We start from the raw sequence: 72,089 nt of genomic DNA on the forward strand, positions 1-72,089 counted from the left end.
GAAGTGCGATGCAAAACTCGCCCTTGTCACCGATGCGTCGGACTCTGCTATCGGGGCAGTGCTTCAGCAGCATGATGGGAACGAGTGGCAGCCTTTAGCGTTTTACTCCCACAAACTCAGTCCCACGCAGCAGAAGTACTCACCTTATGACAGAGAGCTGCTCGCGATTTATGAGAGTGTCAAATACTTCCGGCACATGATAGAGGCACGCGACTTCGTGATCTTCACAGATCAGAAGCCGCTAACTTTTGCCTTCCATAACAGAAAGGAAAACTGCTCCCCCAGGCAATTCCGGCATCTGGACCTTATCTCGCAGTTTACCACCGACATCCGCCATATTTCTGGTAAGGATAACGTGGTGGCTGATACCCTCTCCCGAGTTGACGAGATTGCGCAACCCGTCGATCTGGACCAGCTGGCAGTCGCCCAGCAGTCCGATCCTGAGCTTAGTCAACTCATCAAGGGAACGACTTCACTGCACATCAGGAAGGTTCCATTTGCCGGATCGCAACATAATATCTTCTGCGATGACAGCAATAACCGTCTGAGACCTTTTGTTCCCAAGAGTCTGCGAAAAAAGGTCTTTGACAGTCTCCATTGCTACAGTCACCCTGGTGCCAACGCTACAGCAGAGCTAGTCTCTGCCAGATTTGTATGGCCGGGAGTGAGACGAGATTGCAGAGAATGGGTACGCTCATGCCAGGCATGCCAGCGATCTAAAACCACAAGGCACGTCAGTGCACCCTTAGGCACCTTTAAACTTCCAGCAGCCAGGTTCAGGTTCGTTCACATCGACCTCGTTGGACCGCTGCCAGTCTCTCAAGGTTACCGGTATTGCCTCACAGCTGTAGACCGATTTACACGGTGGCCAGAGGCGATACCGATACCGGATATGACTGCTGAGACAGTAGCAAAAGCCTTGCTGAGTGGATGGATCTCTCGGTTCGGATGTCCAGCTGACATTGTGACAGACCGCGGTAGACAATTTGAGTCCGCTTTGTTTAAATGTCTGTCGCAAATTGCTGGATTCCAACATCGCCGTACCACAGCATACCATCCAGCATGCAACGGGCTCGTGGAAAGGTTCCACCGGCAGTTAAAAGCCGCCATAACCTGCCACGAGACCACCAACTGGGTCGAGACTCTTCCCTTGGTATTACTCGGGATACGGAGTGCCTTCAAAGAGGATCTCCAATGTTCTACCGCTGAGCTGGTGTATGGCGAACCACTTCGCCTACCTGGAGAGTTGTTGGACGCAAAAGCCACGACCGATTATACTCCGGACTTGACTGAATTTTCGTCAAGACTGCGCAGTATAGTTCGTAGGTTACAGCCTGCGCCCACCTCCCAACACACCAACAAAAGGACCATCTTCATTTTTAAAGATTTAGCCACCTGCAGTCACGTATTTTTGCGTGACTGCACTGTCGGCGGTTCTTTAAAGCCATCCTACACGGGTCCTTTCGAAGTTATTCAGCGAGGAGATAAGATCTTCACCATTATGGTAAACGGGAAAAGGTTGACGGTATCAGTAGACCGTATTAAACCGGCCTATATACTGTCCGACCCGGATACCCCATTCCATTCACCATACACGCAATCAACACTCATACATCCCACACATACAACACGAACACTCACACATACAACACCAACATCTACTCACGCAGACAACCAGAACTTACCTGGATCGGAGAAGCCTCTTTTCACTACTCGATCAGGTCGTAGGGTGAGATTCCCTGATTATTATCGCCCGTAACCCGGTCTCTGGAGGGGGGTGATGTAGTGTAACTAGTCTAACTTACTAACTACTTACCTAAGTGTGCATATAAAATAAATTAATTAGTTGTACATATAGCTAAATAAATATTAAATATAAATAACAGCTGATAAAATATGTATTTACATTGTTAAAATCATATAAATAAATAAATTACATAAGCTAATTAAAAATGTAATCTTAAAAATCTATATGTAATCTTAAAATATACATAAGTTATATTTTAAGATTACATTGTTCTAAAATTATCTAAAACATCTAAAACCTTACAACTAAATAATAATTTAAGTAAAACATTTCATTTTTAAATTTTGTTAGACGTGCGACGGACAATCACATTTTGTTATATATAGTTGCGGGCCGGACGGCCCCCCTCCGCCGCGTCTCCTGCGACGCGCTCGAACCGGTCCGGTTCAGGCGAGCGCGGGGCGCGGGGGACGGGGACCGGCTGCCGCCGGCCGGCGGCCACCGATCGCCAGTCAGAAATATTATCTTGACGCGGAGCGCGTATCGCTCGATGCGCGCCCGACACCTTACGCTCTCGATCAATTGTACTTAAATTTAAGTCTTCCTTTTCTCAATAATTATAGCGAACGTAATTTGATTTTCTGGCTTTCGCATAAATTGTAAGCTTGCTTTAGCCTGTACTTTAACCGTCCCTCTCCTTCAAATAAACTTTTAAATAGAAGTGCTGTGGTTTAAGTGCTCCCTACCACTATCTCATATCTACATATATATATATATATATATATATATATATAATTGGAATCACGGAATCGGCTCCAACGATTTTCATGAAATTTAGTATATAGGGGGTTTCGGGGGCGATAAATCGATCTAGCTAGGAATCATATCTAGAAAATGTCATTTTCATCGGATACCGAGCAAAGCTCGGTCAAACAGCTAGTTACCTTAATATAAGATTTTTTTTGTAAGGTGGTCCTAGTCTTGGAGTCCAACATTTTTATGTTTTTTTTAATGCAATAAAGTTGCAATTCCAAGATCGCAATTTTTTTTCTCAGAGTTGTGTCTTAATAAATAAAAAAAACAACATAATTTAAACTAGAAACCAAACTAAAGTTTACTGTTACTTACTGAGCCCTTCCTTGGTGGGCGTTTCATGGGAGTCTGGTATCGTATTGGTTCGCTGGACGGTGGTGGTCGGTCCCTTAACCTCAGCCTGCTTAGGTAAGAATCTTCAGAGGACCAAGCATGGATAGGAGGACTCGGGCTACGCTGTCTTGAGTTCTACAAACAAAAAATGTTATAAAGTCCCAACCGTAGACAATACTTGAATTCAAAAAGTCTGAAGACTTTCGAGGTGCGTTCTACTAAGCGCCCTAACTACAAAACCAACTAAAGCTAACTACTATAACTACTTACTAAAAAAATAAAAAATGTATTTAAGTACTTAACTAAAAAAATATATCATTCAATATTTCTTTTTTATTAGATTTAATCAATGACATTTTATTATAAAAAAAATCATTGGATGTAATTATGTTTTTAAAGAATTTTACCATACTCTACTCGACGAAACATGGCGGTAGCGGTCGTTGGCTCCCTGTCAAAAAATTTGTCATTTTCTGTATAAACCATAAAGTTAATATACCTAGCGGAATAGAGCAACAATCTCGAGCTGTCAAACGAAACCGAAATTTGTTTCATCTGTGTGTAAAAATATGTGTACGTATACACTTACACAAGCATGATTGAACATGATTTCTATGAGATTAAATTGTCAACGTGCGGCACGTGCCGACTGGACGTCAAAAAAAGAGTGCTGCTGTCATGTATCACACGTCTCTTTTTACCACGCAGTGTTACTGATGTCTGATAGTGACATCTCTCTTGCTCAGGCCTTTGTTTCTCTATTCCGCTATATTAACTTTATGGTATAAACCGCGATTGACATCTATGTGTCAGATGCAGTTGTCGATCGCGGCTTTGTATCTGGGAGCACGGCAGTGCTCCAGCCAAGCTTTTTAGCAAAGGCACGGCCGTAGCATACTTTTCTCGAAGCGGTTCGCGGCTTTTTCACACCCCCTTTATCTTCGATGTTAACAAAGCTAGGGATTTAGAATTTCGGTGACTAGGAGCAAGTATTAAAATTAGCTTAACCTCCAAATTACATAACATTTCGATAAATAGTTTAATATTTACGGATGATCAAAGTTATACGTGGGAGAGCCATGCTTCGGCACGAATGGGCCGGCTCGACCGGATAAATACCACGTTCTCACAGAAAACCGGCGTGAAACAGCGCTTGCGCTGTGTTTCGCCGAGTGAGTGAGTTTACCGGAGGCCCAATCCCCTACCCTATTCCCTTTCCTACCCTCCCCTATTCCCTTCCCTTCCCTTCCCTCCCCTATTACCCTATTCCCTCTTAAAAGGCCGGCAACGCACATGCAGCTCTTCTGATGCTGCGAGTGTCCATGGGCGACGGAAGTTGCTTTCCATCAGGTGACCCGTTTGCTCGTTTGCCCCCTTATTTCAAAAAAAAAAAAAAAAAAAGTTACTACATTTTGTCACTCACTGACTGACAGATCATCAAAATTCTAAGGTACTTCTAGCAGACTTAGAACCTTGAAATTTGGCAAGAAGGTAGGTCGTTATTCACAATGAAAGGAAAAATTATGAAACTGGTCAAGTACGAGTCGGACTGGCGCACATAGGGTTCCGTACCGTAAATTTATATGGGAACCCTCCTTAAATCACAAGTTTATGTACTTTTTATTACTTATTATTAAAGTTGAAATACAATTAAGTATTTTCTGAAATTTTCAAAAACCTTACTTTTACCATTATGGATATAGAGACAAAAAGGGCAAAAAAACGTGTTTGTTGTATGAGACCCACGATTAATCATTTATTTTATTTTCGTTGGACTAATAGCTTTTATAGCGACAACAAAAGTACATAATTTGTAAAATAAAATATCTAGCTATTGCGGTTCTCGAGATCTAGCTATTGCGGTTCTCGAGATCTAGCTATTGCGGTTCTAACTTGCATCTATTTTGTTTAAAATAGATGCAAGTTAGCACAAATAATATTTTAAGATCTCTCATTAGAAATCGAATTTGGGATATTTTAAAGTTGGAACGTAAGTACATAACTCATTAGTCATTAGATACCTAGAGGTAAACAACCTATTTACCGTATACAAATAAAGCTGTGAACGAAAAATTATGTTTACCCTAGTCGCGTTAAACTTTAATTGCAATTAATCTTCTCTCATTAAAAATCGAATTTGGAATCTTTTATAGTTGGAATTATGGTTGCGAGGTTGCTAGACCGAAAAGCCGGACAAAGCAGTCAGCTTGGCCGCACATTAGTAGAAAAAAGCCGGAACTTTGCTATTTAAAACAATTTAACATCTTAAGGTGAAGCCAAACGAGCGTAATTTGTGAGTTGTGAGTCGCAGAATTTCGGTCGCGTAAAATATATCTTTTCTCTGGCAGACATTCTGCTGCATTCAGTTTCATACAATAGTCCTGTCTGAAATACGGCTTCACCCATAAAGCTCTACAATTATATAAAATTATAGATTCTAGGCTCTACAAAAGTCGGACTCCCTTTAATTTTGGCCGGACACGCAAGCTAAGAGCCTGACTGTGTCCGGCTTTATCCAGACGCCTGGCGACCCTGGTTGGAATATACCTACACAACTCAATTACCTAGGTCCTAGAGGTAAACGTCTTAATCACCTTACTGTCTACAAATAACAGTCTGTTTATTCTTAGGAAGCGTGATTTATGTAGAAATACTAATTTGCACACAAAACCAGTCTACAAGTAAATTTACAACTTTTATTCATATGTTAATATGTAAGATTTACACTTATTGAAAATATCTTCTTGAGGTTCGATTCATTGACAAGATGGCGGCGCGGAGGCGGAAACGCAAGCGTTGGGATCGACGCGCTAGTGATGGGATGGTCGCGCTAGTGATGTCTCGCGTTGGGCGTAGACACAGTCTTTAAAGCAATAGTCGACAATAAAAAATTCTGTTTACCCTAATCCCGTTAGACTTTAATTGGATTCAATTATAACCTAAGTAGTCAGGTTTGTCACGGACCACGGTCTAGCCATAGCTTAAATCCAAAAACTCAACCAAATCCGTCTGGTGTGTAAGGTTAAATTCAGACCGGAACGCGACGCATAGAAATTAAATAGCAAGATTGTTTGAACCTTTAGAAAACTCTTTGCAAAGCCTAATCTCCGAATGGCAGACGCGTTGGGACTGTTCCACCAAAGGGCTAATATTCGTGAACGACTATCCAAATACTGGATAGATATTGATCACTGCGTTTCTCAATTCCTGACCGGTCATGAAAATTTTAAGGCCAAACTCTACGGATTTAATCTGGTAGCATCACCCATGTGCGAGTGCTCGACCGAAGGCAACATGTTTGAACCAACAGCTCATCATGTTCTCTGGGAGTGCAGTCTCTGGCAGGACGAAAGAACTACAATGCTAAACAACCTACTCTGCACATCTGGTGTCGCATACTACGGTGATCTCGTGGAGAGCGCTAGGAACTTCCGTGCCTTTAAGCATTTTTGTCACAATTACTACTGGCAACAGTCTAACACAACAAATTAATTTAGCTCTAGCGTAGTAGTCACTATTATTATTAACGTTTATTCCCGTGGTGCTTCTCCCCTTCAGTTCTTTGACTTTCGGTCACTGCAACTTTGTGCTGTCTCCCGCTTTATATTGGGGAGGGAATCTGGAATTCTTCCTACTCCTCCTATTTTCTTCTGATTAATTTCGTTGCGGGTCCCAAGACAGCTTTAACATGTCCCTCGGGTTCCCTGAGATCATATCAAAGGGTTTTCGTGGTTGGATACCGCTGTCGATCCTGGCGACACAGGAGATACAGTGGTGGGAATGTGTGGTGGGCAAAAGCCCGATAAAAAAAAAACGCGACGCGTAGAATGTACCTAGATGCATTTACAAGGGCCTGTCCACGTCATCTCCACATCACGACGCGACGTCGCGTCGTCGTCGTGTCAATTCCATTTACGCATTGGTATTTTTTTGTTTAATATATTTTTTTACAAAAATGATAATAGCTTTGAAACTTGAGCCTTGAACCTTGTAATTTTCATCGTTCAATCAGTATGTGGGATGTGTGTGTGGTGACCAAAGGCAGATCTTCCGACCGAGCGAGGTGTTATGCTCGGTCAGGCCGAAGCCCACGTGATACATCTCAGCTGTCGTATATAATATACCTACCGACACGCTCAGAAAACTTCGATAGCGCGATGCAGGAATGTTAGGCGAATTGTGGGTACTGCCACAAGTATCTTTTTACGGAAGCAATAATTGCAAAAAACATGCCAAGATATAATTTCGCCTGTATGATATTTTGTATCTCAAATTATTAACAAGTTTATGACAAAAAAAAAACAGAAATAAACTTGTACTTAGATATGTTGTAGATCGTTAAATTTCTTTGATTCTTAGGATTTTTTCAGATATCAATATTTAGGCCTTTTCCGCACTACCGCTTGGGCACACCTCCAGGCGCCTTTTTTGAGTGATATCCCCAGTAGGTCTTATCCATCGATGTAAATGTAGGTAAACGTATTTCTATGGTCTAAGCCACGTTTCATTTGTCGCTAGATCTTTGTCCTAACTCCTATAAGATTTTTAGCAGTAGGGATTATTATCCCAATTATTTAGACAGTAGACTGCAACTTTTAGATAGTCGGACAGGGTTTTTTGGTTTTTTGTAAAATGTGACAATAAGTAGACTTGTTGTTTTTGAAAGCTATGGCAGGCATGGGCGTACCGAGGGGGGGCGGGGGCAGGGTCATGTTGACGTCCCTACTAAGTATATTATCTAGTACTTTCATATAATAAAACGAAAAATTTCAAATAATAAAACGAATTTTTGCCATTTGTTTGCAATATAATATTTGTACAACTAAAAATTATTAATTTTTTATTCTTTATAAGCACCTAGCTTATAAGAAATCTGATTTGCCCCCCCCTGGCCCAGAACCTGCGTAATTTGCCTTTCCATCCCTACCCTCCCCTATTACCCTATTCCCTCTAAAAGGCCGGCAACGCACCTGCAGCTCTTCTGATTCTGCTAGTGTCCATGGGCGACGGAAGTTGCTTTCCATCAGGTGACCCGTTTGCTCGTTTGCCCCCTTATTTCATTAAAAAAAAAATAGTCGGACAGGGTTTTTTGTAAATTGTTACAATGAGTAGACTTGTTGTTTTTGAAAGCTAGTTGTTATTGAAAATTAACTTTTATAAAAGATAATTATTTTGTTTCAGACATTTCATTTTGCGCAGAGTAGGTAACACGTTTTTGATTCTCACTTGCCTGGCCACTACCTGGGTACTGTAACTATAAAAAATAGTTTTTATTATTCGTAGGTAGGGAATGCAATACCGGGATCTCGAAATACCGGGATCCCGCATGCATTTTGCGGGACTAATCCCGGTCGAAAATTTTGCGGGATCCCGCGGGACTGGCGGGATTACAAAGAAATGTGTTTCGTACGTGTGATCGAGCTTTTTCAGCTGCTGGCTACCTTGTGTCGAATATCAGGAACCGTTTCGGAATATTTGGACATGATTTTTACCTATATTTCGAAAAAAAATTTAATAAAAGATGAAAATAAATAAGCGTTTATTCTTCTTTCATAAAAAAGTGTATTTTTTTAGTTTTTTTAACTATTATTATTACGTAGATATTTCCATAAAAACGATTAGTTTTTCTTTATTTTTTTTAATGTAAAGTCTGTAGTATTTAATAAAATACTTCAGTCTTTAAAAAAGTTTGTTTTATTAGAGATTTTAAGAATAAAATGGGATCTATCAAGTAAAGTCATTATAACGATTTATTTTAAAACTTTAAGTCCACCCTGCGGGATCCCGCAAATACCGGGATCTAACGAGATTGTGATGGTTCAGGCCCGCAAATACCGGGATTGAAATTCTCTTGCGGGATTGCATTCCCTATTCGTAGGGTTTTATTTATATTAAATAATTTAATGATGATTTGAAAATTGAATTTGGTTCGATAATTAAATTTTATAAAAATTATAAGGGCCAAAGTTGTAGAGAATCAAATTTGCAACTAATGTGGTAAGCATTTTTGTAAATAAAATAAATAAATAATAGAGATATTATTATGACCAAAAAAATATTTGCCCTTCAAACCAACGTTCGAAAACGTTGGCTTAACGCGCAACTTACTAGCTGGAGATATATTATCTTAATATATATATTTCTTGTGTGCGTGTGTATGTGACTGAACTCCTCCTAAACGACTGGACCAATTTTGATGAAATTTTTTGTGTGTGTTCGTGGAGATTCGAGAATGGTTTAGATTTACAGTTTGGTCTACTGGAAAATGTTTTTTCAATTAATTTCTTATTTATAAGGAGTTGTTGATTTTGGAATGTTTTACATTAGATCCGGCGGACGGCGCTATCATCGCATTCAATATTATTCTATTTCAATTTTAGTTTCTCCTGACAGATGGTGCTACGATTAATTTGAAAAAAAATTTGTTATTCAATTCATGTGCTGATTAAAATATTAAATAAATAACACATAGGCTACAATTTTAACCGACTTTCAAAATGGGGGAGGTGTTATGTTCGTTTTCTTATATTCAACGATTACTCCGCCGTTTGTTAACCGATTTTCAAAATTTTTCTTTTGGTATATAGGCAATCATCCCAATTTGGTATTATATTCAGAAAAGTGGTGATCTGATGAAGGATCCATAAGTAATCGAGGGAACTCCTCAAAACTTATAGGGAAACATATGGTGACTTCGGTTTCGTGAGAAGTATTCTAAGCATATGCTACCAACAAGTAAGATTTTGCACCGAGATATACCTGGTATACCGTGGTTCGGAAGGTGCTGAGAGAATTCCTGATTCTTTATAGATACAAGTTTGGGAGTTTCGGCGTTGTTTTAAGAACAGAAAGCATATGCTACTATGCAAATTACATTCTTCATCATCATCATCATCACTACCATATTATACCATTTCATAGTCTTTTAGATCGGGACTCGAGTTTGTCAAGCGATAATTAAAAAAAATCTATATCTACCTAATATTATAAACCTGAAGAGTATGTTTGCTTGAACGCGTCAATCTCAGAAACTACAGGTCCGATTTAAAAACTTATCTCAGTGTTAGATAGATCATTTATCGAGTAAGACTCATCATTTATCGAGAAGGTTATATTATATTATTACTCTAAGACTAATACGACAGAAGAAACTCAGGAAAATGTGGGAAAAACGGGGGAAATATTTTTTATGGGAAAATGTAGCTACGGATTCTGTAAAATTTCTAATTTACGCGGGCGAAGCCGCGCGGGACATCTAGTATTTATATAATATTATATTACCAGCTTCTTATACCTTCGGTGGCAGCGAACAAACAAAAGCGCTTCGGTGGCAGCGCAACTGTGCACTAGGTAAGTTTATGTCAGTCCCGTAAAGTGTTATGGTAGGATAGTTTGAGGGATCTATCAGACAGAGAGCGGTCACGCCGCACGCGGTTAAGCGTTCAAGCGGTCTGTTTTACACAGGGGGCGTTCTTAGCGCGTCATAATTGCTCCTGACCGCTCGAACGCAGAACGCTTGAACGCGTGACCGCTCTCTGTATGATAGGTCCCTTAGTCCGGAAAAACTGTACCTATATCTGCGCGATAACCGAATTATTGAGCAAAAAGTTACACGTATCTAGTTCAATGAATACAAGCCTCGCTTACCACAATAGGAGTAGGTACTCAATAAAGATAATATTGTTGGTACATTGTACGGTACTGGAAGAATAATACATTGGGGATACGGTCTACTAGACGTTATTAAGAGGATACACCAGGGGCTAGAGAAATGAAAAAAAAGTACGTGTAATATCTATAGCTGTCTCCCTTACCTCAAGCCCATACCGCAGAACGCGATAGAGATAACTGCAGAAAATCCAGAAAATCAACGATTCGTTGTCTCTGATTCCTTCTCCAAAACTTAACCGATTTAAGTAATTTTTTCATTAAAGATTAAAAAAAGGCTTGAGCTGTGTTCCTATGTTTTGCTTTTTTTTGTATAATCTAGCCAAATCTGTTTTCTGGACGTTTGAACACAGCGGAAAATCTGGCCATTTTTTTGGGTTTTTGAACGTTCATATCTTATTTAATAATTAAATTATGAAAAAAAAAGAAAACATAGGGACATTGTATTAGTGGCCGTAGATATTCAGGAAAAAAATTATAACTCTACTAGCATTATCCAGGGAGGAAACAGGGGACAACGTTTGTATGGAAAAAGGGCGGTGTGGACTCCTCTTAATTAATTTTTGGGGGAAGGGTCATGTGACCAGTGACTTCCTCAGACCGCGGCTGGGTTTACCAAAACGAATGTTTTGATTGTATAATTTTTATCGATTCGGTGTAAATGTGCGAGGGATTAAATATTGGCCGCCCGCCAATTCCGACGGAACACGCCACTGTGAAAATAACTTCTATGAATAAATTCTTACGTTCTACTTGTGATTTTAGTTTACGTTTGATTTTCATGCGGTAGAGAGCTTGTCGTGTTTGTTTTGTCAAGCTGGCGCATCAATTTTGGATTTCTTATCATCCACCCACCGGTATGTCTTTGCTATTAGTGCTTGCAAATAAAAAAAATAATTGAAGATGGAATTTTCTGCGCGGGCCCGCAATCCGCAATTTATATTTTGCGTTTGTTTAACGGCTGTAATGGCTGAAGGCTAAACAAGTTGGAAATGCTGGATAAATTCGTTAACCTATTTCAATGCGCGTCCTCCCTTCAAAGTAATGTCGATGTCGTGGAGGACCTAATTGGATTTGCGGGAAAGCCTATTAGGGCTCTGTGCAGATCAAAACGTCGTCTCTTGGGGAAAATCTAGTTTAGCGAGGCTAAGGCCTTTCACTCCATTGGATGTAATAGTCATGTGTTAAATGCCTTGTTGCTTAGCGAAATATTTAAATATTATGCTGTATTAGCTATTGCACTTTGTTGCTATTAAATTTTTTCTTAAGGCTGAGGGTTGGTTCGCACCGAGACATAGCGATGCAGCCTGACTCCTGAGTTCGAAGGTCGCGTCTTATAGACTTTTATCTTTGGAAATCAAAATATAATATTGAAGCAAATGAATAATACACACTTTTTTGTTTCGTGTTTTTGTTAATTATAATATGTTTAATTTTATCAAGCGATAGTAATTAAAGCAACTAAGTATAGTCAACATAAACATTTACAAAAATATTGAAGATTACTAAATATTCATATCATAACTGGCAGAAGTGCAAAGTTTGGATGTTTTGCGGGTTCGGCCACATGCAATTCTTATGCTAAGTATTCACATGCTGTTTTGCTCGATAGTTTTATTCCAAATGGAGAAATAATAATTACTGTGTGGATCGCAAAACTCACAGCTCGGAGGCTCGCATCGATGCGAATCGAGCCGACTCGATGGAATTAAATATATCGATTTAGAATAAAACTATCGAGCAATGCTAAATGCGTGGACGAAATCCCGAGCCGAGGGTTTTGCTCGACGTTATTGCCCGATCGAGCAAAACTGTATGTTTTTAACAAATACTCAGTTTAAGGTAGCGCATGCTTAGATGACATTGAAGCATATTTTAAGTGCTATTTTACAATGTGGCCACCAAAACATCCTTGTATCACTTACTCGCGTGGACCTCATGATGGCTAGCACGTATCGCACGCCGGCGCTGATGGTGCGAGTGAGCCGGCGGATGACGCTCTGCTCCTCCGTTTTAGGGGCGAAGCACACCTCGGGCGGCGATGAGACGCCTCCGATCCCGGAGGAGGAGCTGGAACAGCAGAAGATCGAGCATGAGCGCCAGGTGCAAAAGGTACGGTATCATCGTCAGCCTATTGCTGAGCATCAGCCACCACGATCTTTGTCCTCATCCAAGTAGGCACATTTTCTGAAGGAGGCGAAGTCGAACTTGAAGTTCCGGATTTATGTATAGGCAGTATAGGCCTATGGGCGGCAGCGTCCTAGGATGGCGACAGAATTCGTACATAGGGGCGGAAAAATTGATGTGGCATATACTCATAAAAAATGTAAATTCGGCTCTGCAAACTTGTAAATAAAAGTAAAATATTAATAATCTGATTTACCTAGCTATAACTAACACATCCATACTAATAAATATTATAAATTCGAAAGTGTGTATGTTACCTCAAAGTCTCCGACGACACGATTCCGGTGTAATATGATAGATGGAGACTTTCCTGGGAAAAGGCATAGTGTTTTTATTTCGAAAAAAATGTACGGCACCCGTAAAAAGTAGTAAGAAGTTCTACAAAGCGACGTCACAATTAAGATATAGTAATATTAAGAGCAAATTTTGGCTGTCTGCTGATGCGCATCAATAACCTCTCAAACTTTTCAGGAGAAGGTATGTCAAGCCAGGGAAGCAGAAGAGGTCAGGCAGTTGGATATTAAGCTGCTGCGACAGCGCGCCATAGAAGCAGAAGAGGAGCATAGAAGAGAGGTAAGCAATAATGCATGCATAGCAACATGCAAATTATACTTCTACCAGAATCTGATGGCAAAAAGTGAGAAAATAAATTGACTCTAGCAATACCAGGGTATTTGGGATAAAACATTTTGATCCTTTTTTTAGGGTTCCGTACCCAAAGGGTAAAAACGACCAGTGCCCCAGCCAAGCTTTTTAGCAAATGCACGGCCGTACCATACTTTTCTCGAAGCGGTTCACGTCTATTTTACACCCACTTTATCTTCGATGTTTACAAAGCTAGGGATTTAGAATTTCGGTCACTAGGAGCAAGTATTAAAATTAGCTTAACCTCCAAATTACATGAAATTTCGATAAATAGTTTAATAGTTACGGATGGTCAAAGTTACTACATTTTGTCACTCACTGACTGACAGATCATCAAAATTCTAAGGTACTTGAAGCAGACTTAGAACCTTGAAATTTGGTACCCAGATAGGTCTTTATTCACAATGAAAGGAAAAATTATGAAACCGGCAAGTGCGAGTCGGACTTGGCCGGTTAATTTGTATGGGAGTACTGTTAAATAAATTTCGACGACCTCTGTTGCTTAGTGGTGAGCGCGTTGGTAGCTCAAGCCGGGGGTCGCGGGTTCGAATCCCGCCGACGGAACAAAAAGTTTTCAATGTTCCCGGGTCTGGATGTATATTAAATATGTGTATGATATAACAAAAATCTTAAATATGTTTAGTATAAAAGTATTAAATATATTTCCGTTGTCTGGTACCTGTAACACAACTCCTTTAGGTACTTAGCACGCGGCCAGACTGACGTGGTGTGAAGCGTCCATAGATATTATTATATATTATTATTAAATAGTTTTATTTAATTTTTATTATTAATTATTAAAGTTATAACACAGTTGAGTATTTTCGGAAATTTTCAAAAACCTTACTGTTACCATTATGGATAATATAGAGAAGAAAAGGGAGAAAAATCGTGTTTGTTTTAACTATTAGGCTCCCTATTAATAAATTTTTTTGGCTATTAGCTTGTATAACGACACCAGAAATACATAATTTGTCAAAATTGCAACTATCTAGCTATTGCGGTTCTCGAGAATGGACGACTTTTTAATAATAGGGTCCTGGTGGTCCTGGGCAAGGAAACCTTAAAATTGAAAAATAATAGATAAATAATATAATACTTTATCAAATACAAGAAAAGATTTTTATGTTTGTAACTTTGCAAGAACAGTAGGTATGAGTTTCGACTACATATAATTTGTTTTACGTACAAAAGGCTGTTAGTTATGTACTCAATGAAATAATATTAATTAAATAAAAATAGTATTAACAACGTTAACAATGAAACAATAATTAAATTCGATTAAAATATAAATGTAATCAGTATTGCGATACACACTCGCTCGATATACGGGAGTTTTAAGTTATCACATGAAATAAGGACTGTGCTCCTTTCCTGCGAGGAACATCGAGACGCTTACATCAGGGGGGTGAGCCAAAATCTTTTCGTTTTCGCTTTGTTATAGAATCGCCGATGAAAATGTATGGAATTGACATAAGCGTTCGTTAATATGACGTTGACGTTCGACTCGTCTTATGTCAATTCCATACATTTTGATCGGCGATTCTATAACGAAGCGAATACGAATAAGTTTCGGCTAAATGGCCAGTGCTGCTAAGTGTTCAACGGTAATGCTAAAAATGGCCACCTTGAAGAGTCTATATATGAATATAATTGTTGTGGATATTCTTCAAATTACTGATAAATTAAAACATCCACGGTTTTGTAATTAGATATTTTATTGCAGTTGTACGGAATACATAGGAAAAATTCTAACAGAAAAGTTAATGTCTAAAAATGTCATAGAGAAAAAACAATATTTCAAAAACATAACAAAACTCTTTATAAAATCCACTACAATAATAATCGACTCAGAACTCAGAAGTATTTACGTTGCGTTGTCCACCTTTAGAACTAACGAAGCCTCAAAGAAAAAATATAAAGGAGATAGAGAATGAGTGCTAACAGCTAAGCTTAGTATAGAAAAGTTACAACGTGACCTGAAAAGAAAAGAAAAAAACCTTCAAAAAAGAAATTAAATCCCACCAAAAATATGAAATGTAAAAAGAGCCAAGCAAAATATTGCATAGCTATTAAACTTTTAAATTATTGGAACCCTAACCAGCTAATTTTTTGTATATTGGTATGAAATTCTTTCTATCTCTGTTAGGTGTACCTAACTTTCGAGATTTTTCAAAAATAAAAATGTTTTTCGTCTTATCAAAATGTAGCTACTCACAAAATATTAGCATGATAGTAATCACAAAAAAAAAAGATCTAGATTTTGAAAATGACCGATTCAATTTGAGTTCCTATATTTAAAATTGATTTAATCTTCTTCTTAATTCTTCTAGATAGACGAAGCTGTAGAAGAGCTGCGGGGGCTGAACACTTCGTGGTCACACCATAGATTGTGTGATCTACAACGGCAGGCCGCTAGATGGCGCCACAGTCGGCCTTCTATACCAGATATCAAGACCTCCAGGGTAAACATGAGAAAAAGAGTTTAAGTACTACATTTTAACTAATTTATTAAAACTACATTTTAAATGATCCCAGTTCAAATTTAGAGTCCTTTTTCTCTCTTTTTTTCTCTCTTTTTTTCTCTTTCTAGTGGAAAAATTGCCCATATAATGGATCTCATAGAGAGGGACAACACTCTCGAAATACGCATAAAGGTCAGACGTAAATTTATTACTAAGAACTCTATGTTATGGCGCCTTTGAGAAAACTACACTGACCAAAAAACAAATCTTTTCTCATTGGCTGGCTTCTAAGTGTTTAATTTCAAGTAAAAATTGAATTAAATTGCCAAAATTTCGACTTCCAAGGGCCTTATCACACTGGCGATTAGCGAGCGATTTGAAAGCGATGCGACTCTGCAGAGTTTGTTTGTTTGTTTGAACGCGCTAATCTCAGGAACTACTGGTCCGATTTGAAAAATTATTTTACTGTTTGATAGCCCATTGATCTAGGAAGGCTATAGGCTATATTTTATCACGCTAAGACTAATAGGAGCGAAGAAATTGAGGAAAATGTGGAGGAAAGGGGGGAAATTATATGAAAGGGCTTATTTGAACGCGCTAATCTCAGGAACTACTGGTCCGATTTGATTATTTCAGTGTTCATCAGTTATGTGTTAATAAATAGCCCATTGATTGAAGAAGGCTATAGGCTATATTTTATCTCGCTGAGACTAATATTAGCGAAGAAATAGAGGAAAGTGTGAAAAAAACGGGGGAAATTATTTGAAAGGGCTTATTTAAACGTACTGGAGCAATTTTTATGTTATTTGGCACACTTGAAGAATAGACCACGTGAAAGGACATAGGTTGGAAACCGTACATTTTCCGCAAATTCCGTGACATTCCCTAATTACGCGGGCGAAGCCGCGCGGAACATCTAGTAAAATATAATAATAATCTGTGTAGACGAGTGTACAAAATGGCGTCCACGCCACGCCACGATGACGCTGCGCTGTCGCGACGTGCACACCGCGCAATCGCGTCGCTTTCAAATCGCTCGCTAATCGCCAGTGTGATAAGGCACTAAGCTTCTCTGTTTTCCCAGCGTAGTTACCCAACCAGCAAAACGTCGTACTACAAACGGGATTCTAGTAGTAGTTTTTTACGACGCGTGTCCTAGATTCCCACGACACGACGTCGCATCGTGATACGACGTCGCGTCGTGGTACGATACGACGTCGTATCGTGTTTTTGTGTCCCGGCCCTTATAGACCTGGATCCCAGAACTAGTAGTGCCTCGTGTACTTAGAATACCTGCGAATTTGTGTAGCTCTAAGTGTGACACCTGGTCAGGTACCAGGAACCAAAGTGGACTAAAAATGAGTCTTACTTTACTTATTTTCAAATGGCTAATATTTATATATAATTTGTAGATTATTGTTCTGAACTAGTATCATGTAGTGTAAGACACTTTTCAATGACCAAGACTATTTTCAGACGTTTTAAAAGTAACTTTGTTGCTATTTTTTTTCAAACGCATTATTTTTATTTTATAAATTAATATAACACCTTAGAAAACAATACGATATTGCAAGAATTTATTTTCTACTAGCTGTTGCCCGCGACTTTGTCCGTGTCAGATAACAAAGATGGACAATTTTCCCCTATTTCCTTACCCAAAGGGTAAAAACGGGACCCGATAACAAAGATATTTCAGCCTGTCCGTCTGTCTGTCTGTCTGTCCATATCCAGACTGTACCTCTCCTTTCTAACGTGTAGTGAATATTATTAAAGTATGAATACAATTGAGTATTTTTTGGTCATATACCTAGTCAAGTGCCTACCTGTTAGACCCAGAGCGATACTTACTATCACAATATGGATGAACCCTTAGGTTCTCAGTAGTTCCTTATGTACTTAGAATACCTTCGAATTTGTGATGCTCTACATGGAGCTATACTCACTCTCACTCACTCATAATGTGTAAAAATGTCTGTCTGTCTGTCTGTAACCTCTTCACGCCCAAACCACGTAACCGATTTTGCTGATATTTGGTACAGAATATATACTTTGAGCCCTGACGTTAAAGTGTACCTATCCGTTTTTTCCGGATATTTTTTCCGGGATAAAAGTATCATGATATAATTATGTCCTATCCTGGGAAAGGGCATATTATAATATGATACTTTTTGTCTCGGATTTTTTTTTTGCGCAACGAAGTTATCTCGTATCTCGTATTTAATAAAATATATTGAAATAAATTTATTTAGTGCATTCATAGATATCAGTTAGAAGAATAGTATACTACTAGATGACGCCCGAAACTCGGTTGCGCCAAAATTTGTTTATCGCGCGGGAAGTGTACATTTTTCCGGGATTCTTTCCCGGGACTCAAAGTATCTCCATACAAAATTTCAGCAAAATCGGTCCAGTGGTTGGGACGTGAAGAGGTAACAGGCAGACAGACAGACAGATAGACAGACAAACACACTTTTGCATTTATAATATTAGTATGGCATTGTGGATAATTAATTAACAGCAAGTATTTGTTTATTTTTTAATCATCGTAATCTTTAATAAAATAATTATATTTTCGTCATTAAGGTACAGGTACAGTCTGGATATGGACGGACAGACAGACGGACAGGCTGAAATATCTTTGTTATCGGGTCTCGTTTTTACCCTTTGGGTAAGGAAACAGAGGAAAATTGTCCATCTTTGTTATTATACTATGCAGTATGCTGACACGGACAAAGTCGCGGGCAACAGCTAGTAGAAAATAAATTCTTGCAATATCGTATTGTTTTCTAAGGTGTTATATTAATTTATAAAATAAAAATAATGCCTTTGAAAAAAAAATAGCAACAAAGTTAGTTTTAAAACGTCTGACAATAGTTTTGGTCATTGAAAAGTGTCTTACACTACATGGTACTAGTTCAGAACAATAATCTACAAATTATATATAAATATTAGCCATTTGAAAATAAGTAAAGTAAAACTCATTTTTAGTCCACTTTGGTTCCTGGTACCTGACCAGGTGTCACACCTAGAGCTACACAAATTCGCAGGTATTCTAAGTACACGAGGCACTACTAATAACCTATGGTTTCATCCATCAGAGAGTAAGTTATGTCTTATCCTTCTGGGATCCAGGTCTATTAGTCATTCAATTAAAATATTCAATCAATCTGCTATCGATTCAACCAGATGACAGCGACATCAATTATTATTCTGCCATGAAAAAAGAGATCGAAAAGGGATTTTCATTTTGATTTGTAGCTCAAGGACGTTACTACAATCATTTTTCTAGAATTTTACCGGGGAAATATTTTCCACGAAAAAACGAAGACTTTCCGAATCGGTTGTCATTTATGTAAGAGCTGTTATGATTTTTTCGTAATGAGGAGCAAAATCGAATGGATTGTTTTTAAAGTTTGGCGGTTTTATTTTCTCTATAGATGTAGAATAAAGAATAATTATTATTTTCCCTTTTTATTTCTCCTCAAATCCCGAACTGATTTTTATAAGAGGTTTGGAGGTTTTTCTTCTTCTTCTTGTGTTTGGATGAATCAGAAATCTACTATATATAATAATCAGGGAAAGCGAAGCGAGCCCTAGTATATCCCACAATCTGAACTCTTTAGTTTTGGGTACACTTTACGAAAAAACTATCACGCCTATTGATTTGTGCTTTAACATAGTAGTTTTCGCAGCCAAATGGCAAAAAACGGAACCCTTATAGATTCGTCATGTCTGTATATCCGTCCGTATATGTATGTGTTTTAAATATGACATGTATCATAATATAATAAAAATAATATGACTGTAAAGTATAAAAGTATTAAATATATTATTTCCGTTATCTGGTACCCGTAACACAAGTCATTTAGGTACTTAGTACGGGGCCAGAGTACTGACGTGGTGTGAAGCGTCCATAGATATAAAAATCTATACTAATATTATAAATGCGAAAGTATCTCTGTCTGTCTGTCTGTCTGTCTGTCTGTCTGTCTGTCTGTCTTGCTTTCACGCCAAAACTACTGAACCGATTGCAATGAAATTTTGTATACAGTTATTCTAGAGTCTGAGAAAGGACATAGGCTACATTTTGATGTAGGAAAATATCTTATTTCCATGAAAATTTCGATGAAAATGAATTCGCATTGCGCGTGGCCAGCGCTCATCCCGGGGGTCCTGGGTTCGAGTCCCGCAGGCGGAACAAAAAGTTTTCAATTTTCCTGGGTCTTGGATGTGTATTAAAATAAAATTTCAAAAATCTTAAACATATTTTATGTATAATATTATAAAAAATCCAGAAATATATCGATGGAATGAACATTTTAGTTCTAATACGATTCAACAGATGGCGTTTTATTTTTTACTTTATTGTAACATAGAACTAATCATACTTATTAGTTAGTATGTTTTTGTTTATAGTTTTTAATACGTTAGAATATGATGTTTAATCCATACTAATATTATAAATGCGAAAGTATCTCTGTCTGTCTGTCTGTCTGTCTGTCTGTCTTGCTTTCACGCCAAAACTACTGAACCGATTGCAATGAAATTTTGTATACAGTTATTCTAGAGTCTGAGAAAGGACATCCCATCTGCCTGCGGGACTCGAACCCAGGACGGGTTCGAGTCCCGCAGGCAGAACAAAAAGTTTTCAATTTTCCTGGGTCTTGGATGTGTATTAAAATAAAATTTCAAAAATCTTAAACATATTTTATGTATAATATTATAAAAAATCCAGAAATATATCGATGGAATGAACATTTTAGTTCTAATACGATTCAACAGATGGCGTTTTATTTTTTACTTTATTGTAACATTGAACTAATCATACTTATTAGTTAGTATGTTTTTGTTTATAGTTTTTAATACGTTAGAATATTATCTATACTAATATTATAAATGCGAAAGTATCTCTGTCTGTCTGTCTGTCTGTCTCGCTTTCACGCCAAAACTACTGAACCGATTGTAATGAAATTTTGTACACAGATAGTCTAAAGCCTGAGAAAGGACATAGGCTACTTTTTAACTGGAAAAAGGGGTTGTAAGGGGGTGAAAATGCGTAAATTTGGTCAAATTAACTTAGTTCCAAAAACTTAAAACAGATGGCGCCAAGAGTCCCCTAGATCGCGCTATTGCTTGCTCATGCGTATTTCTATAAGAGGTGGTACCATGTTGAAGTAGGTTTTACGATTCTTTCGATTGTTATACACGTTAATATTAACTAACTAACTGTTGCCCGCGACTTCGTCCCCGTGGACTTTAGTTTATAGCGCGCGGTGTCAACAAAATTTGTGTCAAATTTAAAAACTTTTTAAAACCCTGGTAAGTGGTACCCCTCTTAGGGCCGCGTTACACCGGAATGGCAGCGCTGAAAGTGCTCGCCTCGCCGCTGCCATTCCGGTGTAGCGCGGCCCTTAATTAATCAAAATACCCAAAAACAGCTGTGCAGTGTGCACATAATCTATACTAATATTATAAATGCGAAAGTATCTTTGTCTGTCTGTCTGTCTGTCAGTCTCGCTTTCACGCCAAACGCCAAAAGTATCTCTGTCTGTCTGTCTGTCTGTCAGTCTCGCTTTCACGCCAAACGCCAAAACTACTGAACCGATGGTAATGAAATTTTGTATACAGATAGTCTAAAGCCTGAGAAAGGACATAGGCTACTTTTTTTACTGGAAAAAAGGGTTGTAAGGGGGTGAAAATGCGTAAATTTGTTCAAATTAAGTTAGTTCCAACAATTCATAATAGATGGCGCCGTGCGTCTTCTACATCGCGCTGACGCTTGCTCAAAAGTCTTCCTATAAGACGTGGTATCATCTTACATTTAAGTTTCGATTTTTTTCGATTGTTATATCTATTCTACGGTATTAAATAACTCAGTACTTTATCTGTGCAGTGACGTAACCTTAAATCTATCAATGATAAATAGTTTATGGGTAAAGTTGTGTAGTCGGAGGGCTAAATAAGCTTTAAAATTTGGCATAAAATATAAAGTTTAATATAAAAAAATGAAATACTTATTGTGTGCACACTGCACAGCTGTATTGATTTAAGGGGTACCAGGGTTTTTTTATAAAAGCTTTTGACACCAATTTTGTTGACATCGCGCGCTATAAAGTACTATAAACTGAAGTCCAAGCGGACGAAGTCGCGGGCAACAGCTAGTATAGATATAAATATTATTTTCATCTAACCTGTGTGCGTGAGGTATCTATGGATATGTCTGCAAAAATCATATTGAGGTTTAGTAATATCATTTATTTCTAACATGAATAGTTTGCGAGAGAGACTTTTCCAAAGTGGTAAAATGTGTACCCCCTCTAACTTCTAAAGTATATATATTATGATACGTCTAAAAAATATAGGATATATGTAAATTATTATAAAAACTACCGACGAAAATTGGTTTGAACGAGATCTAGCAAGTAGTTTAATTTATACGTCATAAATGGTACCTTAAGCTTAATTTAACTTTCATTAAATCTACTTAAATATAACAAAATATCAAACACATTTTAATTTCATAAAAATAAACATTATTGCTGCTGCGGAACCCTTCATGGGCGAGTCCAACTCGCACTTGGCCGATTTTTATTTATAATAATATTAGATGTGTTATCATCGGTCAGTCAAGGTTACAAATTACTTACTATTAAAATATAAAAGAACTGACTAAAAGAGATACCACGCAGTAAAAACGACGCGAGCCCACACAAAGCTCGGCTTTTAGCTAGTAACAAACTGTATTAAAGTTGGGTCAACTGCAGAATCAGGGTACTCTAAGGCACGTAATTAAAGCATCAAGGTATCTTTTCAGACGGGTCTTAAGAAGTCGAGCAGCGCTCAACTTCCCAAGCCGCACTCCAGCCAGAGCTTCTGCGATAATGACATGATATTCATGAATCTCTCTCACCTTGGACCTAGAGGTAAGACGTTAATAGCGTATGTTTCATTAGTAAAGGGTTGAGGCGGTAATCCTTTAAGGATCCGTATAGTTATTTTAATGATATTAGCGTTGCATAAATAAAAAATATATACAAGGTGTAACAAAAATAAGTGATTAATACTTTAGGGTGTATACGTGTTCCTTGTAGAGAGTTCACTGTGAAAGTAGCAGTGCTGAAAGACGATTTTTTTTTTCACTTTTGTAAGGGCCTGAGCGTCACGAGTTTCCCCATACAAAAGTGAAGAAAATTGTTGGTCTCTCAGCGCTGCTACTTTCACAGTGAACTCTCTATAAGGAACACGTACACACCCCAAAGTATTATCACTTATTTTTGTTACACCCTGTATATATTTGACACGCTTTTAAATGTTTGTGCTGTATGTAGGTAACGGAATATTTTAGCACGATTTTTACCTATATCCAGTAGTCTCATTAATCCAAAACTTAGCATAGGTATTAAGAGCCAACGACAATGCAACCATTTTTTAACATTTTTGACAAAAAACGCGTGTTTTTTAAATCAATAAATAAATATTGTTAAATATCTAACTTACAGATTTTAAACAAATACTTCCAGAATGCCGTTACTACTGGAACCTATCACCGTTTTTAGTTTTTAGGGTTCTGTACCCAAAGGGTAAAAACGGGACCCTATTACTAAGACTTCGTTGTCTGTCCGTCTGTCGGTCTATCTGTCTGTCTGTCTGTCGCCAGGCTGTATCTCAAGAACCGCTATAGTTAGACCTAAGGGGGGCTCCCATACAAAAAACACAGTTTTTGGCCTATTTTTGCTCTACAACGGTACGTAATCCTTCGTAGTTCGACTGTACGGTACGGTACGGTACTTGGTTTTTTTTTACTATTATTATTTGCAGTAAAAAATATTTCTGGTGCATCCAGTAAATTCTAAAGTATCGTCATTTAAATTCGTCCAGTTCTTATTAGGACCATAAACCATCATAGAAGTTAGAACATGATGGTCGTGAATTAATTTATCTGATGGTACATAATCTTTTAATAATAAACAGTACTGTAGGTAATAATTAATAACTAATTTCTGGTAGCTAGTTCGTGGTTGATGTAGCACATTGAAAGCATAATCCTAACCTCCCGTGAATTTCAATAAAGCTTAGCGAATTATTGATACTTAATGGTTTAAGCTTCAATCGATTTCAAATTAAAACAACCAAATCTCTATTTAACCGCCGACAGGAAAATAGGATGTTACAAGTTTGACTTGTCTGTCTGTCTACGTGCCTGTATGCCACAAACGTATAAGCATCTATAAATTCAATACGGTTACTCGACAAGATTGAGAAGACTTACGTCATGATCAAGAGTTTTCTTAGCAATATATTATGTAATTGATTGTACTGTCGGTTCTTGGTGGAAACTCATATTGAACACTAATAAAACACAATTTTTCGTGCACTTTTTAACCGACTTCCAAAAACCACAGCCGAACGTATAACCTCCTCGGGTTATACGTTCGGCTGTGGTTTTTTTTTATGTATGTTCAACGATTACTCCGCCGTTTGTGAACCGATTTTCAAAATGTTTGTTTTGTTGTATAGGGTATTACTCCAATTTGGTACCATGTTCAGAAAAGTGGTGACTTGATGATGGTGAAATCAAATGGAAACATATGATTTTTTTGGTTTTATATGAAGTATTCCAGGCATATGTTACCAAAAAGTAAGATTTTGCACCAGGATATACCATGGTTCGAAGGTGGTGAACAGAACTCCTTACTCCTTATAGATACATGTTTGGGGGTTTCGGCGTTGTCTTAAGAACTGAAAGCATACACTGCTATGCAAATTTCATTAATCATCATCATCATCACCACCATTCCACCATACATCCATGAGTAATCGAGGGAACTCCTCAAAATTTATATGGAAACATATAGTGACTTCAATTTTTTAAGAAGTATCCTAAGCAACCAAAAAGCAAGATTTTGCAATAAGATATACAATGGTTCCGAAGGTGCTAAGAGAACTCCGGATTCCTTATAAATACAAGTTTGGGGGTTTCGGAGTTGGTTTAAGAACTGAAAGCATATGCTACTATGCAAGTTACATTCATCATTATCACTACCACCAGTCACCACACCATGAATTATCTAATTATAATAACCCTTATTATTGGTACTATTTTAATCGTCTCTAGGAACGAAACCCGAATTTTTCGAACGATTTACAAAATTATAATGTTATTTCAATATAAATGATCTTGGTGTTTAGGTTACCAATTTAGCAATTTGATCATAAGATCTATGAGGTATGTTATTCTCCTTAAAATTTATAAGGACGATTATAGTTATATTTGAGCATAATATTATATTATGTTGAGCTGATGAGTTTCCATGAGTGTAATGATAGAAATAAATTCACTGAACAGTACTTTAGAGCCTTTAAAGACAGGCGTATGAACATTAATTTTATCATTGCTTGATTAAGAGCGAGCTGTCGGATCCAGTCACTAAGCATAACACATTAGTCTGTACAAAACCAGCTTATAAAATATGACTAAAAAGATTGAAATTATTATTTTTAACAAAAAATTAAAACCGACTTCCAGGGTAAAAACAATAATAATTTATAATGAACAAAAAAGTGTTCAATAATTCTTAGTCTTTAATGTGCCTTATGCATAACTCTCCTAAACCTCAACTATTTCTATGTACACAATCTTCATTATTTTGAAGTCGGTACCAGTCATATAAAAACATACATTTATAAATATTATTTATCTTTATCCTGCTTCCTGTTGCAATGCAATTAGAGAAATATTGCGAATTGCGAGCAAAATCAATTATATATTTTCTAGATTCCTCCTACGCAAAGTCTTATATAAATTCTAAAGTACAAATTGCTTTCCAATACCTGGAAATAAGACAAAGGAAGTTTAATAAGGTCTTACGAAGAAGTGTGGTCTAGAGTACACGTACTCTAGACCACACTTCTTCGTAAGACCTTATTAAACGTACGTACATGGTACCTATACGTATATGTATATTGCAATATCATTTGTAAATGTTTTTTTCTATAATTAGTAAGTATTTAATATCAATCTATCCGTACTATAATAATATTATGTAAGTAACATGAAATATCTCTACATTATGTTTTATAGGTCGGGGGTTCCCAAACTTATTTTGTCTATTGCCCACTTTGAGAACAAAATATTATGTTTTAGCGCCCATATAGTTTCAATTTAAAATGTATCCAGATGAAATAAATTACCACCTAAGCCTCTATACAATGCCCCTATCTTTCTTTGGGTCCCACGCCGCCCCCCTTTAGACCTTAAGCGCCCACTTTGGGAAAGGCTGTTATGCTGGCCATACACCATCCTTCCTGTCGTCCAATCGGCATGACGCTACCGATTGGACGATAGGAAGGGTGGTGTATGACCAGCATTAGGTCTACCTGAATCTGATGGCAAATTTTGATGGCAGATTTTCAAAAAACTATCCTTCATTATTGGATACATTTTTAGGGTTCCGTAGTTATATTATTTGCATATTTCACACACAGAATAAGTTACTATAAAGAAAAAAAAGGAGCAATTTTTTTTTTCAAATCACCCCGGTATTGCCAGAGTCAATTTATTTTCTCACTTTTTGCCATCAGATTTTGGTAGACCTATACCTCTTCAAGCTTACGCCGCTGAACAGATTTGTATTAATTAACACAGAATACTATGTATCTCGGGAAACTGAAAAGTATTTTACGATAGTTTTGATCACAGAAATATGTTCGATATCCGCGTGACAAACGAATTTCAGCTCAACAAAGTTGCAGGTAATAGGATTGTTTTCACGCTAGACAGACTAGCAGCACCAAAACATTCTGATATGACGCGGGAGAGACATGCCTCGGCACGAATGGGCCGGCTCGACCGGAGAAATACCACCTCCTCACAGAAGACCGGCGTGAAACAGCGCTTGCGCTGTGTTTCGCCGAGTGAGTGAGTTTACCGAAGGCCCAATCCCCTACCCTATTCCCTTCCCTACCCTCCCTTATTCCGTTCCCTTTCCGTCCCTACCTTCCCCTATTACCCTATTCCCTCTTAAAAGGCCGGCAACGCACCTGCAGCTCTTCTGACGCTGCGAGTGTCCATGGGCGACGGAAGTTGCTTTCCATCAGGTGAACCGTTTGCTCGTTTGCCCCCTTTTTCTTAAAAAAAAAACGTGTACAACATTTCAGATTTTGGTCAGTTTGGATCATTATGGGATGTCAGTTGTCACCTGTAGGCCTACTACGAAACCGTTTTGAGACTCAAACAATCGAACGAGAATGCCGCGTCCTGCACTAACAACGTCATTTCACGTTTGTTAGAGTAGGATGCGGCATTCTCGTTCGATTGTTTGAGTCTCAAAACGGTTTCGTGGTACAAGCCATGAACCGATTTCTATAAAGATTTTGTTTATTGTTTGTAACCGACTTCCAAAAAGGAGGAGGTTATTTATTAATATTTTGACGTTTGTTTGAATAAGCCTCAAAACTACCTGCTGAATACATTCAGCAGGTAGTTTTGATTTTTTTTTGCCATTTGGCAATGTTGTTTAATTTTTCAAATTACAATTTGAAAAATTAAACAACATTGCCAAATTAAACAATAAACAAATCACCTAAATCTGTAATTCTAGCCTACAACCAGGTTTGCAAATAAAGTCTTTGGATCTTTGAAGTCTTCCAAGAAGAACCAACAAAACGAACATTCGGCTTTAATAGCACTATTCCATCGTGTTAGCCATAAACTTATAATGCAGTATATAAATAAGTCTATGGTGTTAGCTATTTGAATAAAACTGAAAATATAATAATATGCAACTCGTGAATCGTGATCCAACCGCGTTTGAAATTCTTGCTAATTAAATGTCAAACGTGGTTGCGCATACTGATGGAATATTATTCAGAATTCTAATATTAGTGACACCTATCTATCTATATATTAATACGTGAGCCAAAAACTTTGTATCCCTTTTGACAAAAAATGGGGAAACCTAGGTGAATGAAATTTTGCACAGTTATAGTTTATATTATGGTGAAGGAGTACATCGAGCTGTTAATGTTATTTAGAAATTATGCTTTTATCATACATTTTTTAACAAATAAAACATTACACACACTACAACACACACACACTAGGAAAAATGATTTTTGAGTGACAAGCCTATACATACGAATTATACTCTTTTATTTATGGTTGAAGTCTGTTGACAACAAGATGACAAGTTGAAAATGGATTATAGTTTTTTTTATTGAATCTGAGATACTATTTAGACAATGCTTACACGGCCAGTCTAAGATCAGCTGAGTCCCAAAGACAAGAGTTGAATAAAATATGATAAAGTCAATATTTTTTTTTACAAAATATAGGTAGTAGTCCTAATGTCGTTGAAACTAAGGTCGAATTTCGACCATTGGGCGATCTCTAGTTTAATTAATATCGTGTTACATTATGATCATTAGACCGTAATGTGGTTTTCAATTATCTCAGTTAGCAATATATCGAAAACTTGTATATCTTTGTTTTGATATAATAGTACAGTGCTTCCAAAGTGATAATGCGCATAGTCGTAATTTTTCGGCAATGATCGTATTTCTCGAGCGTCGGAACTCGGAAGTCAACGAGGAACACATACACACCCTAAAGTATTATCACTTGTTTTGTTTCACCTTGTATAGGAGAGGTTGGAATTTTGAAGTGATAACTTCTTTAATGGCGTTGAGCGCTTTTGTGGGATGGGTAAAAACTGTTAAACTCGCGTTAGATTCTCGTGCTGATCGAAAAACCGTAAGACGGTTGGAGAGTAGTGTTGTAACATCGAAATCGATTAATTGAACAATCGATTGTTTTTTTTTTCGATTGTCGATATTTTTTAATCGATTGTAAGGGTTTCGATTAATTAAAGAAATCGATTTTTTAAAAATCGTTTTTCATAAGAAATGGGTTAAAAAAAATAATGCACAACGTTAATAATCAAGTTTTCACTTGTACCGGCACTCCCGGAGTGCAACCCGTCTTTTTTTTTTTGATTCGGTCGCTGCGCTCAAAGCCCGCGATAAAAGTTGTGCAATAGCTTACAAAATCTACGACCGGTGACCCGTTTGCTCGTTTGCCCCCTTCTTTCATAAAAAAAAGGTGGAAGTTCTCCGGTCTAGCCGGCCCATTCATGCCGAAGCATGGCTCTCCCTACGTATAAACCACCTTTTTTGATAGTCGGTTAAAATCTTTACCAGATGACTCAATGGACAGCGACGGTTGTGGTGAGTCGTCGTGCTACGCTAGCGGCGACGTCGGCGGCGGATGGAGGGAATCCACCACCGACATATCGCCGCTGCCCAAGATGGAGCTCACGAGACCACCGTCGTGTGCTGGGTAAGGACTTTGACAGGTTATGGAGTAAGAGAAAAAACAACAGGTTGCAAGGAAAATGTGCATGGTAAGGACTTGTGACAGGTAATGTAGTAAGAAGAAAGAACAATGGGTTGCGAGGAATCACACGAATGTGCACGGTAAGGGCTTTTGACGATAGAGCAATGATATTCTAGTCAACTTAGACATATTTTGAGGTTGCATTAAATCATAAATGAGTGAGAAAAAAACAAAGCGGTCAAGGGAGTGCCGGCAGAACGAACCAGCATGGTTCGTTCTTCGGTCAGGCATAGAGTTTCCTGGTTGTAAAAAAGGGATGAAAGGGTCTAGTCTCCCACCGCCTTACAAATTTTTACACGTCACGTGTATCGAGTTTAAATTTTTTTACGTAAAAATCCTTTTTTTTACTGTGTAAAAATGACGAGTTAAGAGTCCGCATACGAAATTTTGCCGATTTCGCTGATTAACAGACGTGATTTAAAAGTTAAAATACAGTATTTCTATAAGTTTTAATGCACAACATGTAAGATCATTTCAATTATAATCTAATGTTAGAGCTAGATTTTTGTTTTTTTTAAGTATTTTTAAATAATCCAACTCAAACCCGCGACAGTTTTGTGATTTTTGCTGTAAAAGGTTTAGAATATCACCTGTTTATAAGGTTTAGAATATCACCTGTTTATGGATTGTATTGACGTCTTAACGGTTTGAAAAAATACAATGTACTGTTGAGAAAGTCGTCTATACAATGTTGGAATTACTTTTTACCACTTTAATATGAAATAGTTGAGTAAAAAAATATGTAACTCGGCAAAATTTTAGAGAAAATGGGCAAAGAATTGCTGTTAATTTCGGCAACTTGGGGCTGTAATTCATAAAAAGAAAACGACAGAAATAATCTATAGATAAAATTCTGTCCAATTCGAGAAAAAAGAAAAAAAAGAAAAGTAAATTGTGCCAAAAAACACGATTCAAAACAACCTAAATCTTACATTAGCCTTGCGGCGAGTAATATAATGTGAGATTTAGGTTGTTTTGAATCGTGTTTTTGGCACAATTTGTTTTTTTTTTCTTTTTTCTCGAATTGGATAGAATTTTATCTATATAGATTATTTCTGTCGTTTTCTTCAAAATTTCGGCAAAATTTCGTATACGGACTCTTAAGCGCGGCTAATTTTCAAAATATGCTATTAGGATTGTTATGACCTTAGAAAAGAAGCATCAAATAGCTTTAACAGGCAGTGTAAAAGCGCGCGACACGAGACTGATAAATGAAATTGCTGCCACGTAACCACGTAACTCAACTCCGAAATGTCATACGTATCCTAAAAACGTTTAAATCAAACACTTATTAAATTCCTCGTAATATTAATTTCGTTTTTCCTTTTTGGAAAATGTGCTTTGTACAATCATATGAATTTTCGCATTTGGTAAAAGTTTGTTAAAAACGCTCTGCACAGAGTAATTTTCACTGAACACGAGTGTTTGAACACATAGAGCTGCGAGTTTTGAAAGCGTTGTAAATGTCTCTGAATTTTAATGACCAGGGACCGTATTCTCAGACGTCCAATATCGTTTCGATCGCGGGTCGTCTCACTCGCGAGGGCGACAAGTGCTCACGCAAGTGAGATAGCCTGATCGAAATGATATTCAACTCCTGAGAATCAGACCCCTGCATGTTCCACATAGTTCATGGAATTCTAAGTTGCCGTAAACAAAAAACATGAAAATATGTGAGTTAGTTTATGAAATATTTAAAAGTGATATTAAACTTTTAACATTATAAAGTTTGTGGAATGCGCTGCAGTACCTGGTGATCAACAATCCAACTTCTAACAAAATGAAAAACGTATTGAATAGGACGGAAACAGACATCCGACTCCGAACTTTTTTTGCCGACTCGCCTGCAGCACTACTGACAGGAAAAAATATAAGGAAATAGCAGTGGCACTCAACCTTTTTCATACGGTCCACAAAAATGTATTACACAACCAAAACTTTTTGGGTTAAAAAATAAAGTTCTTTGAACTTAGCGATTTTCACGACTTTCACGACGACTTTGATCTACTTTGCCGGTAGGTGTATTTCCAAAATGGTTTAACTTCACGCGGGCCACCGTATATCGGTGTGTCTCGGCGGGCCGCAGGTTGAGTCTATTAATTTAATCATGGTATCTAATAATATATTAAGTTTAATGGATGTAACTTGTAAGCTAAAGTTTACTTATGTGTTGTCTTTGTCTTGTCAACTTGTCAACAAGCTCATACTAATATCTCCTCAATACAAAATCTACTGAGTCATATTTGGTAATACTTTACAGCATAGCTAATTAGTTATTACATTGCATTAGGATCGAGATTAAGGTAAAGGCCATAAAAGCATTGCCTAGAAATTATAACTATGTCTTTAATTTATTGGCAAATGTTACGTAAATATTTATCACGATATGTCCTATAGAGTAAATTCACAGCAGCTGACGGACCTACGTAATTAGGTCGCAGTATGTCAAATCCAGCCGATGCGAGTTGCGACACAGCACGACCATGGAATTGACATAATCGAACCAAATGACGTAGGTCCGCAATCTGACTATGAACAAATTTTTCGATAGTACTATCAGAGAAGTTGATTCCTAAGCAGATGGCGGACCTAAGTAATTTGATCGCGGTCAAACCTATGCGACCAATCACAGCTAACATTGACGCGGACCAAATGACGTAGGTCCGTCAACTGCCTAGGAATCAATTTCCTCGATGGTACATCTAGTCGCAATGAAAAATTAAGCGATACGCCGGACTACTCTCTGGATAAATTAAAACGTCGATGAAGTGAAAAATTAAGTTAAATGAATTAAATTTTTTTCCCTCATAGTTGGACAAACCTTGTAAGTTACTTATTTCACCAAATGGTTAATATACCTTGCTATACATAAAGTCGATATTATTAGGGTTCCGTACCCAAAGGGTAAAAACGGGACCCTATTACTGAGACTTCGATGTCTGTCCGTCTATCTGTCTGTTTGTCTATCTCCAGGCTGTATCTCAAGAACCACTATAGCTAGAATTGAGACTTCTTAAATGTTCACAGGTTGTGTATTTCTAGTGCCGCTATAACAACAAATAAGTACTAAACAAAATAAAGTTAATATTTCAAGGGGGGCTCCCATACAACAAACGTGATTTTTTGGCCTTTTTGGTTCGTAATCCATAATGGGGGAGTTTCAAAAAAATAATACAACAGATAAAATTTCACTAAAAATAATAACTTTCAAATAATGCGGTTTTGAGATTTTAGTTATAATAGTATGTTACAATTTTTTTTAATATCATATTTTTTCGTGACTAATAGACTATTTACTAGTAAAAAAATCAAAAATTTGTGAGTTAGTATCAAATTTGTGTCCGTTTTGTTACCATAATCAAAGTTGAATGGAAATAAAACTATAATATATTTTAAAACTATAATATATTTTGAGAATCTGATCTTTTATTGAAATAATACAGTTCTTTTACGGCACTTACATAAAAGATTAAGACACTGCACATTTTAAAACAGTTTAGAAAATCCAATATTTATTCGGGTTTGTTACTGTTGTACCAAAACTACGTCTATTTTTGATAGTGCTTTCTCAAAAATTGAGCTGTTTAAAATCTGAATGCAATTAAAAACGCTAAATATTAATTGTTTTTAGCTAATACACGTGACATAATATCTCATAAGATAGAAATTTACGCCAAAATCTTAAAAATACCTTAAAAAATTGCAGGGACAGTAACAAAACCGACGGTAACAAAATTTTAGGGCATAGTGTAAAAGACCTTAGAATTCAATATTATATTAAAATTAGTAATTATTTTTTCTTAACTCCACTCGTCTATTCTTGCATCTGCCTCAGCTGGATTCAGTTCCGTTATGTTGTTCTTTTTTTATTTACCTAATCTTCGTAAAATTTTCTTTAATCTCCTCTGGATTTTATTTTTTTAACCTCTCAATATACCTATTTGTGAAACAAAAATTTTAAACAAACTATCAGCTATCTTTAACTTTACAAAAATTGTATAAATTTAAACTTCTTACATAATTTTTCACTTTAAAAATCCACAGTGTAAGACTAGCTTTATGCTTTCGGTTGCTTGTAGTAACAAAACCGAGGTAACATAATGCGTCAACCTTACATTCAAAGATGTGTAAAACTTTTTCTGTTTTACGCTGAATTAAACTACACACACTTACTTTTAGTTTAAAAATCAGTACATCTTTACAAACTATTAAGTTTCAAATAAAGATAGTAAAAAGTATCAAACAATCGTAACAAACCCTACCCATCAATTTTGGTCCTGTCCAACTGGTCACACATTTCTTTGCACCACCGAAAAAATTACACAGCCATTCCGTATTAAAATGGTCCATCCTACTGAATATTAGTTTCGCCATAATCAGGACACAAAAAATATAATTATGATGGTAGAATGTTATCATAAAAAATATGGTAAAAAAACTGAAATGTCCGGAAATAGCATATTCCGGAAATAGCATATAACAGATAATTGCAAATTTAAATGGATTAAAATAGTCTTACGCCTAAAATTGAGCCTTAAGAGTAAAGAAGATGGGTCATTTAACAAAAAAAAAAAACTATAGAATATGTCAAGTAGTTCCAGACAATTTTAATTTAATTCAGTTGGAAGTTTGAAATTGTTACTGGGGACACTGGAAAAAGAGAGGGTTGATACATTATATCACCATAATTTCTTTCTTCTTTCTATTTGAATTAAGTTTTTAATTAACTAAAATAAAGTACCAATGGACACTCTTTCAGTAACTTTATAAATAAATACCAAGAATGGTCAAAGTTTTTAATAAAATAATTATTAAAATGAAGGACATGCCAAAATGGCTGTTGTATTATTTTTTTGAGACACTTTAATGCTTCACAAAATTATATACATGTACTTTAATTTTTAAAAATAAAATTATTAATAATCAAGGGGGGCTCCGATACAAAAAACACTATTTTTTTCCTACTTTCGCTCTACAACGGTACGGAACTCTTCGTGCGCGAGTTCGACTCGCACTTGGCTAACTATTTAAGGCGCTCCCTCTACGGAGATGCCGTAAATTACCGTTTTTAGAGCCTTATAAGTTTAAATAACTCATAATTTAAAAGCTACATAATTATAATAAAAAAATACACCAATAATCTTCAGTATATTATGAACATTACTTTCCTCGTTATTAATTTCCTATTTTTGTTTATTATACTCATGATATTATGTTTATTCGCTTCCAAAGTAATACCAATTTGTTAAAGTTCAAGCACACTTTCAGTATCTCCCTAGTATTTACAAATTACTTTTATTTGAAACACACGCCAATAAGTCGATAATTTCATTAACTATATATTCCCCGTTCGAATTTTTTAGGTAAATGTTGAACTAAGATAAGTAAAAAATAGGGTTTTAGTGCGATCTCGACAACGCGGCAAATGTATGGTCAAGGTCGTTTGCGCGGGGGATGACGTTTGCATAGCGCAGGGGCCACCAAATGGCGGACCGCGATACGCATCCGGACCGCCCCCGCCCCATTGTGTACGGACCAAGCATGTTCGAAGATGATCTTCGTTCCTCTTAGGACTTCAACACCTCCAGGATTTAATGTCAATATCTATAGCATGCACCAATATTTCATTCCTCCTCCTCCTCAATGGTTACATTTGTCATTGATATCATAAAAAATACCTTTGTGATTTCCGTAATTACCTATGTTTTTTTTTTTATAATATAACCTTGACTGAAACTAATTGGTGACCCCTGGCATAGCGTCGCGGGCTTTAAGCGCGGCGAGCACAGAAATAAATCAAGATAGAACGGCGACGCGCGTGCGTTGCTAAGGAATCGCTCGTGTCAATTTTTGCTTTGCTTTTAGCTAGAACAAATAACTTACCCGTGGAAAGAAATACCTCCTTTTGACCGATTCACTTTCGTACTTCTGTTTTTACAACTAGACACTGCACAGTGAGGCATTTTTGCACAACCGCTCCGGTGTAATCAAGTCGAGACGTGCGCGCTGACTGAATGAACGTTCAATGAATCTTGCACGACAGAGCATGATTGAAACACGCGTACTCCACCCGCTTAGCCGTTCTATCTTGATTTATTTCTGTGGCGACGACCGACGATTGGCGATGCACACAAAACGGAAAAACGAAGCTGCTGGCGTCCCTTTTTTAGTGGCACCAGCACCCTGGGCGCTGAAGAAATTTCACCCATGGCGCTAGTATTGCTAAAACCGGATCGATAGGCAATCATAGAATCGTCTATGACTGCTAAATTGTCCATTCTATAGACAGCTTATGAATGGGAATTATGTCTTTTATAACAGTTCTTAGAAGGATCCAAATATTATATATATATATATATATATATATATATATATATATATATATATATATATATATATATATATATATATATATATATATATATATATATATATATATATATATATATATATATATATTTATATATCTATTACCAAATATTATATTCAATATCATAGCTGTTGCCACTTTAAGCTCCATTCGAAGCTCTCCGAAATCGTATCGTGTCGAAAAAAGTGTCGGGTTGGACGAGACATATTAAATAAAGGAAGAATTATCCTTGGTGGACATATTAAATAAAGAAAAATATATCCTTGGTGCGAAAAATCTAAATAATAAAATAACAAAAAATGGGGTGAACAGTCCATAGACGGCCCCAATTTTATAATAAAAAAAAGAAAGAAAGAAATGTACTTTATATTTAGTAAAACAATAATTTTGTAATAAAATAAAAATAAAAATTAAAGAAATATTTTAAAACCGAATCTACCAAATAGGTGTACACCAAAACATAATAATTATTATAGTGGCTTATTCCATAAAACTCGGTCGCAGCAATGATTTCAGTAGGCGCCTTAACTTGTAGTTTACTTAAAAGTACTTTTATTCCCGGGAATCAGAGGATTAAATAGGGAATGTACAATACCCGCGCCGCCGTAGGTTTCAGCGCGAATGATGATTGATGAATGATGAATGATGACAGCCACTATACCAGTCTCTATATTTTTAAGGCCACGAAAGTAAACAACATCAAAAAAGTCCAACTCCACTGTACAGATATCGAATAACGAGTGTATTTTCACAGGTATCGCTTCTAAAAATATACCTAAATAAAAAATCCAGTTCGATAAAAATCAGCCCACGCCGGTTGAGCTCTCTGGGGTTGCATCGATTTGTTGTGTAAAGGTCAAAGGTGACGCCCGGGCTAATGCGTAGCTGCACCCGACCTTGTTTTGTAACGGGTTATCCCGTTAACAACTTAACCCGTACGTTGCCGATAATGGGTTATTGCCTTAATAACTTAACCCGTACGTTGCTGGTAATGGGTTAACCCACGTTACCGGTAATGGGTTAACCCGTACGCTACAGATAATGGGTTAACCCGTACGCTACTGCAGGTAATGGGTTAACCCGCACGTACCTGTAATGGATAAAAGGTGTCACATTACATTGTGGCCGCTGACAACGTCATTATTTACAAATTAAGCCGCGCCATGATTAAACTTTAATTTAAAAAGGGTTTGACAGATGTTTGACAAAAATATTATGTAAGAAGCTTAAGTCAGCAAACAACAAGGGGGTATTCGACAAATCTCACGTATTTTTTTTCTCATTATTATGAAAAATATATAAGTACCATTTTGGTCCATTTCATCATGGTATGCTTAAGATTAAATCAGAAAATTAAAAAAAAAACATCTCAAGTAATTTGTGGACCTTTAATGTGAGTGCAGTAATAAGATTGATGGAAATCAATCAGTTAATCAGTTTAACAGTTGACCTGGTAGACAATGGCGATAGTGAAGTCAATCGTTACTAATCTACTAATTGTTGATCCACTCTGACCATTTCATTTGCAATCAAGTCTCCTTTGATGATTATCATGCCTACATGCATTTTGGATCCTAAACTGTAGCGGTGATGTGTAACAAAACTAAGTGATTATACTTTAGGGTGTGTATGTGTGTGTCAATTTACTGTGAAAGTAGCAGCGCTGAAAGAGCAATTTATTTTGTGATTGGATTGGTATGGGCAAGCGCCCGCCCTGGCGTTATGAAATTTGTCCAGACAAAAGTTTAAAAGTATCTTTCAGCGCTGCTTCTTTCACAGTCACCTCTGAACAGGGGATTCATACACATCCTAAAGTATTGTCAATTTGTTTTGTTACACCCCGTATATTGTGTTTGCTCATCTCTACTGTCTACTTTTAAACGTTATCCGACTTCCAAAAAAGAAGAGGTTAAATTATGTTGGTTTGTTAATAATTTTTTATTTCATATAAAAAAGTATTATCAATTTGTTTTGTTACACCCCGTATATTGTGTTTGTTCATCTCTACTTTTAAACGTTATCCGACTTCCAAGAAAGAAGAGGTTAAATTATGTTGGTTTGTTAATATTTTTTTAAACTCAATGTAAACAGTAGTATCAAAAATCTAAATTGTAATTATTGTCTTTTAGCTTTTAGATAACAATCAAAATATTTCAAAGGGACGTGTCACATGACCCTCCCGAAGTCTATGACGTAATAACTACGTGTGTCTTATATTTTGGTAAGTATTTTGTCTATTGCAATTCGTGACCATTCTGGCCTCCTCTTATGTCTACCTCTCCTTAATCTGTGACCCTCCTCAAAATTAAGCATAGTATAGTCATAGTTTTAAATTGGCAACTAGTACGACATGCGTCTACGGAGTCGCCAATTTAAGAATGCAATGTTAAGCCTCTTCCTCACGTCTTTACGTCAAAGAAAACTTGTTTTCCTTTGTTCCAATTATGCTGTTTTTTTATTATTAATACGAGAATAGAATAGTGTTCTAGCAATACTTTTTTTTTTACAAAACAAAGAGATAATGTTGAAATCGAGTAGGTTTTTTTTTTTGGTGAGTGCAGCTGCTGAAAAATTTTCCGGGTATTGCCTAAACGCTGGGAAATGAACAAAAACATGCACCTGCTCATTAACGAGGATCTAACATTCCATTAAAATGTAGCTATAATTCAACGTAACCCGGGCGAAGCTCTATCGATTTTAGCCGATAGGTGAATATGTGCTTAGTTGAAAAACCTTCCGTAAATAATATTTAATTAAAGCGAAAAAGAATCATTACGCGGCTTTGATCCTTGCTTTCAGTATTGTTACGAAGCAATTCCAACCTTATTTCGTATATTTACAGTTCACAATCGCTAGTATTTTCGATTCTGGAAATGTGATCCTACCGAAATATAAGCGTGCCTTAAATTGAACTTTATCTCGTGTATTAACGGCTGAAATTCGCTTGTATCTCGTGTGTGGTCAGCCTATAATTAAAAAATGGCCCTCAATTTTTATTTGTGAGGCATCGTATTGTTTGCAGGAGGAGATGCCTCGAAAGGAATGCCACAAAGGAATTTTGACGCTTTTGTTTTGTATGAAAGATATTGGCATTTTTCTATAACAATGGAACAAGGCATTAGAGTAAACTAGTGTAACTTAATCTGCTTTTCTCAGAGTTTTCTTTCATAAGAAAATAACAAAGAGCTGTCTTAAGTTACAAAGTATCAGATAGTGGCTGTCTAGCAGAAACAGTAGACTGTGTAGGTGGACACTGGACACTGGACAGGTATGTTTTAAGTTTAACAATATGTACTGAAGAAGTTCATGAATAGGTATAAGGTACTTACCTCAATCATTTTAGACGCAAAATAACAAAAAAAAAAAATCCGACACAGCCACTTTGTGGAGAGTCTGTGCTTACATCAGAATAAAAAGAAAAAAACGCAATCCTTATAGATTCGTCATGTCTGTATGTCTGTCCGTCCGTACTCCGTAGGTATTTCACAGCTAATTTTGAAAAACCTGACTACTAGTTAATATAAAACTTCACTGGACTTCCATGAATATTTTTTGGCTAAAATTAGCCAAATTGGTTCAGCTATTCTTGAGATAAAGCGAGACTAACAAAATGGAAAATTTATTTTTATTTTAAAACTAGCTGTCCCGGTGAACTTCGTGTCACTTTAAAACCTTCCCTGCACTTCTACGAATATTTAAAGACTAAAATCAGCCCAATCCGTCCAGCCGTTTTCGAGTTTTAGCGCGACTAACACATTTGAAAATCTATTTTTATATATATAGATTTTATTCGGTATACCGGCAAAATATTATATCATATTGGCGTCGATATCATTATATTGGGAATTTGCAAGTAACAGTATACAACGTGACATTTTAGTGGTAGTTTTCCCACAGCAGGACGATTAATATTGTGGAACCTTTAGTAGTTCCACAGTTCCTACTAGTTACTACCTACTATCGAATCATGCAAGTTATTTTTTGAAAATAAAAAATACTTATTCTGTACGACGTACGTGGCAAATTTATGCCGATAGGCGCGAGCGACAATGAACTGGCCGAAATTTATTCACGATTTGAATAAAAAAAATCTATTGTACTACTTAGATATAATCATTTTACTGCCGGAAAACAACCATTAAAATGTCACATAGTATATATAATGAACAATTAAGCCTTTGCATGAAGTAAGTAAATAAAATATGTATAACTTTGAAACGATTACATCGTATTCCGTTTGAGCTATATTTAGACTGAGCGAAAGGCTCCATCGATCGGTACCCAATATTGAATAATACTATTTGCTGTAAGTTCTGTGAAAATTATGTATTTCCTCATTCCCAGGGCAATGGGGCCTTTGCAGGAGCTAACGACCAAATGTCGCGTGTGTGTCGCGCGCGAATGATCCTGAACCATTTTCCCCCACTTTGTTAGCGGAAATAAAATCCCGTTGAAACTATGCATTTTTCCGTGATAATAAGTACATACATATTTAAGTCTATATCTTTCCCCGTATCCTGCTCCTTAACCGGTTAGGCGTGAATCAAGGAAAGTAGGGTCTACTTTAAAAAATATATATTTTTAGGTAGTGGACATTTTACATTCTATTTTCTACCTATTGTTGTTATTTTTATACTAGGCGACTGGAAAAAATTATAATAAGTCGCTCTTTTTTTTTTCATAAATTTTCTAAAATTTTTTAACTGTTCAGCAATTATATTCTTGTTGAACCCCAGAGTTTCGAGAACCTTATAGTTTTATCGTAATATCTGGTGTAGTTACTTATATTATATGCGGCTTCTTAAAGAACTAACTTTCAAAATAAAATATTTTAATCAACTTGCTATTAATTTTTAGGAATAAATGGTTATAAAAATAGTATATAATATCTGCTTGATCAAATTAATTAATTGGACTAAACAGTAGACTAAACATATTGTTTTTTTTTTAATAAAAATTTCGTTTCACTAATACATACCTATTACCTACCATGCACAGGAATGTTTGCAAAAACATAAATAATAATAAAATATCTTCAAGCAAAAACCTACAGAGGCGACCGGAGGGAAAAATAAAAATCTGAAAAAACGTTTAAAACATATAATTCAATAATAAATATCAATGAAAACAGTATAAAATTATAATAATAAACAATAAAATAGGATAAAGTAATTTAAAAATTAATTAAATTTTAGATTTAAAAACAAATTTACGCATCAGGAAATCATATTATTTTTTATGACGAAAATTATAAAAATGTTAAATGTTAGAGAAGAATACCAAAATAAAATGTTATAGTTCCGCCCTATAACATTTTATTTTGGTATTCTTCGAAATAAAAACGCCGCGAAGAAAATTTTACTTCGTAAAATTTAGAACTTCGCAATAATGAAATGGCGAATAACAGACAAGACAAGCAAATAGTTAACAACATCAAACACCAAAAATTCTAATTACTTACGCAGATACAATAATTTGGGAACGCACGCAAAAGTTGTGACATTAAAATGCCAAAGTTACATTCAACAAGTTGGCTCAAGAAGCGCGGGATCTTGCGGCGTCATATTTATTTAGAGAATGACGCGAGGCGGTTATTTTACGCACGATTCCGAAATTTCTCGTAATTTACCCGTATTAAATTTTACTGACCTAAACTTTATCCGACGATGCCTACGATAAGTTGTTAAACAATGGAGTCGTGAAATGTACTGAGATGAGCGCAGCGATGTGCCGGCAGCGCAGCTGCATATAGACTGCATCTATCTAGGTACACTTACAGCGCTATTAAAATACGGCCAACCTATATATCTGCCTGTTCAAGTTCATGTTTGTTTATGTGCCCCTATATTTTTCTCAATCCGAAAAATTATGCACTAATTAATTCTGTCGCATTTCTAAAAATCTAATAACTGCATAGGCTCATAATAATGTGTGTTTTTTTATCCAAAAAATCTGAAGTGAACATTTCTAGCCGACATTAACTCTACGGACGATACTCGTTAATTTTCAAATATTTTTAATATTAAATTTCATGGGGTCATAAAGCATAAAAGAAATTAACGATGAGGCATGTCGTGTGATTTCAATAGCATCCGTTAAGCTGGAAGTAGGTCAGATCGGTCGAGCTGCGCGCGCGTGCGCGGGGCGGCGCGCATCCCCGTGTGGCAGACCGCGGTGAGACGCAGTAAGTGTTTCGCAGTTAGGTCGCCGTCTTCACGTCCGGTAACTAGAGTCGGCCGGTGAGTGAGGTGACGTGTCCGCGACGATAGATGTTAGTTAGGGCATGCATGCTTACTCGTGAATTGACCCGCAATGTCCTTTCCTCGTGGGAGTGTCTGATTGTAGGATGAGATGGTGTTGAGCTAGGAGGATGCGGCGGCTGGAGATGCAGGGCGGGCAGGAGGGGCGGGAGGGCACCATGTCTCGGAGTGAGTCCACGGTGAGCCGGTGCACTCCGCACACACCCCTGGGGCCGCCGGACTCCGTGAGCGTGGACTCGAACCCTATGCCGACCATATACCGGTAACGTTGTTTGAGGTTGCTGGGGGGAGACATTGCGCAATCGGCTCGGCTCGGGTCGATGGTGCATGGCATATGCGCATATGCACGCGCCAGGTCATCCCATTAGTTTGCAGCTTCTCCCTCCGGTGGTGGGCACCGCTCGGCGCACTGCGATCGACGCATGCGAGTAGGCACGACGCAATCTTTGGACAATGACAGACTGTCATGATCTGATCGCTGACGTCACACTTTACATTTTAATACGGCATACTGCGCGCGAGCTCCGAGGAATTGTCTCAATGTCGCAGAGGCAATGCGGGGTTTTCGATGGTCGCCCCACACTTTCTCGCTTAACCTCAACTTTAATAAAATTCCATATTAAACTATGCTAACACATTATACAATTTATGACCATCATATATATTCAGTCGAGGCTAGAATGCGAAATAATTATTTTAAAATTGTTATTGTCATGCTTTGCTGTGCGTCATGCAATGCGACATTACGTACATATTACTACTAAATATTTGAGTACCTATCAAATTTTTAAATACAAAACAATCTTCTATTGAAACTGATGATTTCATTCCCTTTTAAAACGAACGATTAACATTATTGTTATAAACAAAGGCTTTTGTAAGAAGATCGCGCATGCGCAAAATACCCCATGTTACCAATGACAACAAAAATATTCCATAACGTAACGTACGGTCTACTCCATCACTGAATACTAATCAATTGAATTTATAATGAAGAAAGGAAATTTCCACTATTATATAAGTTCTTTCCATTAACTTTTTTTGTCAATGCCCACCAGAATTGGCCCAGTATTTTCCCTCACAATAGACACAAACCATTTTCTCTAACAGAGCTAGCGATCAGATCGTGACATGCATTCAGAGTTATTTTACCTTCGATATCGCCGTTATGTCAACCACATACGGGCCGCTTTCCCTAGGCAAAATAACCGAAGTACGCGTAACATTAACAACATTCAAAGGGAAATGGCACTACCGCTTAGCTTGTCTCATGCTGCGAGGACTCCGCCATCAGCCAAAGGTAAGGCACACCTGCTCTCACTGTCGCCCACACCTCCCTCCCCTGATGCTTCTCTTCGCTTGTCAGGTGTGGCAAACCGTCGGTTCCTTGAAAATGCCTACACCTGACTTAGATTGTCGGTTAGACTCGGGTTGGTTAGAGTTCTTAGACAGGTCCTTAGTTGAATTATATTAAGTTAATGAAGTATTTTTAATTAGAGAAATTAATACTAGCAAAACTTTGAGTATATTTTATGGATTGTTAACTGAGTAAATTATTAGATTCAGTATTGAGTACATTTTCTTCTTTTACTCTATTTGAGAATAGAACAGAATTTTAAATTATTTACATACAATATGACATTTTGTAGAAAAATTACATTTACACTTATTCAATGTGAACTTTGTAATATAAACATTATAGGTAGAACAATATAGAAAATCCCAACATAGAATTAATAGGTACCAGACGTCATGGTCATTAAAATCATACATCATAGCATTTTGCTGGTAGTTAGATTAGCTCATCTAAAGTAATATTTAGCAAGTAAAGCTTAGTTTTGTAGTAAAAATATTAAAATAGTCTAGGTATCTAGAGTTAATACAAATGTAACATTATGACTTACACATAGTTCAGTAGTAGTCACAGTTTGTAATAAAGTAGATTAAGAATTACAATATATTTATATCAACAAAAAATCTAAAAACATAATCCTATAAAAAAAATCACTAAAAACCTTTAATACCAGGTTTGGATACAAAAAACAACCAAACAAGTAAGTATAATAACAAGCTTTCAAACAATCGAAAAGCCGTAGAGGCTCTACGCGCTACGTCACGGCTACGCGCTACGCCGTAAAGGTTCTACGCCGATCTACGCGTAGACGCGACGTAGCTTGACGTGTCTACGTCAAACAAAACTGGTGTTTTAAAATTTTCATTACGTTTATCATCAGACTATTGATTTTAAAATGTTATTATTTTACTATTTGAATGAAGAAGACCACAAAGGAATGAAGCTACATTCAGTAGCTTTGTTCTCAAATCATAATGTCAAACCAACGAATGTTTGACGTGTATCACGTATGAGAAAACTTTTTTTATACAAAGTCAACGTGCTAGATCTAGAAAACGCAGTTGGCGGTAAAGAAATCGTTACATACTAATGCTGTGATCTCGTGAGTTGTGGTGTAGCGGCCAAACACGCGTTTGCGCAGAAGCATATAAATACAGCCTTAATGTGGCATTATATAGCAGAATCGAGATACTGAAATAAGTAATCGAATAATATTGATTTACTAAACTTACAAAGTAAAATATTTTTAATAATGTTGCAACTAAATATAACTGTCGAAGGTGTATTGATTTTATCCATATTCAGAACTGTATTGGCGTATTTGATTTCTATAAATGTATCGTTGTACTTGGAGACCAAAACTGGCCTGACCTAGAAACAGAACCAGCTACGTCTGACCCAGTTAACTGATTTAAAGTAGGTCTAACTTACAGCTAGCTAAGAAGGTACAAAAAAGCTTTGAAGAACTGAACTTGAAACGAATGCAACTAAAAATGTTTTACTTCATAAAGTTAATATACCTAGCGGAATAGAGTAACAATCTCGAGCAGTCAAACGAAACCAAAATTGGTTTTCATCTGTGTGAAAAATATGTGTACGTATACACTTACACATGCATGATTGAACATGAATTCTACGAGATTAAATTGTCAACGTGCGGCACGTGCCGACTGAACGTCAAAAAAGAGTGCTGCTGTCATGTATCACACGTCTCTTTTTACCACAGAGTGTTACTGATAGTGACATCTCTCTTGCTTCGGCCTTTGTTTCTCTATTCCGCTAGGTATATTAACTTTATGGCTTTACTTACTTTTACTTAAGCCGTAAAGAAAGAAAACTTAATAAGACAAACATCAGAGATTCATACGTGATTTGGTTGGGTTACGTCAAGTCAATAATGGCTGCGTTTGGCATAACCCGATCAAATTACATAGGTCCGCCATCTGCATATAAATCAATCTCTGATAGTACAATATAATAATATTTGTAATTTAATGAATAAACACATCAATAATAAAATATTAAGATAAATTTAAACAATTAACACCTTAGATTAATTTACTATTATTTGAGTTTATTAAATAATTCAGAGACATTTACTTTAAAACACATTTCCTGCGAGTTCAAAAATAACCACGATAATATTATGACAAAACATACAACTTCAGTGTTTTCGCTCAAAATTGCTAACACGAATAAAAAGCAATTTCAAAATGTCTTAAATTAACGCATAAATATAATATTATTCATGTGTTAGTTATTATACTTCAATTTTTATTCAACATAATTTATTCAACTTTTAACTATCTTAAGGCCACACTGCAACCAAAAATAAGTCGATGCTCGGCGCAGCAATAATAGCTCGCAAATATAATAGTTTAACATAACTCTCTTGAACAGATGTCGCGCGCCGATCGCGTCACTGGACTGCATGGATGAATTCAGTGCCAATTCACAACAAATGCTGGACCAAGGTACTTTTCGTGTTCTAGTTCATTAACGGCCTTATCACATTAGCGGGACGGATACATTTCCGTTGTTGCGTTTCCGCCGCGTGTTCGCTGCGGTCAAACCGCGTATGATCTAGTGATCTAGCAAGTAGGCGTATAAATCTAGTGTGATAAAGCCGAAATGCTTTCTGTATAGCGTCGTAAACTGCAAAAAATCAAACGAGACGCAACATGGAACATTACAGTTTGACGTGTGAGACGGCACATTTTAACTTCTTAACTACGGTTTATAGCAGCTTAATAAAATCACTAAAATTGGCGACGACACAACAACTTACGGGCAAAAAAACACGTCCATTCGAGTTCTCTCTGTGTGCCTCAAGTCTCAATTCTATAAGTTTTAGGATTTTGCGTCTATTTGTGGCAGGGAAATTGTATTGAAACAATACACATTCAATGTTATAGGAATACTATCCTTTTCAGTTCTATCCATACCCGGCGAGTTGAATCTCTCGAAGAATATGTCAACGTACATGGGTAATCACGCGAATATGGCTTCGTCTGTTACCCCTGGACTGCGGTACAAGAACCTGGGCAAATCCGGCTTGAGGGTGCCCAACATTGGGCTGGGTTTGTGGACAACCCTCAACGAGTACTGTATTGAAGACATTATAGTCACTGCCCTGGAGAATGGGATCAATTTGTTTGATCTATCGGAGGCGCACTGTGGTAGGTTTAGTATATTTTACTTCGGCAGGACCTTAAGATGACCACACAAAGACCACATTTATATGAACCCTGAGCCAAACACCTATAAGCGGTCTTTTTCAGAAAGAAAAGATTAAGCTTATAATTAGAGATTATTTTGCTTGCAAAAATGTTAATCTCGTTATAAGTAATACAAATTGAAATTTACCACACTTAACTTTTAATTAGTGCTGCAAACAATATTATGTCGTAGGCTTTTTCTTACATTTGAAACTTTGTTTTTTCGTATCTAACTTTTTTATTATCTAACTTATTTCCAGCAAGAGGCGAACTGGATTTGGGTAAAATATTGAAAAAGAGAAACATTAAACGCACGAGTGTTATCATTACCACAAAAATATACTGGAGTACCAAGTTAGTAGCATCTTTCTGTCATCACCCATTGCACCAACTCATTGTTAAGTTTGACTTCAGATGTCCTAAAATTACAGAATGACAAATGAAGATATGAGTGGATGAAATTAATATCATAATGGATATTTAACGTTGTTCGTGGCGGCCGAAAAGGAAGATCTTCCGACCGAGCGAGATAGCATGCTCGGTCAGGCCGAAGCCCCCTGACGTCATTTCAGACGTTGTATATATCTTGCCATTCTTCGAAACTTCGATAGCGCGATGCAAGATTGTTAGGTAAATTGTGGGTACCACCACAGATATAACACAAGGGAAAATAGGTACTCATTTTTAGGGTGAAAACGGGACCCTATTCATGAGACTTCGATGTCTGTCTGTCCGTCTGTTTGTCTCCAGGCTGAATCTCAAGAACCGCTAGAGTTCTGAAATTTTTACAGATTGTGTATTTCCGTTGCCGCTAACAGCAAATACTAAAATTACAATAATATTAATATTTAAGGGGGGCTGCCATACAACAAACGTGATTTTTTTTGTCTTTTTTGCTCGTAATCAATAATTATTTTGTGTCTTTTTTGTATACTTTCTCTCTATAACGGTACGGAACCCTTCGTGATCGAGCCCGCACTTGGCCGATTTTTTCTCTTATAATTTAAACAAACCTTGTAACTTACCTATATCACCTGAGTAACAATCCGGCTACGCATAAAATCCACATTATTTTTGGAACGAATTTTGCTTATCGTGCGTTCGACTTAAATCTGAAGGCTAGACAGAACGATATTTGACCTTGACTTGACCTCGACACTTTTTCATTAGTTCCTGCATGTTAGGGGCAGAGGCCGTTGATAGTAAGGATTCCGGTGCGTCAACTAGATGGCGTTTTTTTTAATTAAACAGCGACGCGTTGTTAGTAGTATTCCTGGGCGTCAATAGAATCAGATGGTGATTTTTTAATTTTTTTTGAGTATAATATGTATACGGGTTTATTGAACATAAGAAATAACTTCGTTCCATTCGGGTGTCCCTTGATACCTTTTATTTTTTTATTTCAAAACATTTTTCCGTACCTACAGCAAAATTCCGGTCCAAATTATGCAAAAAAAGACCATATTCAAATTGTTACTTACCCTCTTCATCCAGTCATGTCTTCAAACAAATATTTATAAATATAACAAACAATATTTGTTCTTGTAACTGAGCTTCTTTATTTATTTATTGCTAGCAAAATTATTATTCTATTCGCCATTCCAAAATCCAGTTAGACAATTAGATTCAATATGCACTAAAGTCTTCTTAAACCTATTTAATAGAATTTAGTGAATAAAACCTATCTGATATTTGTATTAGCAGTATTCCTTCTAGTATGCATTAGATAAAACAAAAAAAATCACCAAAACCTATCTGGTTTTTGCAATGACTACACCGCATCTCATTAGCGCTTCTGGCTCTAAACAGCTGTGTCATAACATCAGCTTTAGTCTGCTTCTAGCTTACCTAGTGCCTAACAAGATCTTAATTTACTAGGTTTCCTCATGCTAACAGGTCGGACGAACGAGGCCTGTCTAGGAAGCATATAATAGAGAGCGTTAAGACATCCCTCCAGCGGCTGCAGGTGGAATATATTGACGTGGTATTGTTGCATAAGACAGACCCAGTGTGCCCTATGGAAGGTATGTTGGATTGGCTCGAAGATCGAAAACTCAAAGTTCGAAACTTCATTTGGTGCTCAGATCATATAACAAATTACATGACTGTCTAGCCTTCAGTTAAATCCAAAACAAGTTTGATTGGACAGAGTTTGATTGCATTTCAATGTCAAATTAACGGACAAATCTGGGCCAAGCGCCCAGGGGTCCGATTCTCAAGCGTCGAATGTCGTTTCGATCGCAGGCTATCTCACTTACGTCTCGCGCGGCGTGCGTGAAGACCGTCTGCGATCGTTACGACTCAAGAATCGGACCCTCCACCCCGGATTGCTAACTTTTTTATTTGATTGTATGACATAAAGTACACTGGCCGCACTCCTGATTGTCTCCTAATCCACATTTTCACGTTTTTGATAGAGTTGGTGCGAGCGATGAACTTCGTTATAAACCAGGGTTGGGTTATGTACTGGGGCACTGCGCGCTGGTCACCCTCTGAGGTAAGTAACCAATTTGCTAATGGCATATTGGCTGGCTAATATACCTATGTTGGTTGGTATAACGGTTATATAAACGGCAGAGTTGAAAAAGACAGCGGGAAACGTTTATGTACTATCAGAGAAGTTGATTCCTAGGCAGACGTAGTTTGGTCAAACCCAGCCGACAGAAATAACAATTACTCGTAACATAGAATTGACATTTATGTTAATGTAAAACGATTTTGGAAAACCTTTACTGATTGTTAGCTGATACTCATAGCACAGGGTTATCCTATTTTAAGTATCAGCAGAACATTAAATCTGTACAATGTACATACAGCCTGAACTTTCTGTATTATGTAAACATTATAAAGGAACATATGTAATTTGAGCAAATAAATATCTTTTTACTTTACTTTACTTTACATGACCGCGACGGGCATCACCACAACGGGGATCTCCGCGGCGGGTACATTACTACGAACTCGTCTCTACGGGCTCTGCGGTCGTTGCGAGAGCTACCTACCTGCCTGCGTCCTTCCTACATCCTACCCAAATCCTACCTGCCTGCGTCCTTCCTACATCCTACCCAAATTCTTCCTGCCTTCGTTCTGCCTTTCTGCGTTCCGTTGATATTGGTCAACTGCCTAGGAATCAATTTCCTCAATGGTACAATGTGATAACAGTCCGCACACTGGCTCTCAGACTATGCCTACAGTATATATTATTATATCTTACAGTAGAGTAAGTCAGTCGTGTACTGGAAATCAAACTCGCTTAACAGAGAGTTTTAAGCGCAACCGTCGTAACAGTGGATTCAATCACATCGAGTTATTTAACATCACTCTAATAATATTATGTTCATATGGTAATAGGTCTAGTACGAGGGCGATGCCAAAGGAGGCAGGGTAGCCCCCCTAGAAATCAAATGTAGCTAGCCTCAAAGCGACTTAAGTTATAAGGCCGAGCGAGCAATTGACTTTCTTCTCCATAATATTGCCCAATTCAATTGACATCCCCCTCTCAGTCATAAGCTGGTGACGCCCTTGGTCTAGTATAAAGATAATATACTATTGCCACAGCTATTATATTGTGCTATACATCTTAGTTGCGGAGTCGTGATAGCTCTTAAGGATGTTAAAGTACTTCAGCCAATGGAATGTGCGATCTAGCGCGCCGTTTCCGCTTGACATTGTAGGTATTTGCGGACTTACTCACATCCGGAACTACTACCCGTACATTGATCGCATAAGTACTGCGGACATTGGGTAAACGACCACATTGTGTACGAATGCGGGTCGCATTTTTCTTGTGATATTAATGCGCACATTATCATAGGGCGCGGCGAGACAAATTTTGCACACAAGTTTTAGGTATTTTAGGCAATCTGGGAACTATTGCAAAAAGTTCAATTTTCGCATTGCTAAGAATGTAGTATCGTGTCTTTTAAAGGTCTGGCCTCATTGCAACGTGACGAGGCAACATTTTTAAATGAACCACTTAAAGTCTGATACAATGTGCATCTTATGTAGGTAGTAAATAGAGTTCAGTTTCATTTTAAAAATTACATCGCATCGCCTTGTCACGTTGCAATATGCTCTGACCCTTACTCTTAATGAAACACGTCTTATAAAGTTATAACAAAGGTTTTATTCAGATAATGGACGCATACACAAACTGCAGACAGTTCAACTGTATAACTCCCATCGTGGAGCAGACGGAGTACCACATGTTTTGCCGCGAGAAGTCCGAACTTTACATGCCTGAGTTGTACCACAAAATTGGCGTTGGTAAGTTACTAGAAAGGCTTAGTTTTTAGTTTTTTTAAGTACTTTATCTATTTACTATTGCTTTTGGCTAACGTCAAAATATCGACCTACAAACCTTAAAGAAGCGTGTTCCCTCTTAAAAGGCAGCAACGCACCTGCAGATTTTCGTTGCGAGTGTCCATGGGCATGGGCAATGGGCAACGGTAGTTGCTTTCCATCAGGTGACCCGTTTGCTCGTTTGCCTCTTATTTTTTTTAATACCCAATTAACAATGCTATAAAAAGATCTACTCCTGGCATAAACTGGGCATAACCAGCTATGAAACATAAGCGTTTGTCTTTTGCAAGTAATGCTATTTACTTTTTGGACTATTTTCTGATTAATCTGGTTTGCTAGTCCTGATAACGTCCCAAAAGCATTTGTATGTTCCACTTTAAAAAGTATTTAAAAACTACTACGGACTAAAATTAGAAGAGCGTTTAATTTTGGCAGTGTATTGTAATTTGTATAGTATGAGTACACAGTTCAAAACTTATATCTACACAAAATCCTACTTAAAACATAAAGGTAAACCTATTACAAGAATGAAAGAACTATAACCTACATAACGCAAATGGACAAGGCCTTCTAGGTTACTTAAAGTATAAATAGCTTTTGCTTAGGCTTTATTTCTTGTAAGATGTATACAACTCAAGGGTGTGTATCAACTATCAAATCAATAGATTTTTCGTTTTTTTTTTTTATAGGAATGATGGCCTGGTCAGCGATTACAACAGGGAAAGGACTAGGTCGTGAAGAAATAACTGGACTTTTCGCAAAATCACGATTTAACAGGAAATACAGTACTTTCAGCTGGTGCGAGGAAGATCTAGCTTTTGCTGAAGTAAGTTACTAGACTCAGAAGAGTATTTTTTTTTATTCTTTCTCAGAATTGACACCTCTAGAAAGAGACCAAGTCAGTTTGCCAATAGTTTTACGAAGAAAAGTAAATTATTGTTCCATAATGTAATGTAATACCAAAGAAATTTATTCATAAACAGATGGCAGCCCTGGTAATTTGGTCGCGTTTTACTTTATCCTTAATTTTCAGATGCGCATATCCGGAAGTAAGGAGCAGGTGGATGGAGAGGAACCTCGGACGTATGGAGACAAGCTTCGAGACCTAGCCAATTTAGCCAGCACTATGAGTAAGAATTTAACTCCTTTTAACTGACTCAATAAGAACTAAAACATACACTTATCTTCTTCAATTTCAAGATTCAAAGAAGTTTTCAAAGTTGTAAAGGTACTTCTTCTTTTCTAGATTGTTCGATGAGTCAATTAGCCGTAGCCTGGTGCTTGAAGAACGAGTCTGTTAACTGCCTGCTTCTGGGTGCTTCAAGTGTTGAACAGTTCAAAGAAAACATACACGCGTTACAGGTAATATTACTTTCTATTCTTTGTTTATTTTTACTTTGCTTATCTTATTTTGTAAATACTTCTTCAAGGGTTAGACCCTAAACAGTTTGGTTCCTAATTATGCCTCTTTGTTCTTGCTTAGTGTCTAAACACACTAGGCATAAAATAGGTGACCGAAGTTCGGCATGATTACACTTGCAATGCGCTACGCATACAATATAACGCAACGTTATTTCGGCATAGTGTGTCATTAGCAATATAAACTACGTTGCAGGCGTAATCATGCCGAACTTCGGCCGCGTTTTTCGGTCTACTATATTTAGACACTAAGGCCAGAGTAGACAGAAGTAGTTATGTATATTGTGCTAAGGCTAAGAACTCACGGCGCGGTTTTTTTCCCGCACCCGCCGCGGTTGTGGGCCCGCAGCCTTCGTAGAATCCAGTATCGAAAAGATCGAAAGCAAAACTCACGGCGCGTTTTTCGCCCACAGCGGCCGCGGTTTTTTGCGGCTCCCGCTGCACCGGCGGGCGGCGGTCGCCCGCAGCCTCAGCGGTTTGTGCCCGCGCGCTTTGCGATAGTTTAGCGGGCGATCGCAGTAGCCGTAGTAGAGAGCAAACTGACAGCGCGGTTTTTTCCCGCACTCGTCGTGGCCTCGGGCACAAATCAGCGGTCTCGTGAGTTCTGAAATAAAACCGCTCATTCTCTCTCAACCGCGCCCGCCGCAACCGCGGCGGGCGCGGGAAAAAACCGCCCCGTGAGTTCGCTCCCTTATACTTTAAATCATTTGAAATATTTCGTCTACAAAAATTGACATCCCTGGACAATAGTTAACCAATCAGCATCACTATATCAACTTCTGTCACCGATTTAAATACTTTTTTCTTCAACAGATAGTACCACAGTTGACAACAAACGTGATGGTGGAGATTGAAAGGTTATTGTCGAACAAGCCGCAGCGGCCGCCCATGGTGTCAACCCTCGCCATGCGGAACCAGCAGAACAGCAACACCGTACGAGTGGATATGGCGTAAGTGATGATGATAATGATGATATTGATCGTGATAATGATGATGATTTTGATAGTGATGATGATGACGATGATGGTAATGATGATGGTGATGATGATGATAATGATGGTGATGATTGATGAATGATGGTATTGCTGAAAGCTACTATATCCGCATAGACTTTACCTATAGAGTGCTATGTCTCCTTACTTTAGTAGTCAACGCTCAAGATTATTTTTAATAATGTATAAAATTCTCGCGTCGTATAATATTATTAGCTAGAAGTATAATATTGGACCTATATGAAAGAAATTAAAAATAATAATAACAATTCAGACTTCTCCAAAAAATCAACAGTCAATGCTAACCAACACTTATATTCTAGGGGCGCAACTACCTCTGGCACTGGGTCCCCCAAGCCCGAGGGTGATGAGGCCGAGGCGTCCCCCGTTAAGGACATAGCGAGGGCCTTCTGTGAGATTCAGTGACCGTGGTGGCGCGGAAGCAGTGACACTGCTTCCAAATCTAGTAAATCAAAGGTAAGTCACTGTTGTTTTTCTTACTTATCAAAAATAAATAAAGTCTTGACATCTTACTTCGCTATTGGAATTAAGATTGCATTTTGATTAAGTAACAGGATTTTTCTATTTTTAGGGTTTCGTACCCAAAGGGGAAAAACGGGACCCTACTACCTAAGACTTCGCTGTCTGTCCGTTTGTCTGTCTCAACTGTGTCTCAAGAATCGCTATAGCTATAAGTACAATTACAAACCCTACGTGTGCTAGCACGACTCGCGCTTGGCCGATTTTTATGAACATATCAAATCCAAAATTGGATAAACGTAACACAAACCTGGTAAAAGCTGAATGATAAGTTTTTAACAAGTTACTTCTGTTTCAGGAATCAATTAAGGACAGCAAACCTAAATTCTTTTTAAATAATGCCGGTGAAGTCATTAAACGTATTGGTAAGTACTTACTTTTAATTTTTTACAAGCAAAATTGTTTGGAAGTAAGCATAAAACTTATTAGACAGTTTAGAAACCAAATTTTGCTATTAAATGTTGAACATTTAATGATTAAACTTTTGTTACTTCTAAGTTTATCAAAGACACCATAATCGGTGCGTAACTAAAATAAACTGTTGCTACCTGCTACACAATATTTCAAACGCTTCAATCCAAATGATATGAAACTCAAACCATGGAAACCCAACTCCGGACTGGAACCATTACCTCATTATTCTATTTTAGAACACGATGGAGTGTCCACTGATGTCGTGATATCAGTGTCATCAATAAAGGGCAAACAGCCCGCTTCCGGCGGTAGTAAAGTGAAGAAATCCAAATCGGAAACGTCGCGGCCTCGGTCCTCGTCGCTACAGAGGTCGTCCTCGGGACAGCTGTCCATTTCGAGGGACAGGCGCAAATCGCGATATGATCTGCCTTCGCCGGCTGATTTGTAAAGTATGGAGGAAGATTGTGATGATCAGGCCCAGCCAAGACGTTTTCTTCATCGCTTTTTCATAGAATCGCCGAGCAAAATGTGTGGATTTGAGATTACACGAGTTGACTTCATATTACAGAACGCTTAAGTCAATTCGATACATTTTTATCATCGTTTCTATGAGGAAGCGATAAAGAAACAGTGGCTAGTTTAGTATCGATTTGTGATGGTCAATTTCGGACAGATGATGATTGATCAGAATCAAGCGAGTTTTGTCAGGAGGTAACAAATGAATCGTTGGTGATTTTGTACAAATATTTACCGAGTTTTTGTCAGACCGAAATTTGCTATCGTTAACGAATTATTCGAAGGACATTAATGATACGTTTCGTTCTTTATCGCGACTTTTTGTGGGACCGAAATTCGTTAACTTCAACGATTTACCTTGTATCGAATCTGTGTCCGACAAAAACTCGGAACATGTTTTGGTGCATGATTAGTTGTCTCTTTGTTTTGCTAACTTGTAACTCAGGGATAAATTATAAGTTCTTATTGTATATGTATGCGTATAGTATGGATATTGTATATGTAAATAAAGGCTGTGTTAGATACGTTGCGTGTCCTATTACTCCGGCCAATTGAAAATGTTAAGTCAGAAAATTATTATAAGGAACTTAAGCAAAGAGTGCCGAATAGAGTAGAAATTAGATAGCGCCTGTCATACTTAATGCCCGCTCTATTCTGAGGCATCTCTTTTCACGGGAAGAGAACTTTTCTCGGGAGTAAAATGGGCTTATTGGAATGTAAATTTATACTAATAGGACGATTAAATGTTTAGAATTGTATACATTTTAATCGATATATTTACATTATAATAATATAGAATATAATATCATGTTATAGGAAATTATATAAAATAGAATAATATATTATTTTTTATATTAATTGAGCTTATTAAGAGTTTGTTTTGGATTCGTGCACTGCATTCGGGGCCGTGCTTGTAATGTTTGGGTCACATTAGCGGTATGTTAGTGTGGTGCCAGCATTATGAACAGGGTGTTTTATTTGTTATCGGTAGGTCTACTGGTGGTTTCTAGTCACTGTCGTTATTGTGCATTTGAGTGTCTTAATGTAAAGAGAATTAGTGCCGTATTCACGCTTTGTACGAGAATAGTTAAGAATAAAGTTAGGTTCAAATACACTACAAATATAAATTTAATTTTGTCCTAAAACAGCATTAACATAGCTGTATATAAATATGTAGATATAAGTGCAACGCTAAATGAAATTTTCTCCCCTCCTGCTAGAACGAAAGAGAAATCTAAAAGAAATTATGCAAGTAAGAATCTTTGCAATCCAAATGACTCTCGTTTTCCTGAACTAAAGGTAGGGAAAGTTAGAGATTCTTTATATAATATTATGAAGTTTACTTTCTGTTTAAATATGCTATGAACTATAATTCCAGATTAGAATCTAAACAAGCATTGTAAAAATTTACATATTTAAATAACAATATTATGTTTACTTACCTATGACTATTGCGTGCGTGATAAAGACAATGTTTCATCTGTATAAGAAAGTGTTCTTGATTGTATAATCGCAGACACCGCGGTTACCACTTTTAGATTTTAGCACATGCGGTACAAGAGTGGTACCACAGACATACATCATGATAGATACCGCATGTGTATGTACCTACTTCGCGTGCCATAATATCGCGCCCCCAAACGACGATCAATGCTCAATCAGAATCGGACGTCAATCGGAATTTTAAAAATGCCTAAATGCCTAAAAGTGCCGTATTGAGCTATAGAAATTCAAATAGAAACGTTGGCCTAGATAATGGGCACTTTTCTTATCATCGGTACGACACAGTAGCTATAAAAAAGTGGCACGCTGATTTTCATACAAATAGAGCGACATGCGGTATCTATCTTGATCTATGTCTGTAAGTGGTACAATGTCTGCGAATATTATCTATGATAAATCGTCGAAAGTGGAATTTGCTGTGATTGATATAGTTGTATGTTTACTATATTATATGTAGTAGACTTATTATATGTAGAGTAGAGATTGGTTCAGTGTAAGCGGGTTCAGTGCAATAAGATTGAGAGCCCCCCTTTCAATCTCATTTGATAATACGATCGAAAGGCGGTCGCGTTCAATATTAACCCTAGACAGTAGATGGTCTATAATATTCCACAATACGTGATATTGCGCAATAAAATTGATCGTCTAGGGGCCCGCTCAGTAAGACCGTACTAGACGAAACGATGCGACACTTCACTTTCCTTAGAACTGACGCTTAATTACAATTAATATCTAAGGTTTCACAAACGTCACTTCTATGGGACGTGAAGTCTCGCGTCGTGTCGTGTCGCGAGTTGCAGCCTAGCGTTTAGAATAAAATGGTATAATAACGATCGACTATCCCGAGTCTATCTTTAGGATAAAGTTAGTAAGCAGTAATCGACACTCCACAATAGCCGTAATAGTAAAGTAAATGAATAGAAGTCTCACTTACAAAGCATAAACTTAGAAATAGTTTATTGAGAGAAAATACATAGCTAGGTACAGTTTTTGGGAAAGATACTCAGGGTAGTTCGATCGTTTGTATTATATAATATAGTAAGAACAGGATAGTATACCTGACGTTACCTGTACAGCCCCCCTAGCATACGCCAACGAGAAATCTCGTGGATATCTCACTTTCGAGCGTAGTGATATTGTCGATATCGATATATTTCTCTTTTTCGCTAACATGCATACGTCGAGACTCGAGAGATAAATTTCTCGTTCGTATATAGTTCGTTAGTGTATAGAAAAATATAGCACATATAAAAAAACAAAATTATCTCTAATTTTGACGACAGACATACGAGAAAAAATGTATGTCATGTTAGGGTCAATAGAGATGAAGAGATAAACCAGCTAACATCGAGAAAATGTGTAGAGTGAGATATCTCGTTGGCGTATGTTAGCACGGCAGGTAAATCTAAAAAGGTAAACTAAAAATATGGTAATCTAACCGCCGCACTCAGATTGGAATATTAATAAATGTAATTAGGTGAAATGTTGAGATAAGCCTATATACATTATCTGTCAAACTCTGCATTAAATTGAAGTTGAATCATCATTAAATGTCTCTGAGTGCGGCAGATAATGATGATTAAACTACAATTTGATGACGAGTTTGACAGATAATTTATGGAGCTCATGACGTCTATTATATATTCGTCCTGAGTACGACAGAAAGAAACATACTTAGTTAATTTGCTCCAAGGGCTCCTACGAAGTAAGTATAACATAAAGGAGGTGAAAAATCTCATTATTATTATTTTTTATTACTTTTGAAGAAAACTATAAATTTCAGTAGCTACAAATAAGTATACATAACTATAGCCATAATCAGTATTTTGTTGTATGGGTATGTTTATATCGAATGACCTGAAATTGATTCTATGCAAATAGCGCACCTGGATAGGTAATTTGGTCGAGTTATGTCAAGCACTTTAGACTTGACGAAGCCCGACCAAATAACGTAGGTTAACCCTCTGAATTTAATTTTCTGACAATTCATTTCAGTTTTCGAACTTCGTCGTCGTAATTATAGCGATACCAACTTGGCTAAAGGCTCAGTTTAGATAGGCGTGAATGCGGTACACCTATAAATGTATATGGATTAGATAGGATATAGAATTTTAGACGACTAAGTATATTGGTATACTACATAATATTGTACTAACATAATATCAGTATACCTACTTGTTTGATAACATAGATATTAACTGATTCCTTTGAATACTGGTTGGAAGTAGAAATTATTTAAGATATATCGCTTCCAAAGGCTTGCATTCGTAGATTGCTTAAGCTTTATTGTTTTAGTCATTACAAACCTTTCGATTTTCATCAAAATAGGTACATGATTTCAATACCCTTACTAATAAAATTAATGCAATGGACACAATGCAATGTTTGGTCCTTGTTTTATATGTTGCAAAAGTAACTTAACAGAGGACAATCGTTGAATAGATTTTTTACTTGTAAGGGTTGATTCAGACTGCAACGCGACGCGTAGATGCGTTTCTAAATTAGTATGGATTTGACAGATTCGCAAGACGTCTGACGCAATTGAAATCTGTCAAATCCATACTAGAAATGCATCTACGCGTCGCGTTGCGGTTTGAATCAACCCTGGGGTATAGTGTATAAATGAACACGACTATAAATATACTTTGAAAATGTATTATAATTATTCATTTTGAATAAAATAATGAGTGTTTGTGAATGTATGAAAAAGTATGTAAAAACATTCCGTTTTTGTACCAATGTTAAATGTAATAAAAATATGTTAACTGAAAAACTTAGATGACTGTCAATAATTTCACGTGCATACATACATTGAGGGTTTGACACTGAGGCAGTGGCGTGGTAGGTATACAGTTTGTAAATTATTATACGAATCGAAGTATGAGCTCTGGTATAAGGCTGGCCGCAAACGCACGTTTCCCGTACTCAAATTCCGAATTCGTTCTCCGTATTCGGAATTCCGTGAGACTAGCGCAAGCGTACGTTTTTTTCACGCGCTAGCGTACTGAGTCACACTTTGAACGTACGTGCGGAATTCAATCCGTACGGACTAACGTACCTACGTGTGCAGCAGTTAATGTATTTTCTACTGATTCTATGCACTCGAATTTTCGAATACGGAAAACGGGAAGCAGCCGCGACCATCAATATTTCAAACAAAATGCCACTTTATGACATACGCTATAGGTTCCATTTTCTACCGACATTAGTCTAGCGACCCATGTCGCCGCTGCTTTGCAGTGGCGCAGAGCAAAATTAAACCTTAGACATTCATAAAGTGGCATTTTATTTAAACTTTTGTCGGTGGCTTGCAGCGAGGATCGGAAAGCTAGTTTTAGGGAAAATTAATACTCCAGTGTAAAGGACATTCAGAATGTATCTGTGTGAGTGTAAATTTTATTAGGTACTTTATATTTCGGTACTTTTCATATTTTATCCAAAACGTCCAAGGCTCTCCGGCCTTCATTTTAAACAAATTGTCAATTCTATAGAGGAATAAGTGAACTTTTTATTCTGTTTTTTGTTTAGTTGGTAACATTGTTGCACAAGGTATTACAATAGGACGTTATGGCAACATTTTTATGGTGACTGCTAAACAAAAGTATTATGAAAACTATTGTGAGATTGTAAAAAATCTCGAGTAATGTAGAAAACTCGAACGTTCCTAAAATTAAAAAATCTTGATTCAAAGCAATAAAATTCATACAGTATTAATGATACTGTATGAAATCGCCTCCAGTATCATCTAAAATCTAAATCAAGAAAAATAAAGGCAGATTCATAAAATATATTAATTGGCAAGAAACAATTATTATCGGATATCCAAAATAGTCTCAAATACCTAATGCGTATGTAAATAATTTTGGTATCCTAGCACACTAGTAGTAGGTCAGCTACAAGAGTACATACTTTTACTAATTATTCCTCTTTAAAAATCCTAATCATAGTTCCTTACATAAAATATGTATTTTGAATGTTGTTTGCTTAAATATTTATAATAAATTGTTAATAATTAATTGTAGCTGTTATAACCTAAGTATATTATTGTAATTAATTAAAAATTATATTGTAATTACTAATTACTAAGTACCAACTACAATATAACTTTTAATTACATTACTAATTATTATATGATGTCAATGTTAATAATTAATTTTGTTAAAATTTATTAATATTAATTGGTGGTCAAAGCATTCGTGTACTAACCCACAAAAAATACGTATTGTGATGAATGCAGTTATGTTATTTAGACGTTTTGTAACAAGATTGTATTTAAAATTCAACAAAAAAATGTGGGTTAGGACACAAATGCTTAACAGCGTCCATTTATGAAAGTATGTTTCTCTTTATTATCCACCTAATATATACGTATCACTGTACACCGACACTAGAAGATCATATCATTAGATCGCAACAAGCAAGTTTGTCATTCAATCAAATTTTAGATAACATTAAAATTCAGCCAAATATTATGTTGGCAGAAAAAAAGAAAATGATGAACGTGTTTTATTTATAAGATCCCTTTTCATTTAAACTGTGGAATGAACTGTTGCCAGCGGTTTTTCCGGACCAGGGCCTATGGCCCTGGCCGGTATATTTCGTACATGGGGCGGCGGTAATAAAATGGCCTATACACATAAAAATATAAATCCGGCACTACTCTTCTTACATATCATGTGGACAGGGCCTGTAGACAAGTGGCAAAGCGCTAACGCTAACGCTAACGCTAGCGCTACAAAATGTATGCGATTTTACATAAGTCATCGCTTCGCTAGCGAATACTAATGTCAAATCCATACATTTTGGAGCGCTAGCGTTAACGTTAGCGTAAGCGTTTTGCCACGTATCTACGGGGGCTGGTGAGTTAGATGCTTAAAGTAATCGATATGTTCTAGAACATTATGACTACCTTGTCCTAAAATATGCCAGACGGACCGTAAAATTCTAAGATAGGACTTATCATCAGCCTAACTAACGCCTAATAAAATAATATGATTGAAAAATAATTATGAAAACTCTTAAGGCTTGAATGCATAGATATTAAAACTATTTATTGACCCCATAAACCCATAATGATATTATTAAAAGTAAGTTAGACTAACTTATAACACGAAGTAAATGTGGTCAAGGGTGGCCGTGGCTAAGAGCGATCTTAAAAAGCCACCCTGCAGCACAGACTGCGCCCACCCCACCGTGTGGGGTGTCTTTGGATAGGTTTTTAAAAATATTATGAGTATTCATAGATCATTTTCCGATTTAGGGATCCATTTGTGAAATATGAAGTTTTAAAGTTGAAAAAATCGTTAGAGTCCAGTGTCCCCCTTTCTACCAGCTAAACGGTTGCTTCTAGAAATGTGAAAAAATTCACGAATGTAGCAAATATGCTGAATTTAAAAGGGAAATTATCACGGTTAAGAAGACTTCATAAGTTTTTGAGCAATAGTCGATCAACTAAAACGAAAAGTTCCATATTACTTCGCCGAATACATTTTGTACTCGGCGAAGTGTAATGGAACTTTTCGTTCAAATTCCTTTGATCGTAACTGAGATGATGTTGTTAGTAGTGTAAAACACGTTATATAAATGTCCTTGTCATTGACCAATCAAAAATTAGAGGCACTAAACGGAACCCTATATTGCGCGTGGCCCGACATGCACATGGCTGGTTTTTTAGGGTTACCTATTCAAAGGGTAAAAACGGGACCCTATTAGACTTCGTTGTCTGTCCGTCTGTTTATCTCCCGACTGTATCTCAAGAACCGCCATAGCTAGACTTCTGAAGCTATAATAATAATTATTTAAAATAAAAATGTAAGGGGGCTCCCATACAAGAAACTTTTTTGGCCTTTATTGCTCGATATCAACAACGGCACTTGAAATTTTCACAAAATCCTCAATTATATGAGTACTTTAATAATTAATAATGAAATTAAAATAAAATAAACACAAAGTGACCGACAAAACTGATACGACTTTGAAGGTGTGTATGATTAGTTAAATGGAGCAATGTAGCCAATTATGCTCAACCCTCTATTGGGTCGTCCTGAGAGTCCAGGAGAGGATAAATATAGAATAGTATTCTGTTCCGCTCGGTAAGTGATCGGCAGAGATGCTATAGCGTCGTGAGGATCAGACGTTTATAAGATGGCGGTGGTATATTTCGACTGGCTCGATTATGTGGTTTTCGGTGGAATGCTGCTGCTGTCGGCGCTTATTGGAGTCTACTTCGCTTTCTTCGCCCAGAAGAAGCAGAATACGACTTCGGAATACCTGATGGGTGGAAAAACCATGGGCATGTTCCCCATCTCGATGTCCTTGATAGCCAGGTAAATGCGTGCGAAATGTTCAGTTACATGATTTAACATTTAGAGCTCCCACACAGAACTGCGAATTCGTGCGAATTTGCATCGCAATGTCATTTTTATGATGAATTTTGTCGCAGATTTTGGGATTGGGATGCGATGTGAATTGACAGTTTTGTGTAGGAGCCCTTAGTTTATATTGCTTACTGATAAGTTTTTAACATTACTGGTAAAAATATTTACGCAACTATTATTATTATTTCTCAAGGATCGCTGTCCTGTCTGTCACCTGATTCTAATGTGCCATACAAAGACAAGCAGACCTTGTATTTTGCTGTGTAAACAATAATAATTAGTAAGAGGGTTAATGTACACTTTTTAATTTGTCTTCAAGATGAAGATCATAATATAGAAAAAGAGTTGGTAGTTCAATCTTGTGATATATATTCATATTATATTTTAAAGAAATACCAAAGTAAAGAATATCTTTTTGAAAATTATTTAATCTATTCTAAATTCGAACCACTTTCTTACTTTTATTAAGCTCTGCGTAAAATTAACTTGGCAAAACATTTTTGTGTTTTATAAATCAACGAACAACCTGCTTTTGCGAAGTATAATTATTTTTAAGTATTATTAATATATGGAGTTTCGGAATCGGCTCCAACGATTTTCATGAAATGGGGAGTTTCGGGGGCGATAAATCGGTCTAGCTAGGAATCATTTTTAGAAAAATGACATTTTATTCGTGTTCTATCGAATACCGAGCAAAGCTCGGTCAAATAGCTAGTTATTATATAATAATACTTAGATATAAGACATGTCTGCAATAAAATTATTCCATCGTAACATTGACCGAGGTTAATTCGACTACGACCCTATAAACATTATTCCCTAATATTTGCCAGTAATTTACTCTGTTTGTCTGTTACCATCTCACACTTGAGCCGGTAGGATGATAAGAACTCAAAAAAACCGTTTTCATACCCATACGAATTGCCGATCGGGGCATCCGTATGGGTATGAAGACGGCATTATTTTTTGAGTTCTCAGCATTGTTCTCATAGAAAAAGTTGTTCATTTTGACGGTCTCATTTGATGGTTTCAAGGATAACGGTGTTTACACTATCACACTGTGTAAAGACATTTTGAGTCTCGGGATATATACTATATATACTTTCATACAATTTATGAATTGCTTGCAACCAAGTTGTGGGTATCTAGTTAAATTTAAATCTCTATGATAAATTGCACTATTACCTTATTAGGAAGTATTTAGCTCAATGACTTGTAATTTTAGCTATATATCCGGAATTTCTCTACTTGGGCTGCCCGCTGAAATGTACACATTTGGCACACAGCTATGGACGATAGTTTTATCAGAATGGGCCGTGTCACTTACCATCGCTATAGTCTATCTGCCCGTCTTCTATAAGCTTCAAATTACTTCAACTTATGAGGTAAGTTTTAGTAAAAACATGGTATCTAAGCTGTAGGTATCTAAGTAAAAACTTTTTAAACATCTCTACATTAATTTTAACGGTATTATTTACTCTTTCGTTGATTTATTTTTCTTCAAAACTTTGCATTAAAACTTCTCAACTTATTATTAGGATGTACTGTCCCACCGTTGGGCAAAGGTCTCGTCACTCTAACTCGCTGTTTGAAAAAGTTTGTGTAGGACACTTTTATGCAGTCTCAATTATTGTAAGTTTTCTGAACATGACTTATAAAGATTTATTTTTCAGTATCTTCGGATGCGATTCAATAGCAACGTAAGACTGCTGGGATCAATTATATTTATCATCAAAATGTTGCTCTACATACCCATTGTGATATATGTACCGGCTCTAGCTTTTAGTCAAGGTAGAGTATTTTAATATTTTCAAATTTTCTTTTTAACCCGTTTCAGCCGCCCAAAAATATTTCATGTTTTTATGTTATTAGGATCACTTTAATGCTTGCGGTAGTTTATATCGTATTTATTATGCTTTACGCATGCGTAAAGCATTTCCCCATATAAAAATTTGGCCATTCAAATGTGTTAAGATGATGACTTATTAGAAAGTCTTTTTTTATTAATCCATAAAAGCGTTTTTTTATAAATCCATACTAATATTATAAATGCGAAAGTATGTCTGTCTGTTACGTCTTCACGCCCGATCATCTAAACCGATTTTGCTGAGATATGGAGATACTTTGAGTCCTGGGAAAGGACATAGGATACATTTATCCCGGAAAAATGTACGGTTCCAACGCGATAACCGAATTTTGTCGCAACGAAGTTGCGGGTGTCATCTAGTCTATATTTCATTTGGGCTCAGGATTCACTTTGTTATATAGTCTATATTTCATTTGGGCTCAGGATTCACTTTGTTATATAGTCTATATTTCATTTGGGCTCAGGATTCACTTTGTTATATAGTCTATATTTCATTTTGGACACAGGATTCACTTTGTTATATAGTCTATATTTCATTTGGGACACAGGATTCACTTTGTTATCCATACTAATATTATAAATGCGAAAGTATCTCTGTCTGTCTGTCTGTCTGTCTGTCTGTCTGTCTGTCTGTCTGTCTTGCTTTCACGCCAAAACTACTGAACCGATTGCAATGAAATTTTGTATACAGTTATTCTAGAGTCTGAGAAAGGACATAGGCTACATTTTGATGTGGGAAAATATCTTATTTCCATGAAAATTTCGATGAAAATGAATTCGCATTGCGCGTGGCCAGCGCTCATCCCGGGGGTCCTGGGTTCGAGTCCCGCAGGCGGAACAAAAAGTTTTCAATTTTCCTGGGTCTTGGATGTGTATTAAAATAAAATTTCAAAAATCTTAAACATATTTTATGTATAATATTATAAAAAATCCAGAAATATATCGATGGAATGAACATTTTAGTTCTAATACGATTCAACAGATGGCGTTTTATTTTTTACTTTATTGTAACATAGAACTAATCATACTTATTAGTTAGTATGTTTTTGTTTATAGTTTTTAATACGTTAGAATATTATCTATACTAATATTATAAATGCGAAAGTATCTATGTCTGTCTGTCTGTCTGTCTCGCTTTCACGCCAAAACTACTGAACCGATAGTAATGAAATTTTGTACACAGATAGTCTAAAGCCTGAGAAAGGACATAGGCTACTTTTTAACTGGAAAAAGGGGTTGTAAGGGGGTGAAAATGCGTAAATTTGTTCAAATTAACTTAGTTCCAAAAACTTAAAACAGATGGCGCCAAGAGTCCCCTAGATCGCGCTATTGCTTGCTCATACGTATTTCTATAAGAGGTGGTACCATATTGAGCTAGATTTTTCGATTCTTTCGATTGTTATACACGTTATTAACTAATAACTCACCTACCAACTTAGACATCAAATTCAAAAACAACAGCGCCAAAACTACTGAACCGATTGTAATGAAATTTTGTACACAGATAGTCTAAAGCTTGAGAAAGGACATAGGCTACTTTTTAACTGGAAAAAGGGGTTGTAAGGGGGTGAAAATGCGTAAATTTGGTTAAATTAACTTAGTTCCAAAAAACTCAAAACAGATGGCGCCAAGAGTCCCCTAGATCGCGCTATTGCTTGCTCATGCGTATTTCTATAAGAGGTGGTACCATGTTGAGGTAGGTTTTACGATTCTTTCGATTGTTATACACGTTAATATTAACTAACTAGCTGTTGCCCGCGACTTCGTCCGCGTGAACTTTAGTTTATAGCGCGCGGTGTCAACAAAATTTGTGTCAAATTTAAAAACTTTTTAAAACCTGGTAAGTGGTACCCCTCTTAGGGCCGCGTTACACCGGAATGGCAGCGCTGAAAGTGCTCGCCTCGCCGCTGCCATTACGGTGTAGCGCGGCCCTTAATTAATCAAAATACCCAAAAACAGCTGTGCAGTGTGCACATAATCTATACTAATATTATAAATGCGAAAGTATCTTTGTCTGTCTGTCTGTCTGTCAGTCTCGCTTTCACGCCAAACGCCAAAAGTATCTCTGTCTGTCTGTCTGTCTGTCAGTCTCGCTTTCACGCCAACGGCCAAAACTGCCGAACCGATGGTAATGAAATTTTGTATACAGATAGTCTAAAGCCTGAGAAAGGACATAGGCTACTTTTTTTACTGGAAAAAAGGGTTGTAAGGGGGTGAAAATGCGTAAATTTGTTCAAATTAAGTTAGTTCCAACAATTCATAATAGATGGCGCCGTGCGTCTTCTACATCGCGCTGACGCTTGCTCAAAAGTCTTCCTATAAGACGTGGTATCATCTTACATTTAAGTTTCGATTTTTTTCGATTGTTATATCTATTCTACGGTATTAAATAACTCAGTACTTTATCTGTGCAGTGACGTAACCTTAAATCTATCAATGATAAATAGTTTATGGGTAAAGTTGTGTAATCGGAGGGCTAAATAAGCTTTAAAATTTGGCATAAAATATAAAGTTTAATATAAAAAAATGAAATACTTATTGTGTGCACACTGCACAGCTGTATTGATTTAAGGGGTACCAGGGTTTTTTTATAAAAGCTTTTGACACCAATTTTGTTGACATCGCGCGCTATAAAGTACTATAAACTGAAGTCCACGCGGACGAAGTCGCGGGCAACAGCTAGTATAGTCTATATTTCATTTGGGACACAGGATTTGCTTAAGCTTATGACACTAAAAACATTTTCGTTCTCGAGAAAAAATCTCCCTTTATATATTTGCCTATATACTACGAATAATAAATAGTTTTTATTATTTGTAGCCTATATGTATCTAAAGCTGTAACGGCACTATTGATTAAGGGTTACCAGACCTAAAGTTACGTTGTACTTCTTTCAGTGACTGGAGTGAACCTTCACATGATAACGCCTATAGTTTGTCTCGTCTGTATATTCTATACAACACTTGTAAGTTTCAATTTATTTTTACGATTTTTTTATGTTATAGTAATTAATAAATAATTATACCTTTCCGAATTTCCATTAAAATTGTTCTTTCTTGACAAACATCGACCCCCAACTTGACGGGGTGGTTAAGATTCAAAGCATACCAAATAATCCTTTAACGTCTTCCCGACGAAAGCTCACATTATACTATAAACCTTAAGTGCCCCATTATATTCCACCTTTCCCTACATTTCCTTTAATTAATAGTTGTATGTAATTGTCAGGGTGGTATCAAAGCCGTGGTATGGACGGACGCTCTACAGACCATCATGATGTACATTGGAGTGCTGATAGTGCTGGTGTATGGGACTTGGCGTTTGGGTGGCGTAGGTGAAGTTATAAGGATCAACAAGGAAGGTGATCGGCTTGATTTTTTCAAGTGAGTTCTATTTGCTTTTTAAACTTCCCGCGACTTCGTCCGCGTCAACAAAATGTAAAATACATAGGTAAAAAATAAAAAAGTAAAAATATGTCCTCCTCCTTTTTGGAAGTCGGTTAAAAAGTAGCCTAAGTAGCTCTTTATTACATCAGCTATCTGCCAATAAAAGTCACGTCAAAATCGGTCTAGCCATTTTGGAGATTAGCCGGAACAAACAGACAGGCATACAGACAGATAAAAATTCTAAAAATTGTTATTTTGGTGTAAGTACCGTCTAAATATTCATATGCATGTAGTAAAAAACGGTTATTTTAATATTACAGACACTGCAATTTTATTTATATTTATATGTATAGAATGTATAGAATATATATAGATGTATAGATATCTACTAGTAAATGTTTTTTTTTATCTTGAAAATCCAATATTTACTTATTATTTTATTAAAAAAATATTTTATACCTCCTTGAATTCATTGCTAAGGCAGAATACAACAGATACCATGAAATATTTAGTCTCATAAAACTGCAGTTTTCGTGGCGTTACACTTTTTTAATTTAGATATAAAACATAACAATTAATTGTTAATTTAATTTTAACTATAATTTCAGTAATACTATGGATTTCTCCAACACTGTATAAACCCTATAAATACTTTAAGGCTTTGCGTTGAATCGTGCCGATTCGAATATAGGTCGGATTAAATAGATCTTCAAGAAGTAATGATATTGTTACAGCATGGACTTGGACCCGACCATACGCCACACATTTTGGACTACTGTCTTCGGAAACTACTTCGGATGGCTTTCTCTATGTGCGGTCAACCAAGCTACTGTACAACGGTGTTTAGCTCTCTCGTCCTTGAGACGTGCAAGGATGTAAGTACCTGTCATAGGCCGGTATAAATAGTCAGTACTCAAGATGCATCTTGGTCTCAAGACACGGTTCAGGCTCTGTGATTGGTTGGCTGTCAAAATTTGGACCAATCATAGAGCCGAACCGCGTCTTGAGACCGAGATGCATCTTAAGTACTGACTATTTATACCGGCCCTAGTACTCATTACCAAATTAGGTACTATCAGAGAAGTTAATTCATAGGCAGATCGCGGATCTACGTATTTTGATGGTATTTTGGTCGCGTTTTGTCAAATGCAGTCGACAGATGACGACGACATGTAGACATAATGCGACCAAATGTCATAAGGCCGTCAACTGCCTATGAATCAATTTCTTCGATGGCACAAAGGGCAAATCATGAACGCATAGAGATTTAATCATGTACCATGCTAAAGTGGGAAGGGAACATCTTTTTAAGGGATTCTTATTTCTAACAGAGGATCTGTTAAAACTCGTTAAGTGTTCATTTTAACGCTTAAGGATAGTTTGCTGGAACTATCGTTAAGCGTTAAAATGAACACTTAACGAGTTTTTTTAAATATAAGTGTTATTTGATTAATTGATTCTTATTTCTAACAGATTCTCTGTTAGAAATAAGAATCCCCTAAAAAGATGTTCCCTTCCCACTTTAGCATGGTACATGAACAGCATCCTTGGGTAAAGGTGGTGGAATGCATGTTATAGTGAACCAAAATCTTTCTCACTTACTCTGGTTTCAATGAAACTAACCCAGTTAAGCAGGAGTAAATTCATAATACCAAACTGTGTGCGCAATACACAAGAGCCTCTTGGTTTCAATGAAACCAGGCCCTACGCAGGAGTAATTTTATAGTGTCTAAGTGTGTGCGCAATACATAAGAGCATTCTGGTTTCAATGAAACCAGACCAGTTGTGCAGACTGTACCTACTACTCTTGAGTATTTAATACTCTTGTGTGTGTAATATTGCGTACACACTTCGGCACTATAAAATTACTCCTGCGTAACTGGTCTGGTTTTATAGAAACCGGCCACCACGACCGAAAACGTTTTACAGCCAACTCTTTATATGGGGACACATACACATCCTAAAGTATTATCACTTAGTCTTGTTACATCCTGTGTATTTATATTTCAGCTTATCAATCTCAATATGCACTTTCTTTCAGCACAATCTTCATAATGGCAGCTGGTATATTCAGCATAGTATCTCTATGTTGTTACACTGGACTCGTCATATACGCGACCTTCGCCAAGTGTGATCCGCTCAGTACGGGCGCTATAAGGAAAAACGACCAGCTTCTACCCTACTTTGTGATGACGATCACGGGTTCGATCCCTGCACTACCCGGCCTCTTCATGAGCGGAGTCTTCAGCGCCGCTTTGAGGTACTTTCACGGTGAGACCCGCCGTATTTTTTTTTAATAATATTTATGCTACGAACAATAAAAACTAAGGAAACGTAACTCCCTGGATGCTATTAACATTTGGTCATAGTAAAAGAAGGGGAAGTAAGTTATCTTCATACAAAGGCACCGCGCGCGGCTTGTATGTGTGCGCCATAGTATCAATGCGTCGCCACACGGCACACAACAAAATCTCGGCTAGTTTTAGAGGCTGGTACCGCCCTTTAAGTACTATGGTTTGGTTCCTTTCGAACTGTCATGTAACGTCAGCCTTTTTACCGCTCAAGGCCACCTAAATATTGCAAATGTATTGAAATGTGTACCTAAGGACTAAGGTACACTTTTTTGACAAGTATTGTGGAGCCTGATTTTTGACGGAGTTACTTTTCCTTAGTTTTTATTATTCGTAGTGTTTATGGCTATCAAATTTTTGTATAATAATAAGTAACAGTATAAAGTAAATATTCTAAGTTAGCAATTTGCAATTTCGAAAAGCCGCCTTGATAAACTAAATGAGAATGTAGTAAAATTATTATTTTGTATGCCTGCAGCTGGCTTCTAGCAATCATGATTGAGGTCATAGACTTATTTATATTGAGGTGGTAACAGACAGTTTGTGAAATCTTAGTAATAGACGTTTTACGCTTCGAGCACGGAACCCTAAAAAGGATTTCCGTGCACATTATGATTGTGGTATAGTGTCAAGTGAATGACACTTGTTGCCTATTCATAGCGACTATAATATTTCAGTTCCATGTCCACGGGGCTCAACTCAATCTGTGGAGTGATATTCGAAGATATGATTCGACCTACATACAATAAACCCATCTCAGAGAGAACTGCTAGTCTCATCATGAAGATTATTGTGGCTGTAGTAGGTGAGTACACAAGCCCGACTGCGCATAAAAGAGTCTAAGGTTTTTGTTGTATGTATGACGTATGTATATTTTTGACATGCTCTAGAGATAGAATATAGGCCCTAAAAAGCTTGTCGCATAATAATGGTAGCGTAGTTTTTAAAATCTGTTAGTGGCCAGCATTTGGTCGCCTTATATTAAGCCTAGACCTGGCCCCTTACACAAAGTATCTTTAACGTTAAAAACGATGTCGAAATTCGTTATCAAAATGTATGCGGTTGACATAAGCCATCGCTAAATGACATTTCGCTCGCGAAGACTAATGTCGAATCCCATACATTTTCATAACGAATTTCGTCATCGTTAACGAAAGGGACTTTGGCTACGGCCTCTGACATCACAACTAACATTACTTTGATATAACCCAGCCAAATTATGTATGTTCGCCATCTATTAATTTCTCTAATGGTACATACATCCATCACTGTGTCTCTTTCATACGCGTATGAAACTCCTGCCTGTGAAAACAAGCCCTGTGCAATTAATTTATTTCTTTAACTAGCTGTTGCCCGCGACTTCGTCCGCGTGGACTTTAGTTTAGCGCGCGGTGTCAACAAAATGTGTGTCAAATTTAAAAACTTTTTAAAACCCTGGTAAGTGGTACCCCTCTTAGGGCTGCGCTACACCGGAATGGCAGCGCTGAAAGTGCTCGCCTCACTGCTGCCATTCCGGTGTAGCGCGGCCCTTAATTAATCAAAATACCCAAAAACAGCTGTGCAGTGTGCACATAATCTATACTAACATTGTAAATGCGAAAGTATCTCTATCTGTCTGTCTGTCTGTCAGTCTCGCTTTCACGCCAAACGCCAAAAGTATCTCTGTATGTCTGTCTGTCTGTTTGTCAGTCTCGCTTTCACGCCAAAACTACCGAACCGATTGTAATGAAATTTTGTATACAGATAGTCTAAAGCCTGAGAAAGGACATAGGCTACTTTTTTACTGAAAAAAAGGGTTGTAAGGGGGTGAAAATGCGTAAATTTGTTCAAATTAAGTTAGTTCCAACAGTTCATAATAGATGGCGCCGTGCGTCTTCTACATCGCGCTGACGCTTGCTCAAAAGTCTTTCTATAAGACGTGGTATCATCTTACATTTAAGTTTCGATTTTTTTCGATTGTTATATATAT

At 36.9% G+C, this 72,089-nt stretch overlaps 2 protein-coding genes across 6 annotated transcripts in view; both read left to right on the forward strand.

The window, feature by feature from the left end:
• Positions 1 to 22,677: 22,677 nt before the first annotated feature.
• On the forward strand, positions 22,678 to 54,915 carry LOC121739443 (voltage-gated potassium channel subunit beta-2). Of its 5 annotated transcripts, XM_042131924.1 has the most exons (15): positions 22,678 to 22,781; positions 29,056 to 29,194; positions 45,636 to 45,709; positions 46,169 to 46,414; positions 46,714 to 46,807; positions 48,350 to 48,477; positions 48,871 to 48,950; positions 50,587 to 50,719; positions 51,445 to 51,581; positions 51,789 to 51,885; positions 52,002 to 52,117; positions 52,988 to 53,124; positions 53,490 to 53,643; positions 54,005 to 54,071; positions 54,357 to 54,915. In XM_042131924.1, exons 1-13 carry the CDS (start codon positions 22,745 to 22,747, stop codon positions 53,590 to 53,592), a joined length of 1,521 nt encoding a protein of 506 aa, XP_041987858.1. In that variant the 5' UTR covers positions 22,678 to 22,744; the 3' UTR covers positions 53,593 to 53,643; positions 54,005 to 54,071; positions 54,357 to 54,915. The 5 variants fall into 5 exon arrangements, with proteins under 5 accessions (XP_041987858.1, XP_041987862.1, XP_041987859.1 ...); XM_042131928.1 differs by lacking the exons at positions 22,678 to 22,781; positions 29,056 to 29,194 and adding an exon at positions 41,759 to 41,860 and having other exon boundaries at positions 48,332 to 48,477; XM_042131925.1 differs by lacking the exons at positions 22,678 to 22,781; positions 29,056 to 29,194 and adding an exon at positions 41,800 to 42,143 and having other exon boundaries at positions 48,332 to 48,477.
• Positions 54,916 to 62,219: 7,304 nt separating this feature from the next.
• The window catches only part of LOC121739442 (sodium-coupled monocarboxylate transporter 2-like), a 15,005-nt gene continuing 5,135 nt past the window's right edge, over positions 62,220 to 72,089 (forward strand). The window contains exons 1-8 of the mRNA XM_042131923.1: positions 62,220 to 62,465; positions 63,742 to 63,901; positions 64,190 to 64,307; positions 67,281 to 67,348; positions 67,612 to 67,766; positions 68,504 to 68,644; positions 69,811 to 70,029; positions 70,798 to 70,925. Of these exons, the coding sequence (XP_041987857.1) occupies positions 62,284 to 62,465; positions 63,742 to 63,901; positions 64,190 to 64,307; positions 67,281 to 67,348; positions 67,612 to 67,766; positions 68,504 to 68,644; positions 69,811 to 70,029; positions 70,798 to 70,925 (1,171 nt within the window). The 5' untranslated portion in view covers positions 62,220 to 62,283. The remainder of the gene's footprint in view (positions 62,466 to 63,741; positions 63,902 to 64,189; positions 64,308 to 67,280; positions 67,349 to 67,611; positions 67,767 to 68,503; positions 68,645 to 69,810; positions 70,030 to 70,797; positions 70,926 to 72,089) is intronic.

Source organism: Aricia agestis, chromosome Z, assembly GCF_905147365.1.
Source record: "Aricia agestis chromosome Z, ilAriAges1.1, whole genome shotgun sequence".
NCBI classification, from domain to species: Eukaryota; Metazoa; Arthropoda; class Insecta; order Lepidoptera; family Lycaenidae; genus Aricia; species Aricia agestis.

Excerpts from the sequence above, each read along its gene's own strand:
- LOC121739443 (XM_042131924.1), top strand. The coding sequence starts at position 22,745 with ATGATATTCATGAATCTCTCTCACCTTGGACCTAGAG. Across the intron at positions 22,782-29,055 it reads CTCTCACCTTGGACCTAGAG|ATGACTCAATGGACAGCGAC; the intron begins GTAAGACGTTAA and ends AATCTTTACCAG. Across the intron at positions 50,720-51,444 it reads GTACCACAAAATTGGCGTTG|GAATGATGGCCTGGTCAGCG; the intron begins GTAAGTTACTAG and ends TTTTTTTTATAG.